At 33.6% G+C, this 72089-nt stretch overlaps 3 protein-coding genes and 2 long non-coding RNA genes across 5 annotated transcripts; 3 read left to right on the top strand and 2 right to left on the bottom strand.

Moving 5' to 3' along the window:
• The first annotated feature begins 2785 nt into the window (after positions 1 to 2785).
• On the top strand, positions 2786 to 4208 carry LOC120178953 (ribulose-1,5 bisphosphate carboxylase/oxygenase large subunit N-methyltransferase, chloroplastic-like). The gene is made up of 4 exons (XM_039184705.1): positions 2786 to 2904; positions 3120 to 3327; positions 3593 to 3715; positions 3924 to 4208. Exons 3-4 carry the CDS (start codon positions 3662 to 3664, stop codon positions 4206 to 4208), a joined length of 339 nt encoding a protein of 112 aa, XP_039040636.1. The 5' UTR covers positions 2786 to 2904; positions 3120 to 3327; positions 3593 to 3661.
• Positions 4209 to 10693: 6485 nt separating this feature from the next.
• On the top strand, positions 10694 to 16600 carry LOC120178955 (DNA (cytosine-5)-methyltransferase DRM1A-like). The gene is made up of 3 exons (XM_039184706.1): positions 10694 to 10901; positions 16361 to 16422; positions 16490 to 16600. The coding sequence occupies exons 1-3, from the start codon at positions 10694 to 10696 to the stop codon at positions 16598 to 16600; spliced, it is 381 nt and encodes a 126-aa protein (XP_039040637.1).
• A 4965-nt stretch (positions 16601 to 21565) lies between these two features.
• On the top strand, positions 21566 to 24458 carry LOC120178816. Its single transcript, XR_005521550.1, has 3 exons — positions 21566 to 21692; positions 21773 to 21996; positions 24449 to 24458. It is a non-coding gene; the product is annotated as an uncharacterized LOC120178816 (long non-coding RNA).
• Positions 21893 to 42325, bottom strand: LOC120178817. The gene is made up of 3 exons (XR_005521551.1): positions 42316 to 42325; positions 38586 to 38592; positions 21893 to 22009 (listed from the first exon to the last, which is right to left on the bottom strand). It is a non-coding gene; the product is annotated as an uncharacterized LOC120178817 (long non-coding RNA).
• LOC120178815 (rhamnogalacturonan I rhamnosyltransferase 1-like) lies at positions 25386 to 29027 on the bottom strand. The gene is made up of 9 exons (XM_039184600.1): positions 28553 to 29027; positions 28115 to 28182; positions 27944 to 28032; positions 27698 to 27860; positions 27288 to 27577; positions 26671 to 26875; positions 26053 to 26210; positions 25679 to 25978; positions 25386 to 25633 (listed from the first exon to the last, which is right to left on the bottom strand). The coding sequence occupies exons 1-8, from the start codon at positions 28818 to 28820 to the stop codon at positions 25705 to 25707; spliced, it is 1515 nt and encodes a 504-aa protein (XP_039040531.1). The 5' UTR covers positions 28821 to 29027; the 3' UTR covers positions 25386 to 25633; positions 25679 to 25704.
• Positions 42326 to 72089: the final 29764 nt, after the last annotated feature.

Raw genomic sequence — 72089 nt, forward strand, 5'->3', positions numbered from 1 at the left:
GAATAAGTAAACAAGATAATTAAATTTTTTTATCTGCTATATGATTTTGGTATATTTTAGCATGCACAAGCATATCTATTTTAATGGCACGCGACATATTTAAGGTTTTGAGTTTAATGTTTTGAGTTTTAAGGTTTAAAATCTATAAGAAAAATAAACAGATTGTATAAAATTTATTTTTATAAAATTTGTGTATCAAATAACTATTCAAATAAAAAATAATTAAATGAATATCTTATGGTTAAAATATTAAATTATTTAATGAATTGATGATAGTCAAGTGAGTGTCGAAATCATTATAATGGAAAAAGTTAACAAAAGTTTTTATGCAGTTAGATGGTAATATGTATAATTAAACCTGAACTAATCTTAAAGGATCAAAATGAAAATAAAATCATCTGATACAGGCAACTAAAATGAAAATCTGTAAAATATGATTACTAAAATAAAAGATCTTTTAAATTCAGTGACCACTGGTATTGTTACAACATGTATATTTCTTGTAATTTTAATATGAATAGTAATTCTTTTATGCACTTCAGGTAACTTTTATATTTAATTTGGTTAAGATTTCAACAAGTGTTGGCCACTCTGTATCCACGAATTGTAGCTTATAGATTTCTGTCCCTCGGTTAGAGTCTGATTGTTAATTAATATTTAAATTCAATGTCATACGCTTCCCTAAATATTAATGTTTAACATAAAAATAAATGTTTAAATAATATCTCAAAAAATATTTTAGTATTTAAATTTTTTATTAAAAATAAATATGTCACGTCTTGATTTTTTTTAAATAAACATTTTTTTAAAACATTTTTTAAAATATATACATGACACATGTCATTTAACTGTTTTTTAAATTATATGCACCTAGAAGTATAACTGAGAAAATTTTAAGCACTTATTTTTAGTAAAAAAAATTTTAAGTACTAAAAATTAATTTTGAATATATCAAACCAAATATTAATTTTCATAACAAGATATTTTAAACAAAATTATAATATAAAATATATAAAACCCAACACAAATGTATAAAGATAGGATCGGATGGTTGAGTTCTCGATGAAATATGTATTTTCTAAAAAAGAAAATAAGTTCAATTTTAGAGTTAATATTAATAAAAAATAATTATGAATATTACAAGGTTGATCATAATATAACGCAAAATAAATATATTAATTATATAAAAACTGTAAAGGAGGTGTACATACGCCTTTAAAAATAATTTATCGAAATTAGGGATAATTATAAAATGAGTTTTTTTAATTAATTATTCGTATCTGATCTATTAATCAATTAATTAAGATCGAATTTTATAAAAGTTCATTATAAAGGTGATCCTCCATATGCATTCATAAGAATTTGAATATTTTATCTTGTTTAAAAAATTTAATGTGTCATCTCACTATATCAATTGATTGAGTAAGATAAGTTTTTAGTCGATTTGAATTTGATTAATATTATAATAATAAATTCTAGTTTTGAGTTAAATTTAAAAACATTCTTATTTATAATAGATTTGACTTAAAATTTTAATTAAAAATTTGATTTGGTTTAACATAATTTTGTTACACTTTTTATTAAGATAGAAGTAATTAAATAAAATATTTATTTATTTAATTTAATAATTTAAAATTAATTTATATTTAAGTTTAATGTTATAATTCTAACATCTTATATGTTATTTTATATATTTATTTATTAAAATTTAACTAAAAATATATACAAGGATATCAAAAGGATATTTGCATAATTATCTTGGATAAGACAGTAATTTTTTTCTAGATCTGAATATAATTTAATCCCATCAAATTTTAAAAAAAAAAATAATTTGATCCATTTCAATCTAAAACTTATTTTTGTAAAAAAAAATAATTCTATCAAATGATGTCAAATCAAATCTATCACACAATTTTTTGTCATCTCTAATTCATATATACTAATTTATGTAGACTGCCGAGCTTATCATTCTTTTAATCAAGAAGTGATATTGGTTAAACCATAAGATTAATCACTTTCGTTTAATATTTTTACCTTTTTTTAATTCTAAAAATATAAGTTTTAGTCACTAAGACGTTAGCTGTTGTTAGTTTAATAATGTGACACGTTAGTAAACAGATTTAATTTTTACGATGTGATCTTAGCCAGCCCCATCATTTCACATATACTCTTCATACCTTGAACTTTTTTTCATGAAGGATTCAAAGAGAGTTCTACTTTATTACATCCTTTACTTGCTCATTTATGCATTATATTTTACTATATGTTTGTATTTACCTCTTTGGATATACTTATCATATGATATTATTCATTGCATGATATTTTACTTGTGCATGAATTTGCATAAGAATTATAGTTTGCACAATATTAATAGCATTTAACAAGTGTGTTGTTCTTTAAAGCATGCATTGCATCTAAGCATGTATTTTATTTAAGTATATAGCTCATTCACTACAGCAAAATAGATTTGTTTCTGCGGTTCGAGTGGGGATTTTAGAAAAAACACCGTTAATATTTTATATATAGCGACGTTTTTAGACAAACGTCACGATATCCTAATAAATAGTGGCATTTTTAGGAAAGTGGACTAGGATGCAGTTGCAGCTTCTGAGATTGGAAGTATGTGTAGTGGGTTAAGCCTTGGATGGCTTGCTTTGCTCCTGATCAGGGAGAAGTTGAGGGGAGATTCTCAATGGCAAGTTTATCTCGATATACTTCCAGAGTCAACGGATTCCACTGTGTTTCGGTTGGTGTGGCTTGGTTTCGGTTTTAATTTTCTTTTCTAAATCTGCAGCTTTGGTTATAATTCTATGTTTTTAGTTGGATTTAGATCTTTGGGGGTTGATAAAGTGTTGCTTTAATGGTTCCAGTGCAGGTCAGAAGAGGAGCTAGCTGAGCTTCAAGGTTAGCTTTTCATAGTCTCACCTGTTACTGTTAAGAAACTTGTGATTTCATGTTTAATAAGCAAAATTGGAATCAGAGAAAGAGTTTTTCGTTGATTTGAAGAAGATTTCAACGCCTCAGAGGTTCTATATATATATTTAACTTGAAGATTTTCTTGTTTCAGTTTCCATAGTTCATACTATATTCCAATGAGCAGTGTGGGTTCGATGGCACAGGTACTCAACTGTTGAGCACAACAATGGGGGTGAAAGAATGTCCGGAACGAATTCTTAAAAGTAGAAGAAGAAATAATACTCCCCAACAAGCAGCTATTTCCCTCCCTATAACATTGGATGACTTCTTCCGGGCATTTGGTATTCTCAGATCAAGGGCATTTTCCCGTCTTCGTGGTCAAAATCTTGTTTGATACCTCTTGCAGACTTGGTAAGCTCTATCATTTTCCAAAATTATGTTGCAGATGTTAAAGAAAACGATCGAATTCTCGTATGAAACATTTTACCGACAATAGTAAATAGTCAGAAATAAACCAAGTCACATACAAGCATGGGGCTTTTACTTTTACTATGGGAGATCTTTGTTCCCAGTAACTAACATGATATTTGCACTCTTTAACTTATTTATAACGTCTTTAGCTGCCTTTAGTTTCATGTTGTAACTTTTCTTCAAATCTTGTTTATTACTTAATCAGATCAACCACAGCCCTAGCATAACTACAGAAGATTATGCATGGGAGATTAAAGGAGCTGGACATTTCTCTATGGATCTCCTGTTTTCTTTGCGTTCTCCTGTTTCTGTCAAGGCTGGACAGCAGGTGAGTTTTTCCAATTTTATCTGACAAGAATCTTCATTTTGCTTGTATCAACTTAATCTGAGAAGGCACTTTATTTTGCTTGTATCAACCACCTATCCCTTTTTGCTTATGACTAACTTGAACATGCATATTGCCATTACTACTAAGGGATTATGATAATATGAAATATGTTCAACTGTATGAACTGATTGAGAAGACAATTCAACAGGTTTTGATTCAGTATGATCTAAACAAGAGTAATGCTGAGTTAGCACTTGATTATGGATTCATAGAATCAAGATCTGATCGCAATGCTTACACCTTCATGTTGGAGATATCAGAGTCCAAACCATTTTTCCGAGACAAGCTCGACATTGCCGAGACAAATGGTTTGGGAGAGACTGCCTATTTTGACATTGTTTTGGGTCGTCCTCTTCCACCGGCACTGATTCCATATCTACGACTGGTGGCACTTGGGGGAACTAATGCTTTCCTCTTGGAATCTATTGTATAAAACAGAGTAAGTCTCTGTTATTTCATTCTTATATATTTCAGTAGGACATATTACATCTTTATATATAAATTATGTTTCTAAATTAGGAAACTCTAAGTTAGGAAAGATATTAATCCTAGGAGATGTAATCCCTTGAAATAAGAGATTGAAAAACAGAAAGAATAATTACATAATTTATTAAGATAATTTTAAGAAAATATATTAAAATATAAAAGTAAAGTAAATATATATATATATATATATATATATAAAAGTTATTATAATCATGATATTTATTCATTTTAAAAATATCAGAAAAAGACATCTAGTTGCTTTAAGACAGCCCATTTCTTAAATTAAGAAATAAATAATATTAATAAAAAGATAATAATTTTTCCTAAAAATAATAAAAATGAAGTAAATATATATATATATATATATAAGATATTTATTTATTTTTAAAATACTAGAATAGGACGTCTAGTTATTTTAAGACCTCCATTTCTTAATATTTAAAAATAAATAAACATTATTATTTAATCAAATATATTTATAAGAATAAAATAATAATTAATATTTAAAGTATTAAATTAAACATATTTATAAAAATAAAAATAAATTGCAATTAAACATAGAATTAAATAAAACAATGACAAAATAAAGAAAATTAAAATTATAGCATTAACATATAAAAGAAATAAAACTTATGGTCTAAAATAAAAATTATTAACAAATTAGGGATTAAGATGTAAAATATATAAATTAAGGGCCTAATTCGAATTATCACAAAAATATAAGCAATAATAGTGTAATTTAACCTTAATTATTAATCGGTGATTAAAATAATAATTATTAAAACCTAAGGGGCTAAATCTATTATTTACCATAAATATATATAATTATGTCATAGACTAAATTATAATAAACCAAACTTTGAATATCAAATTAAAAGGTTCAGAATTTGATTTCAGGGACTAAAATGCAAAGTTACAAATCTTTAATGGTTGCGGGTATGATTTACCCACGAGAAAAATTACACAAACATCCCTCCCCAAAACGACGTCGTTTGGAGGAGGGTATTAATACCCATTTAACCGACCAAAATGGTCGGTTCTCTTCATTTTTCCTCTTTGGTTCTCTCTCTAAAGGGAGAGAATCTCTCCCCTCTCTCTAGCTTCCCACACCGGAGGGAATTCCGGCAGCCGCCGGCCACCGTGCTCTGGTGTCGGTCACCAATGGTGGCCGAAATTCGGGAAAATAACCCCAAATTTCCCTCTTTCAACTCTAAGGTCGAATATGGCCTCCTTTTTTTTTCTAAAACTACCTCGATTGATCTAGATCTAAAAGAAACTGATGGCTTTACCTTCGGTTATATGGTGGTTTTAACGACGTTCGGGCTTCCGATGGCAGAAAAGGCTTCAAGGGTAAGTCTTTCTCTTCTTTTTCCCTTTGTTATTTCCGAATGGTTCCTTGTTGTTGGGTATTTTGCTTGTTGTCGATGGTCTCTCGTTCTTGCCTCTGTTTTCTTTTTCTTTCGCAGGTTTGGTGGTTTTTATAACCACCACCGAGCTCGCCTTGGACCAGATAATAGAGCTCTTTGCGGTGAGTCACCAAACTATGTGGTGACTCACCATAGGACATTGACCTGGATGGCCATCTGGCCTTCTGGAGACTTCGGCGAGGCTGGCGTCGTGGCAGTAGCAGCGTCGACAGCGGTTGTTTGGACCATCTGGCAGTGGAGGCGTCGACAACGGCTTGAATGGCTTCAGAGGAGACAGTGGCTTGGATAGGGCTGAGAAACCCTAGTAGAAATTTGAAAACCCTAATTAGGTTTTGGGTCTGTTAGGCCAGATCCGGGTTGGGCTTGTATCTCTTTGGGCTTTTGGGTTTGTTATAAAACGTGCTTCGGGTTTGGGCCTAAAATGTATTTAATAATAATAATAATATATTAATAATAATAATAATAACAAAAGTAAAATGAAAAATTAGTGTCTACAGCTGCGCCTCTTTGCTCATTCTTATGTTAACAAAAATAGAGCAAAGATGAAAAAGACAATAATTTTTTCATTTGGCTTCTTTTGAGTAGGATGGAAATGTTGAAAATATTCTGCCTAGAGGTCTTATGAATGGCCCTGAGGTCTTATCATCTTGCACCGAAGGTCTTACAGATGACCCAGAGGTTTTAAATATCAAAAACCTCCCGAAGGCTTTTTTTACACATCCTGCACTGTAGGTCTTATGGATGGCCATGAGGTCTTATCATCTTGCACTGTAGATCTTACAGATGACCCGGAGGTTTTAAATATCAAAAAGCTCCCGAAGGATTTTTGAAAACATTCTACACTGTAGGTGTTATGGATAGCCCTGAGGTCTTATCATCTTGCACTGTAGGTCTTACAGATGACCCAGAGGCTTTAAATATCAAAAAGCTCCTGAAGGCTTTTTTGAAAACATCCTGAACTGTAGGTCTTATGGATGGCCCTGAGGTCTTATCATCTTGCACTGTAGGTCTTACAGATGACCCAGAGGCTTTAAAATATCAAAAAACTGCAGAAGGCCTTTTGAAAATATTCTGCACTGTAGGTCTTATGGATGGCCCTGAGGATTTTAAACATCCTGCACTGGAGGTCTTACAGATGACCTGAAGGATTTTAAACATCCTGCACTGGAGGTCTTACAGATGCGGGAAATAGTTTACTAAGTAAGAAACTTTGGAAATCGTTTTCTTACTATTCACAATTACATTTTCAGAAAACGATTAAATGAGAAACTTTTGAAATCGTTTTCTCATTGAAATAACTTATTGATTGGGTAACATGCCCTATTTCAAAATGATGCTTCATTTGTGGATTGCGACCATCTATTCTTCAGATGTTTTCCTCTCCTGATGTGATTTGAATTCTTTCTTCCTTTTGTAAGGTATTTTCTATCATGAATCTTCTTTTTTCATACGAAGATCTGTAAAAATTCATATTTGAATGCAATTAAATGTATCAATGTAATGCATTTTATTTTATGCAAATGATGTTCTTATGAATGCATAAATGTTGATGCAATCTTTATGTGACTTCAAAGTGGCAAACTAGGTCTTCCTTTACTTAATCATTCCTTTACAAGGGTTTCTGCATATATCAGTGTAGCAACTTATGCTATCAAGCTTGCATTTATGAAGAACCATCTGATCAACTTGTATATTTGTGTCTTCTTTGTTTCATTAAAGTCTCAAAAGAAATGTTTCATTTATGGAACTCTTGCCGTAATCAGAATTATGCCCTTATTGTCCCATTTCATTGTGGATAACACCGGTTTTCTTCATCTGGACTTGTGTAAAAATCCAATAAAGCTTTCATCTTTGAAAAGATAATATATCATCTTTAAAGAGATAATATATCATCTTTGAAGAATGAAAATATCATCTTTGAAGAATGTAGATGTATATATGCCAAATTTAGCAGAGATTAATTAGGAGAGCAAAGTCTGTTCTAATTTGACCCTTGAAACACATCATAAGGAAGATTTATCTTAATTCCTTTCATGTCTCCACATCTAACCAGATCTCGAACAAGGCAACTTGGACCATATCATGTCGAGATGTTTAACAACGTATTGTTCAACCTTAGTTGGCTCCACTAGTTTCTTGTTGTTAAAATTTCAGCTCCCCTTCTGTGGAAAGAAATCTTCATCATATGTCACTTCTAACCTTGGGGTTGAAGAAGACAATCTTTATCTTGCATCAATAAATGAAAACCATATGATCACAATATTGGTTCAACACCATAATCACTGGTTGGTAAAACATTTGACAATGCATTCATCCAGCTGTGGCTTCTGTACAGATGTTTCGTAAAACATTTGAAAACACATTCATCATTTCTTGTGGCTTCTGCCCAGATTTCTCATTGTTGAGTTAATCGATTGACTGAATTGGACAAGAGGGGGGTGAATTGGCAATAAAAATTTTGGTGGAAGCTTTTGCAGAAAATTGAAAGAAATTGCACAGCGATTTAGAGTGGTTCGACTTTATCAACCAAAGTATACGTCCACTACCTTAGCTATCCACACTAAGGATTTTCCAACAAATTCAATAATTTGTTCTTTCTTTTGAGGCCAAAGAGATAACCTTACAACTCCCTCAAGAATATACCCCAATTCTTGAGAACACTCTTTTCTCAAAGAGAAATACAAATTTGCAAACTTACAAGAAAAACCTCACAAGGCAAATATGTTTGCACAATTCTAGAACAAAGAAAGAACACTCAAGAATAAATACAGTTGAGCACAATAAGTGTTCTTAAAAGAAAAAATGAATATTGAATGAAAAATAGACTTGAAATGCTCAAACTTGAGGTTTGATGCTTTCTCTTTGATTCTCTCTTGATTCTAATTGCTTGATGTTTCTTGTTGTTGATCAATGGCTTCTAAGCTTGCTTAAATACACCTTGAATCACTTATGAACATTAGAGATGATTAGAGAAAATAATATAGCCGTTTTAGTGTGAAAAATAAAATAGTTTGGAGAGTGGGGGGAATCGGTACCCCCTATGGGGAATCGATTCCCTAAGTGTAAAATTCAAATATTTCGACCGTTATACAAGAGGGAATCAGTACCCCCTGGGGGGGAATCGGTTCCCTCCGAGCATACTGGAATTCTTGGAGCCAAACCATTCAGGGGGGAATCGGTACCTCCTTAGGGGGGGATCGGTTCCCTCTGAGCAATCTGGAATTTTTGGCTTTGAAATGATTTGAAATACTTTGTAAAATTATTTTGAAATTGTTTTAAGATTAAAACTTAATTTTACACTTGAGTAAGGATTAAAAATGATCTTTAAAAGATTTGGAGTAATGTTTTGATATTCGAATAGTTATATCGAATATACTTAGAAAATCATTTGGAAAATCTTAAAATTCATTTAACTTAATGTGTTATATCGAAATATCAAAATGTTTTCAACACTCATCAATGAAGCTCTTTGCATAGTATTCAAAACTTTTGTATGATGTTACAAGACCACTTGAGAACAAAACTCAGTGGGAATACAATTGGGATGCTGGTGTGTTTTATGACCAAAAAGTTAGTCAAATTCACAAAATATGATAGTGTCGAATTGAATAAGAGATACCAACCGATCTTGTTATTATCTCATGCAAGGGCAAGTGTGATACCGATCACGTTTTCTTCCATAATGAGTGTTGTAGGAAGTAGAAACACATCTGTTATAGGAGCCATGTACAGAATGAGGTCCATGGAATTATTGTTGTTGTAGATGAAACACACATGATAAAACCAAATAGATGAAAACTCAGTTCACCCTGAATGGCAATGATAACCCCAATAATAATGGGAATAAGAGTAATATACATAAGCTGAGCTTCTCTCTTCAATGTCATCAAGTAGGCGAAAACTGTTGTGAAAAACGGCTTCGTAGCCTCAACAACATGATTGAAACTAACCTCCAGGAGCCTCAAAGAAATATTTCCAATCATCACCGACACACAAAAAACCAATTTTAAAGCCGAGATCTTGAGGAACTGAACCCTGGATCAACTGTGATGTATCTTTAACAAAGGACACGCTGTCATGTGACACATGGTTAAGAAGATTGGGTATTTCAAACCATACTTGCTGAGTAGATATTTGTTCAACAACAGGACCCTAATGTAACTGCCTGATGAACGAAGCAATTATGTATAGTTAACTTCACTGTCACTGTTTCACCATTTTCATTCTTCATTCCTTTTTGTCTTATTGGAAATATTTGCTCAAATCAATGATATTTCCATAAGATGATATATGCCTTCAGCATGGCCCAGTATTTGCTGATATGAACGTTCAAAATGTATCAACATTCCTAATTCTGATTGAAATAGGCTTTCAGGATGCCCCACATTTGCTTCTTATTAATATGAGCTTTTAAAAATACATACTAACGTGGGCCTTCATAATGCCCCACATGGATCTGTCTGAAGTGACCTTTAAAATGCCCCAACATTTGCAGATGCGTTCAACATTACTTCTTGCTGAGATGAGCCTCCAAAATGCTAAAATATTCATATTTTTGTGAGCCTTCAAAATGCCCCAACGTTCTATTTCTGGTTTAAATGTGCCTTCAAGATGTCGCACATTGATCTATCTGAATTGAGCCTTCAAAATACCCCAACATTCTAAATTGTAAGGCTTACTCTCAATGTTTGTTTGATTTGAATCTCATGATCCCCAAGAGGTCCAATTTTACTAATGCCCCATTGAGGGTACTCGTGGCTCTATTCGTGCACAAATCTGTTAATCTTGAATGCTCTCATTATGGTGTCACTAAACAGCGGTGTTGTTTTGTAACTTGAGGGATTTTCTTCATGTGGTCCCAAACTTAAGAAGTAATCAATCATTCAGATGTAAATGTCTGAGATATGTGCCTCTTCTGAATGAGGTGCCCATTTTTTTAGATCTGGAGGGATCTAGTCTGACAGAGTGGTATAAATCGATTGATAATCCATTCCAGGTCGACACAATGGCTTATCATCTTTCGGTTTTAAAAGACATGTTCCCCAGGGGTATCAATGTTCTGTCTCTTTTCTCTGGGATCGGTGGTGTAAAGATTTCCCTTTACCGGCTCAGCATACCTTTAAAAGCAGATGTGCAAGAACTGAATGATGATCGGTTGGAGCAATTGATAAGTAGATTTGGTGGATTTGCCCTTGTTTTTGGTGGCATCTCGTGTAACAACCTTACCCGAAGAAATAAACATCATCGGGATAAACTCGACGATTTTTTTGTGGGCCTTTTCTTGCAATGGCTGCTACAGCGACTGCCTTTTCTGTTTCTCCAAGATACGCACTGCCATATCCCACTCTTCCCGAAATATGAAAATGTTTAGTTGATGATAAAACTGGTTATCTCTACTTTTGGAATCATGTAACCAATATTACCCAATATGAAAAGTCTATAAGTGTAGAATTTGTTCCAATGTCAAATTTAAGTTCATCAATCTTTTGAAGGACATAACGGATATAATCCTGACAAAGAAAATGATCGGCATGGAAGAAGTAACAATGATGTATCAAGGCTTGAGCCAACATCACGATATAACTAGAGTGCAAGTGGTGGACTTGTTCATTCCTATAACACATCTAATGGGACTTATAGCTCTGTGATTGGAGGATATGTTAGGAGACATGGATTGATGGCTGGGGAAAATAATTTTTCTGTTGATGCTTATCGACCTCAGCATGAGATGAGTGATAATAATTTTTGATGAATTGCTAATAATGGCACAGGAGAGCGTCACAAGTTCAATTCTCCAGACTTTCTGGCTTCTTGGACCACTTGCTTTCAAGAATGTTTCATCATTCTGGCCTTGCTTATTCTTTTTCTACAATAGAGGTAAAATAGGAAACAATTTACTTCAAGGACCTTCCTCATTTGAGATTGTCCTGTTTGAAAATGTTTTATTCTCCTTTCTTTATCAAATAATGAAAGAATTTTGTAAAGTATTGTTTCGTACAGGTTCACAATAGAATCAAATCATAAACAACGAGTTTAATGAATATCAAATAAATCAACTACACTTTTAAATAATAAAAATATAGTCCTATGGAAAATGTCAAAATTATTGACTGATTTAAGGTGTAGGTTAATTTTGGTAAAGTAAGGTCTCTCAGGTTGATCCAACATATATGTCTCTTTGAGCGTCCATTAACTTGAAGAAATGGTTTCTATATTCATCTCATAGAGATACTTCTTGGCTCCAGATTCTCAGAAACGTCTTTGGGATGTGTGGTGCTTCATCAAGAGCTTAAGATCGTCTCTTATGTCGTTGTTGCACCATTCGATATTCGAGCCGCCTTTTTAGGTTTTTGACTCGAGTCCTCCTTTGGTTTCAAGACGTTATTTAGAAATTTTACATCTTGAACCCCCCTTTTATCATTTTTTATATCATGCATTAAAGATTTTAAAAACCAATTTTTGCAAAAAAAATCAATCTTGAGAGGCAGAATGAAATCTGAAGATAGTCTTTTTCACATAGAAATCCATGTATGATTAGAATGGACTTTTCAGGTACGTAACGTAGGTCAGGGCTTATGGTTATGAAAGAAAGGGATAAAAAAGGCCCAAACAAATGTTTAAGAGTAATTGAACCAATGATCAATTTATTCTGATGCCTTCAATCTTGCATTGCTTGACTTGGATCTGCTTTGCTATTTGTCATTCTTCTTTTGGATCCTTCTAGACTGTCAATTTTTTAGTTAATTTCCATTTTCTCATATCTTCATCATTTTTTTGCTCTTCTTGTTGAATATGAATCTTTGAACTAATTGCACTTGATCAACCTTGTAGCTTGAGGCTCAATGAGTCACCCATCTTGATTCAAATTTTTTTCTTTTCTTTTTCATCCTTTTTCTTTTTTTTCTTATGATAAATGAGTATAGGACTTCAATTGCTTTGAGAACCTCATTTTCCTCTTGTATTTCAAAAATTCTTTCATCTTGTATGGATTTGATCTTCAAGCACTTTGTATTTGACCTACCTTGTAGTTCAAAACTCTCTTTATTTTATGAAGATTTGCCTTCGTAATAAAATTAGATTGACAATCTTTATTCCTTTGAGCAGATATCCTTCTTCTTGCCCCCAATGTGAATGGTGATCATTGGTTAGGGTTGAATCAGAAAAAATAATTTAGGCTCAAATGGGGAATACAAAGGATATATATTTGAAAGGATAAATGAAACAATGCCATTCGTCATCTCATACACAGATATCTGTAAAAAGAGTTATCCCCAGGGGGATGAATATTTGGGATTAACATTTATTTACATGAAAACAATTTAATTAATGCATGATATATTTATCTAAAACAATCTTTTTTTCTTCTTCTTTGAGTATGCCCCAATCACTCGAAATTATCTTCGGTAAGTTGATCCATGATGCCTCATCTCGTCTCCTATTGCAGGAAGATTTACGGATAATTGAAAGTTTGGTTCTTTTGAGGTCTTTTGGTTTATGATGGTTTTGTATTTGGAAGGACAAATGTGCGACTTTTGAAGTCCTGTATATGGTGGAATGTAGTGTTACAAACAAATCAAATCTACCCAAGAAGGTAAAATCTGGATTTGGTGTCTCAAAAACAGGTAGAGGCATTATTTCTGAGTCTTAGATAAATGTATGGTCAAGATTTGGTTTTAGTAAGGGTCAAGTAATTGGCATTGGATGGGATATGGAAGGAATAATTTTATCACTTGCCAAAGATCTATAATTCTTGAAAAAGAATATTTAATCTACTTGATACTCAAAAATTTCAAGATTAAAGTTTGATTATTTTCTCATAACCATAAAAACAACAAAAATTTATTTATCACAACAAGGCAGAGAAAGGAACAAAAAACAAGTTCAAACAAGATGCTGAAAATAGAAAGGTACTACAGTGGTAGATAACAACTTCCACTTATTTATTTATAATGTGCCCCATTATTCCTAGAATGTTGGGTTTATAATTGGACCATAGTCTTTGTCCTCACTTGTCCCCTATCTTTTGATCATTTCTCTTATCTGGGATCGTTTAAATGATTCCTCAAACGCACCGATCTCTACTTCTTTCTTAGTAGCTTTTTGGTCAGATCTCATCTCCTCGTTTATCAGTTGGAAATTGGGCTCAAACAATTCTCATTGGTGACAATAGCTTTGTCCTGATTCTGAACACATATTGTAGTTATGATGGGCGTAGTATTCGTCATGTTCTCTAAACTGCCCAAAGCCCCACTCGTCCTTAGGAAGTCTGATATGGGTGTTTGAGATGTTTTCATGGTTGCATCATCCCAGTTTATTTTTAGACCTATGGGCCAATCTCGAATTACATCCATGAGAACCTTTTTGCTTCGATTTCTTTTCCCATTTTCTTGCATCTGATATTCTTCGCAAGTTTTGATCACATTAATCTCTGTTAAGGCAATAATTTCTGAGCATTGTACCTTAACCCCTTCTTTTACCCTGCACTTTTGAATTGCTTGCTCTAAAGGATCTTGGAAATTTCCCTCAATGTTACTAGGAACCTTAGCTAAACAATTTGGAGTTCCAGTCTCGTTTATCCAAGGAACCTCCTTATAGGTCCACTTTTCATTTGGAGGCCACTGTGGCTGAACATATCATGGAGTAATTGCTAAGAGCATTTTTTAATGCAAATTTTTACTCGAAAAGTGGAAGGGAGGGAATTGAAAACCCTGTATATTCATTTTCTTCTTGATCAGCCTTTGATCCTTTTCTATACCCATTTTCTTTGGGTAAAGCTTATCTTTCACAAGTGAACTTTTTTGTTTCATTGATTCTTCACTAATCATCAATTCACCAATGCCCCCTGGGACCAAATCTTGAAGATGTCTTGAATTACCATGCTCTCTAATAGGTTCTTGATCATCAGACAATATCACCTTGAACACATCATTATCATTCATAACCTCATTCACAGTCTTCACAACGAGACCCTCTAATGGTTTCTCTCTATGGAAGGTAATGTGAATGAATAAATGGTTTTTATTGAAATGTTTTGGGAGTCGCCATCGAACCTTTTGATTTAGGTAGGTCGAATACATAAAATCATCTTTTAAAAGAGTTTTTAAGAAAACATCAGTTAAAAGATAAACCGGTCTGCGTTTAACCAAAAGTTCTTTCTTTTTAATAATAAAAAGGGATTCGTGGTCGGTTATATTTGGGAAAGGATAGTCACCCCCACAATGCCCAAAATTGGTCCATTTCGATTATAAATTCTCTCTATTAGTAGAAATTTAAGAATTATGATGTAAATTTAATTTATGATCCTCTTATTTCAAATTTATTAAGATAATTCTAAGAAAATATATTAAAATATAAAAGTATATATATATATATATATATATATTTAAGTTATTATAATCATGATATTTATTCATTTTAAAAATATCAGAAATGAACATCTAGTTGCTTTAAGACATCCCATTTCTTAATATTAAGAAATAAATAAATATTAATAAAAAGATAATAATTTTTCCTAAAAATAATAAAAATGAAGTAAATATATATATATATATATATATATATATATATATATTTATAAATAAGATATTTATTTATTTTAAAATACCAGAATAGGACGTCTAGTTATTTTAAGACCGCCCTTTCTTAATATTTAAAAATAAATAAACATTATTATTAAATCAAATATATTTATAAGAATAAAATAATAATTAATATTTAAAGTATTAAATTAAACATATTGATATAAATAAAAATAAATTGCAATTAAACATAGAATTAAATAAAACAATGACAAAATAAAGAAAATTAAAATTATAGCATTAACATATAAAACAAATAAAACTTATGATCTAAAATAAAATTATTAACAAATTAGGGATTAAGATGTAAAATATATAAATTGAGGGCCTAATTTGAATTATCACAAAAATATAAGCAATAATAGTGTAATTTAACCTTAATTATTAATCGATGATTAAAATAATAATTATTAAAACCTAAGGGACTAAATCTATTATTTACCATAAATATATATAATTATGTCAGGGACTAAATTATAATAAACCAAACTTCAAATATCAAATTAAAAGGTTCAGAATTTGATTTCAGTGACTAAAATGCAAAGTTACAAATCTTTAATGGTTGCGGGTATGATTTACCCAGGAGAAAAATTACACAAGCATCCCTCCCCAAAACGACGTCATTTGGAGGAGGGTATTAATACCTATTTAACCGGCCAAAATGGTCGGTTCTCTTCATTTTTCCTCTTTGGTTATCTCTCTAAAGGGAAAGAACCTCTCCCCTCTCTCTATCTTCCCTCACCGGAGGGAATTCCGACAGCCGCCGGCCACCGTGCTCCGGTGTTGGTCACCAACGGTGGTCGGAATTTAGGAAAATAACCCCAAATTTCCCTCTTTCAACTCTAAGGCCGAATATGGCCTCCCTTTGTTCTAAAACTACCTCGATTAATCTAGATCTAAAAGAAACCGATGGCTTTACCTTCGGTTATATGGTGGTTTTAGCGACGTTCGGGCTTCCGATGGTAGAAAAGGCTTCAAGGGTAAGTCTTTCTCTTCTTTTTTCCTTTGTTATTTCTGAATGGTTTCTTGTTGTTGGGTATTTTGCTTGCTGTCGATGGTCTCTCATTCTTGCCTCTGTTTTTTTTCTTTCGCAGGTTTAGTGGTTTTTATAACCACCACCAAGCTCGCCTTGGACTGGATAATAGAGGTCATTGCGGTGAGTCACCAAACTATGTGGTGACTCACCATAGGGCATTGACTTAGGTGGCCATCTGGCCTTCTAGAGACTTCAGCGAGGCTGGCATCGTGGTAGTAGCAGCGTCGGTAGCGGCTGTTTGGACCATCTGGCAGTGGAGGCATCGGCTGGAATGGCTTCAGAGGCGGCGGTGGATTAGATAAGGTTGAGAACCCCTAGTAGAAATATGAAAACCCTAATTGGGTTTTGGATCTATTGGGCCAGATCTGGGTTGGGCTTGTATCTCTTTAGGCTTTCGGGTTTGGGCCTGAAATGTATTTAATAATAATAATAATAATAATATATTATTAATAATAATAAAAAAAGTAAAATGAAAAATTAGTGTTTATAGATGGAAAAACTCATTTCTATAATTCCTACAACCTTACACTTACATAACCTACACTTCCCCTCAAACTGGTGTATATATGTTGTATATACCCAGTTTAAATGACAGCTCATCGAAAGTCACTCGTGGAAGGGCTTTGGTGAAGATATATGCCTACTGTTTCTTCGTCGGAATGTACTGCATTTTTGCAACTCCATTGTTGACCTTATCGTAAATAAAATGTATTTTTATCTCAATGTGCTTCATTTTATCATGTTGCACTGGGTTTTTTTCTAGATGACTGACTGTCACCAAAAATCTCAATTATTCTTGTCATATAAGTCCAAAACTGTGATCAGTCTTTTAATCAACATCCCTTCACATATTCTTAGAGTCATTGCTCTAAACTCTGATTCCTTATTACTTCGAGAGACAACTACTTGTTTTTTACTTCTCCAAGTCACCAAATTACCCCAAACATAGGTACAATAGCCATTAACTGACCTTCTATTAGTTAATTCACCTCTCCAGCTTGCATCCGTATAAACCTTCACTGTTATATCTTGATTTTTTCTAAATATAAGTCCAGCTCATGTGGTAAACTTCAAGAACCTTAGAATTCTATTAACAGCTTCCAAATGTTCTTCTCGAGGATCACTCATATGTTGGCTGACAATGCTCATTGAGTATGCAATATCAGGCATGGTCAGTGAAAGGTATATCAACTTCCCAACTATCCTTTGGTAGGTTTCCTTGTTTACTGTATTTCCAGTCCATTCTTTGCTAAACTTCAAGCTTGACTCCATTGGAGTTTCAACTAGTTTGCAGTCGAGCATCCCAGTTTTTGCAAGAAGATCCAAAACATACTTATGCTGGTTTATGACCAACCCTTCCTCGGACCTTGCGACTTCCATACCCAGGAAGTATCTCATACTCCCTAAATCCTTGGTTTCAAACTCCTTTGCAAGATCCATCTTTAGCTTTTCTATTTCTTCTATATTACTGTCAGTTATAATCATATCATTTACATAGACAATTAGGAGGGTTATCTTACAACTCGGTGTAATTTTTCTGAATAATGTGTGATCCACTTGGCTTTGCTTGAAACCATTCTGTGTCATAGCCTTAGCAAATCGATCAAACCAAGCCCTAGGAGACTGTTTTAAGCCATATAAGGATTTATTGAGCTTGCACACAGTTTTCTTAGTAACCTTTCCTTCTAATCCGATGGGACCTCCATGTATACCTCTTCTTCAAGGTTCCCATTCAGAAAAGCATTCTTTATGTCCAGCTGATGCAATTTCCAGTCCATGTTAACAGCTACTGATAACAATATTCTGATGGTATTCAATTTTGGAATTGGTGCAAAAGTCTCCTAGTAGTCGATGCCATAGGAATGAGAAAAACCTTTAGCAACCAGCATTGCCTTGTATCTTTCTACACTCTCATCTGAATGATATTTGACTGTGAATATACACCTGCATCCAATAACTCTCTTCCCTTCTGGCAAATCTGTCAAACTTCGTGTCTTATTCTTTTGCAACACTTTTATCTCCTCTTCCACAACCTTTTTCCACTCAAGAGATTGAAATGCTTCTGTCAGATTTCATGGGATTTTCACACTGTTAATGCTATCAGTGAAGTCCCTAAAATTAGACTGTAATTTTCCATATGCAACATACTTATTTATGGGATGAGCATTGTATTTTCTTACCCCCTTCCTAATAGCAATAGGAAAATCATCAAGATCAACAACAATAACCTCTTGGGAACCATCATTACCTTCTATTTCAGCTACAATAGGATCCAAATCTGGTTCTTGGCAAATGTTAGGCTGACTGATTTCTCTAGCAACAGCTTTCCTTCTTCTTGAGTAAATAATGAGTTGCTTCGGTTGGGGAGTTATGGTTTCAAGGTCATTGTTAGGTGCATTTTTTGTAGTGGTGGAAGGTGTTTTGCACGGACTAGATTGCTGAGATAGGGAGGAAGGTAATTCATCAGAGTTATTAGGTTATTCCCATCACCCTCACTAGGAACTGAGACATTGCTAGCCTGCTGTGGAGAGACAGTAATAGGTAAAGAAATGATAGGATGTAAAGAAATATTGGTTTGAATAGGTTGAAATTCCTTGTAACTCTCCCCCTGAATTTATGTTCCTGAAAAATAAGGTTGGTTTTCAAAAATATATAACATCAAAGGAGACATATGTCTTTTTTATGGAATGTGAGTAATACATGTAACCCTTCTGACTTGAAGAATAGCCCAAGAACACACACTTTATGGACCTAGGATCTAATTTGCCTCTGTTGTGGATATGAACAAAGGTTGTACACCCAAACACCTGAGGAGAAAGACTTGAGTTTAAATGTTTAAAATGGGGAAAAACTGAAACAGAACCTTAGTAGGAGTTTTGAGACCTAAGGTCTTACTTGGCATTCTATTGATGAGGTAAGTGGCTGTAAAAAGAGCTTCCCTCAAAGATACTTATGAGCATTAGCAGCAAACATAAGAGACCTAGTAACCTCTAGAAGATGTCTATTTTTCCTTTATGCTACCCCGTTTTGTTAAGGTGTGTTGACACAAGAAGTAAGGTGAACAATGTCTTTTTTCCTTAAAGAAATACCCAAGAGTTTTATTCAAATACCCACTCCCATTGTCACTCCTTAGAATTTTGATTTTTATTTCAAATTGTCTTTCAAATTTTTGATAAAAACTTTTAAAGAGAGACTCAACCTCAGACTTTTCTCTCATTAAGGATACCCATGTTGTCCTAGAGTAATCATCTATAAAAGACACAAACCACTTATACCTATAAATACTTTTGATATAAATAAGGCCCCAAATGTCACTATAGATGATAGAAAAATGTGATGTTGGTTCAAATTTGGCTGCAATATATGGTTTTCTGGTGCGTTTGGCTATTTTACAAATTTCACAGGAAAACAAAGATGTATCTTTATTTATAAATAAGTTTGGTAACAATTTGGAAAGATAGAAAAAACTAGGATGACCTAATCTAGAGTGCCATAACATAATTTTATTGGTATTGAGATCAGAAGATAAAATTGGTTTCCTAAGAGAACTGGATAAGACATGATTTTGAGATACTCAACCTTCAAGGGTGTACAATCCTTTGCCCAACCGAGCACTACAAATCACCCTCTTTGAGCCCTGTGTCTGAAAAATACAACCACCAGTACATAATACACCATTACAACCAGAATCTTTAACTAATTTGCTGACTGGCAACAGATTGCATGCAAGTCTAGGAACATAGAGGACATTATGAAGTAGTAGATTTTTGTTTAATGTAACAGAACCACTCCTTTTTACTATAGTGAGAGATCCATCTTCTATTATGATAGAAATTGGTAAGTTACTTTCACTATATTCCTCCAAGAGATCAATATTTCCTGTCATATGATCTGATGCACCGAGTCTATTATCTATTGTACTGAGGAAACATATAGATTATTACCTTCAGTAGTAGTATAAGCCACATTGGTAGGCTTGGCTGTCATACTGCTCAAAATCTACTACAGCTCCTCTATCTGTTTCTTGCTAAAACTGCTTGAGGAATCATCTTGAGAGGCAATATAGGCCTCCTTTTGAAACCTGGACCGTGTGGACTGCCAATCGACTGATTTTTCGTGCAGCTTCCAACATTGATCTATCATATGGCCTGGTTTCTTACAATGTTCACACCAAAGGCGATTTTTCCTTTGCTGGTTCCTAGAGTTGGAACTGGTGACAAGTGCTGAAGCATCTGTTCGCTGAATTGGTGGCACTATCAGAGATCTTCGGCTTTCCTACCTCCGAATTTCTGAAAAAAACTTCTCAGACCAAATGAAGGGGTTTGGTGGCAAGAATCCTTCCTCTTCCTCCATCAAACGCTCCATTCAGCCCAGATAAAAACTGAAAAACTCTCTTCTGATTTGTCTGCCTGTTGTAGAAGTTGCTAACTTCTTGGCACTTTCATTCATTCTTTTCATATTAGTCGATTTGCTGCCAATACTTATTGAGAATTCTAAAGTATTGTGTGATAGTAAGGTCTCCTTGTCTGAGATCTTTAATTTGGTTCTCAACCCCAAAGAGCTCTGACGTATTGTCAGCACTGGAATAAGTATCTCGCGCTGCATTCCAAATTTCTGCAGCATTTTGGTAAAGCATGAAATTCTCCCCTATTTTAGGAATCATGGAATTTATTAACCATGACATTATCATGGTATTTTCACTCAGCCATGTATTGTACTTTGGGTCTGTCTCTTTTGGAATCAGCATTGAGTCAGAAAGATAGGCGATTTTCCTTCTTCCTGTGATATATAGCCGTATGGACTGGGACCATGGTAGGTAGTTGTTTCAATTTAGTTTGTAGGAGGTTATCCGTGAAACAAAGGAATCTGAAATATGAAAATCAGATTGAGAGGGGCTGGTCTGGGAAGTGATTTCGCATGCTAAGGGATCTGGATTATCCATGGAAAAAAAGAGTTGAACAGGAATTGATTTAAAGTGAATCGGAAATTGGATTGATAGTTCTAACATGATACCATGTAGAAAACAAAGTAAGTCTATGTTATTTCATTCTTATATCTTTCAGTAGGACATATTACGTCTTTATATACAAATTATGTCTATAAACTAGGAAACTCTAAGTTATGAAAAATACTAATCCTAGGAGATGTAATCCCTTGAAATAAGGGATTGAAAAACAGAAAGAATAATTACAGAATCTCTTAAGGGATGGAACATCTCATTTCTATAATTCCTACAACCTTATACTTACATAACCTACATCTATTTTAGAAACACAATTTGGGGCCACCTCGATTTACCTGTAAGTCGTGCCAATGAAGAGCTCATATGCCGGGTTGTCCTCGACGCCTGCAAATCTGCTTTGTCTGGCTATCATACCACCATTGAAGAGGTAACAATTTATCTTTACTAAATCTGCAAATCCTCTCTGTCTTGAAGGTCATGTCCGTACTGATTACTAGTTAATTGCAGGATGAAAAGCTGATGGAAGAGGGAAATCTTGATGAGAGGCAGAAAATTGCAGGAGTAAGAGCGGGGGAAAAGAAGGTGCTGCAGCAAATTGATGAGATCTTCAAGGGAAGGGAATCGGAATTGGATTTGTTGGAATATTACCAAGAAAGAAGGCTCAAAGATCTTGGTCTTGTTGGAGAGCAAGGTGAACTCATCTTCTGGGAGACCAACTAGGACATGTCAAGGTCCATGTCAATTCTATCCAATCGGCTGAACACCATTTTAAGCAATACCCTTCAATCTTGTCTAGTGTTGCTGCAGATGATTTCTGCTGCCTGAGCTATATATTTCTGAACATTATCCCTATCTGGTGACTAGGGGTGCACAAAAAATCCGAATATCCGAATATCCGAAAAAAATATCCGAAACCGGTTTTGGGAAAAACCGGTTTTTTTTTAACCGGATCGGATTTTTTTAAACCGGTTATTTTAACCGGTTTGGAGAAAAAAAACCTAGACCGGTTTTTTTACCGGATAAAAAACCGGTTTGAAAAAAACCGGTTAAAAACCGGTTTTTATCCGAAAAAAAAAATCGGTCTGGGTTTAAAAACTAGCCGTTAATATAGCCGTTGGGGGGTTTTGTGACCGTTTTTGACCGTTTTTTTCTTAAAAAATTACCATTTTACCACCTAAACATGTATAAATAGGTTGGGGATGTATTTGGTTGATTACAATTCCTCAAATCTTATTACACAACACTTAAACATCTCTCAAATCTTACTTTTGTAATTTTTGTTCATCATGAGTACACGGCTGAATCTTCCGTCGGGGAAACCTTGAAGTCGTGAGAGTGATCGAACACACTCGAAACAAAGATTTGGGATCACTACGATTTATGTGAGATGTCAATGGCTCGAGGAGGTCGTGTTGTAAACTTTGTCTAAAGTTTCTTGCATCGGAAGGAAACAACGTTGAAGAACCATTTGACAAAATCATGCAAGGCACTTCGCTCAAGATCGGATCCTAGTCAATCGAATCTTACACCGCAAGGTGGTGTTTTTGTTTACGACAACGAAAAATTACGAGAACGTTTACAAAGTTCGTGATTACAAAAGCATTGCCGTTCGACCACTTTGATGATGAAGATTTCACGACAACAATTCAACAACTAATGCAACCACGTTATACTCAAGTAAGTCGTACTACCCTTAGAAGAGATGCTATAAAATGTGGCGTACGGCGAGGGAAAAAATGATTTTAGGATTCCAAGAACACCGTTATGGTGTGTCGCTTACATGTGACGTTTGGAGTTCCCCTCATAATACCGGAAATTCGTTTTTAGCCGTTATTTACACTTTAAAAAGGGTAATTTGTCTTTATAAATTAGAAAATAAAGTTTTTTCTATCCTTTGATAATGCATCGAATAATACAAACTCGGTTCCAAGATTGAAAATATTACTTTCACCGATTTAGACGGTGCGTTTTTTCATACCCGTTGCGTTGCACACATAATTAATTTATCCGTGCAAGCCGGTTTGGAGGTTATTGAGCCGATTAGATTAGAATTCAAAACAATGATAAAATCGGTCTTTGTAACAACAACAAAAGACTAAATGATTATAACGATTTTGTAAGTCCGTTAATAAAAAGCTTTGGGTCCTAATTTGGATTGTCCAACTCGTTGGAACTCAACTTGGATGATGATGCATACTGCCTTAAGGCAAAGGGAAACATTGCAAACATTTCACGATCGGCTTTTCGAGAGGGGTCATGTCCCAAACATTTATCCGATTCGAGTTGGGAAACTATAGCCAAAATAACCGTTTGCTTGAGGTTTTTAAAAATGCAACTTTTTATCCGTGTTTATTACCCTACTAGCCCGTTGGTTCTTAATCAAATATTTTGTTGGCTACCGACTAAATGACTTTGAATTTGAACCGAAGTTTTTCAAGAATTGGCTTTGCATGAAGGAAAACTTTTAAAATATTTTAAGGAGATTCCCCCATTTTTACTTATGCCGCGCTTTAAACCCAACGTTAAATGTTGGTGGGGTTGAAACACTAATTGAACAAATTGCGTTTGCTTTTAATCTAACCGATGATGAACCCAACTTTGTCCAAACCAAATTATTTTAACAAATGTTTTCGAGACATGTTTGCAATTTATTTAAATAAATACGGATCAAGTGTAATACACGATCAATGAGAATGAATGTGGAATCATCTAGTAGACGTCCAAGTAACATAATTTGAATCTTACTCTTGTAAATTCCCAATCCAAACGATCACGTACTACCACCCCAAGTAGCGAGTTGGGAATTATATGTCATGCGATTTTCTATCAAAATGACATTTGAAGAGTTTGAAAGTTTGGATATTTTGGCTTGGTGAAGAAAAGGAAGCACAATTTCCGATTCTAGCCGCCATGGCCCGTGATTTACTAACCGTCCAAGCTTCTACGGTAGCTTCGGAATCCGCTTTTTCTGTTAGTGGCAGGGTTATATCGCATGGAGATCAGACTAAGTCCCGAGTCGGTGGAAGTATGCATTGTTTAAAGGATTATTTGGATGGAGCGGCTCGTAGCAACATATCCCACCTAGAAGATGCAATTGATGCCGATTTGGAAGCAAACTTACACATTGAAGAAGTCGAACTTGGAATATCCCCTCCAAACGAAGAAGGCGAAGATGATGAAAAGAGATGGCAATGTAGTTTATTTTATAACTTTTTCAATTATCGTAAACTTTGTTTCAATTATCGAACTTGAAGTTTTTAAGTATTTGAATTTATCGAACTTGGAAGTTTTTAAGTATTTGAATTTATCAACTTGGAAGTATTTAAGTATTTCAATTATTGAGTTAATTAAGTATTTCAATTAAGTATTTGAATTTATCGAACTTGAGGTTTGATGCTTTCTCTTTGATTCTCTCTTGATTCTAGTTGTTTGATGTTTCTTGTCTTTGATCAATGGCTTCTAAGCTTGCTTAAATACACCTTGAATCACTTCTGAACGTTAGTGATAATTAATGAAGATAATATAGCCGTTAAGTGTGAAAACATTTAATAAAAATGCTTGGAGCGTGGGGGAATCGGTACCCTCTCATAGGGAATCGGTTCCCTAAGTGTAAAATTCAAATATTTCGACCGTTGAATAGGGGGAATCGGTACCCCTATGGGGGAATCGGTTCCCTCCGAGCATTCTGGAAATCTCGGAGCCAAACCATTCAGTGAGGAATCGGTACCCCCTTGGGGGGGAATCGGTTCCCTATGAGTAATCTGGAATATTAAAATCGGAATTTTTATAACCGGTTTTTTAAAAAAACCGGTTTTTTTAAAACCGAAACCGGTTACACCGGTTAGGATATCCGGCCCTCCAAACCGGTTAAAAACCGAACCGGTTATTTTATAAACCGGTTTTTTTTCTATGAGAAAAAACCGGATCGGATAAAAACCGATCCGGATCGGATTGAAATCCGACAAATGTTCATCTCTACTGGTGACCCAATCGGCTTATAAATTGTTAATGATTTCCTGGTTATATGCATCCCTTTTGTGTGATAATTTGTGCTTGGTTTAGAAGGTATGAAATCAATTCTTCATATTGAGGCATTTGGGGGAATAGAGAGAAGGAAACTGTACAAATATTGGTTAATTCAACATTTGAATTTTGTCAGTACTGAATACAAATCAACAGGTAAGAGGGTGATAAAAAAACAAATAAATATATAAGCAAAAGTCGAAAAATATGTTCCCTTTTTCTTTTTGTGCCCAGATGGGAGCTGGAGTATTTTCTGCTGCAGTTTCTCACAGAACTCTTCCAAGAACATTTATAAATGGTCGTTTAGGGCAGTTTGTCCCGAACCTGACTGAATATCGTGCACAACTCACTGAATACGTGCACAAAGTACAGAAAGAGTTGTGCGGAAACCATTTTGAGCTGAGTTTCAGAGCTGCTCACTCAGTCATTGTAGCATTACTTGATTCACCAGGGGCTTCACACTTTGTTCCCTCACAAAGGCACTCTTGAGGATTTGCATAGAAATAATCTTCCTCTTTTGGTTTGTCTGGAATAACTCGACGACGGAAGGGCTGTCCCATCCGTTTTTCATGCGCTTGCCTTACGGTTAGTGCAAAGTCATTCCACGGAAGTGTCCCATTCTGATGCAAATCCAGCAATTCAACAAGTTTCTTTCGATCTGGCAGGATACTCTTTTTGAACCCATGATACCTAAAGAAAAACTTGTCAAGACAATGAACATAACTCCCCACTGCCTTGTTACATAATTCAGAAAAATACATAACCTGCGATGACCTTCTACAACTTTGGCCATGTTCCCATCATATGTTGGAATGAAAGTATTGCTGGCAACTGATACCATAAAGTCCAATGCTGCCATCTGAGATGAATGGTTCTGAAATTGCTGCAGCTCCGACGGATCTAACAGTGTTTCTTTTTTAACCTAAAATTGTAATAATGACTTGAGATCTACGAGAATCATATGCAACACAACAACAACACTAAAAAATGATGCCTGACTTAAGAGCCAAAAGTAGAGCTAATCCCACTAAATTGGTAAAATTGCACAGCGGTCAAGATTTAAGGATTCAGTGGCTCAGTTGAGCACAGTGAAAATAACTCGCGATAAATGAACTCTCTGATATGGGTGAGTGCCTCATACCATAGGAATAAAAAATGACTTTAACTGAACTCTCTGATATGGGTGAGTGCCTCATACCATAGGAATAAAAAATGACTTTAACGACAAGTCGGGGTCCCACAACAAATTCTTCGCAAAATTCTACAAAAAGCTTGGAGTTCCAATATCCAAAAATTGTTGCTAACCATAGAATCCAGTGCTTTGATGAGCATTCAAAACATATTAATACCGAAAGCTACATATTTGAGGGTCATAAACTTACAATACGTGGAAATGCAGCTCTTAGTGGTGCTAGTCTCCGTTCACTGCCATAAATCTCACCCGAAGCAATATAAATCTGAGTTTCCTTATCAAAACCCAATGCTTGCAAAATTAACGTTGTTTCCTCGGGTGTCAGAGGGCACAACCCTTGTTGTCTCCTCTCTTCAGATACTATCTCTTTCTCTCTCCACCAAGGGTATGCATACCTGAAAGGAAGAGGAAGCTATCTAATTACATTTGGTTTTTTCATTCTCAGATTCTTGTTATTGATAACGTTGCGATGATGAGATAATATAACAAAGTTAAGACTTACTTCTTGTCATCACTAATTATAATATTTTATGTAAGCTAAACCAAGGCAAGGAGGGATACACCATGATCATATTTCTCAAAAACTAAATTTGGTTATTGATAACTACCAATAGTTGGAAGCATCTTAGCTTTACATTACACCTAAGAAAAAATGCCCATATTACAAGCAGCACACGGCTTTCCTATCTTGTTTGCATGTGGCAATCTAGGGGTAACTAGTGTGTGTCTCCTAAATAGTGGGAACATCAATCCTTGCTAAGATAATTTCAGTTTGACAGGAATCTATCAGCTTCAAACATGACAAACCTCAGTCGTTTCAGCTCCTCGGCTTCTTCCACAGTGCAGCCATGCGTACAACCTGAGAAAGCCAACATGTCCATCTCATATCTTAAATGCAATGCCACAAAGGGTTCTTTTTCTTGAAGAATGTGAACCAATTTGTGCCCCAATGTTTCAATCTGAGGATTAAATTTCAGTCCTTGGAAATTAACACGGCATCTTAGTTTCTGAAGATCAAGTGGGATCCCATTATTTGCAAGTCGCGCATCAGTTCTATTGAAGTGTACTACCTTATGCTTACTGAACAGGGGTAGAATCTGTAAAATAATGTCAAAGGCAATCGAAAACACACGACACGATCTTATCCATCCATTGAGAGAATTATTAGTTTCCTGTTGTTGAAAATGAAACTATATGATTAATAATGAGCAACAAACCTGTTCTAAATAGTATTTTTCATTTGACCAGCTAACCGGAGGCATCTCAAAAGATTCAAACCCATATTTCCTACTAAATCTCTTTGGCAGCCTTCTGATAATGCGAACTTCATCCCTTAAAGAATCAATAAAATGTCTGACATCGAAAATATCCTCAAAATCACTGCAAATCACAAGTCAAAGACATTTGAGGCAGCTGCGTAAGAAGGGAACAACAATGTAATCTTTTCAGAATGATAAACACACCTAGGGTCTGCCCAGAATGATTTCTTATCAAGCTCCGGAACAACCAAAGTGAGATTTAAGAGTCTGGCAACAGTTACCATGTCACAGATCTAAAAATGCCAAACCGGATTAATAACAAACACAATACCAAAAGAAAGAAAGTAAACAAGAGCTAGAGAAAAAGACGCAGACCGCCGCACGCATTTGATTCAAGCCCCCATTGCACGAAACTTTAAGAAAACCGTTACTTGTGTAGTTTCCTGCAAATATACAAAAGAATGAATGCATTACCTTTTCCAAGATCGAATGAAAAAGCAAAAACAGTTTTCCTTCAGTAAAATCAATGGACTCATATATAAGGTATTCGGTATCAGTGAACAAATCCTCAATTGCCGAATAAGAATAAGTTACGGAGGTTCCAGACTAGAACATTACATAGAAACAACCATTTCCCCACAAAGCAACCGTAACTCAAGAAGATGATCAATAACCCAGAAACTTAGTGAAATGTAAACTGAGGTTGCTGCTTAAAAGCCTAAAGAAATTACAAGTTTCCTCATACTAATTATTTCTCAAATTCAATAAAATCCAAACAAGAGAACGAAAAGAGGGGTACGGAGGTAAACTCACCGGGAGGAGCAAGAAGGGGAGGGGCATGGAGGGAGTGTTGAAAATCAGGAAGAGGGCGCGTGATCCGGGAAACGCCGCCGGTAAAACCAGTAAGCAAACGGGGGTGCCATAGCTCGGCGACGGCGACGATGTGTACCAAACAAGTCCAAAGCAAAATGCTGGAACAAACTCTAAAAAACCAAACCCGAAGGCGAGTCCGATGAAGCGCTTGACTAGGAAACTTGTCGGACCTCACTTGTTGTATATTATTCTCAGATCTAACCTCCATTTCTCTTCCTCGCTCCTCATTGCCGCTTCTTCATTTGAACAAATACCTATCAATTCAAGAAATACGCGATTTCCCTTTCTTTCTAAAAAAAGAACCCTAGAAAGAGATCTCGAGTCTAAATGGCTAAAGCAAACAAATATCAAATTAATTTGAAAAAATAACAAAAATGAATCTCAACAACCAAACATATAATAACTGGAAAAAAAATTTGGCGGAGGAAGAAAAAGAAAACCGTTAAAAGTTACTCTTTTATCTTTTTCCCGTTTCTTGGATTTTAAAACCTGATAGTTCAGGCCTGTTTGGTTACCGAGAAATATCAAAGAATTGAAGTTAAAATTTTATAACCCTTTAAATAAATCTAATCGATAATTTTTGTCAAATTTAACGTTTACCGATCCTTTGAATACCATCAAAAATCCATCCCACCGGCTATTTATACAAACCCCAATAATGTCCTCAAAAGTATCGATCAGCTGTGAGCCAAAGAAAGAAAGAAAAAAAATCAGACCTTCAGGAACATTACACTGATGGAAGATGCTAAATACTAGCCCACATCGCCTCAGATTAGTTTCACGTCAACAACATGAAATCATTAGCTGATTCACAAAACCACTCCTCCTTTGTGAAACTCATACATACATTTATAACATAGTATTAATATAAAAGGCACATGACATGCTATATACCTCTCATTTTGGAATCTCAATGGACATATATAGGAATAAAACTGAGAACCCAAACCCATTTGCATCGAATCTGGTTCTATCTTGCTTCAAATATTCATATGCTTTCACTGCAAACATTCCTTTATATGCATGTTTGAAGTAATGTTTGCAGTGAGTAAAAGCAGTGAAAAGTACGTAGGTCTTTATTGTAGAGAGATTCCATGAAATTAATGATACAGACAGCTTTGGATCATATATTCCGTCCGCTCTTCCATTAAATCTAACTGAAGATAATTTAAATTAATGATAATGTAACCAAAAACCATGAATGATTATAAGAAAATTTAAGATTGAAATAGTTTTTTTTTCCTTTTTATAAATTTTGAATGATGATTGTAGACATATTTTCGTCCGGACACATTTAGTATATAGTATATAGTATATTATGGTACATAGTATATTATATTATATATATATATTATATAGTAAAATATTATATTTATATATTATGTATATATTATATTAGCTATATACTATATAGTATATATGTATATATTTAGTACATATTATATTATATTATATTTATAATATTATTATGTTATATATAGATAATATTATTTATATTATATATAATATTATTATGTTATATATATAATATTATTATATTATATACTTATTATATTAATTTATTTAATTTTATTCGGTCCAGTTCTAAGGAGTTCAGCAAGGGTCCAAATTCAGGTCGAGCAAGGGGCCCAACCGGGTAGGCTAGTCTGACCCAACAAGCCAACCCGGGAAGCCCAGTAAGCCAGATCAGGGTTTCAAACTTAGTAAGGGCGCCACACAAATGGAGCGAGGTAGCCACACGCAGTAACCGACCGAGATTTTGGCAGAGCAAATCGGAGCCACCCGGGACTAAACCATCCCGAGATTTTCGGCCAACAACGAACTCAAGCCCGAGTAAAATGGGGATGAGGGAAAACGACTCCTGAAGTGAACGAAAATAGCCCCGACGAGGGCTATATAAATACCACAACGAGAAGCCAATCAAAGGGACGAAAAGACATCACCGGAGTAACCCAAAAACAACCAAAAACACATAAAAACATTGGATAGCAACACAGAGAAAAAGAAACCAAATACCAAGCAACCAGAACCAAAAAGCATTTGAATATCCATAAAAAAATCATAAAAACCAAAGTTTTTTTTCGTCGAAGAATCGTCGAAAAATGAATAAACGCTGAAGCTAGGAAGGAAGATGCCGAGAAGTGGAAAGGTCTCGCCGAAAAGGTAAAAAATCGAAAGTTCTTTTGTAGATCTACGTCGGTTGGGGGTTTAGAATAATTGAGGTTCAGTTTTAGGTTTGGGGTAACGAGAGGAGCATTTTGGGGGGTGTTTAGGTTTTTCGGTCACCGGAGGTTGTGGCCGGAGTAGTGGGTGGGATGGTAGGGTTTCGTCGGAGTGTGGTCGCCCTATGATCAGTTGGGGGAAAGGTTTGAGAGGATTTTGAGAAAATAGGGAGGGTTAAAATTTGAGAAATGAAATTTTTGGGTGTTTTAAGGGCTTTATATAGTGGGGACTAGAATGTAATTATAAGATTTTTAAATTATTTCTGCAGTCCCTATTATTTTGATGAGTAATTCATTTTGGTCACTTATTGTAAATTTGTCCTTGAATTTTGAATTAATTCAATTTAATCCCTGTTATATTTTTATATTTTTACAATTTGACCCCTTAACTTTTATTTTTCTCCTTACAGCTTCCAATTAACTTATATTTAATATTAATTTGGCTTCTTTTTTTAGGAAAATTTTAATTGGTCAAAGGTAAGTAATTTGGATCGAACTTTTAAATTTTAATTTAACTTTTAATTTTTGCAATTAAGACAACCAAGAAATCAAATTGGTTCCGAAAGGGCAATACAAGGGTGCTAATCCTTCCTTAACTGTAATCGACTCCCGAATCTGATTAGTTTCTCTACTCTTCTCTTCTCTTCTTGTTTTTAAAGCTTGATCATAATGAAGTTCCATTGATAATCTCAATTTCAATATATTTTCCAGCAAAGTGAGGATATTTTCCTTGGTTTTATTTCAAGCTTCGAGGGTAAGTGATTAAGTGTTAATGATTTTATTGAATTGTTAATTTAATTGAAAGGATTTCTAAGATTTTAATTGATTTTCAAAGCTAATTAATGTGCTAATTTATTGAATTGATTTTGAGGTTTTCTTAATGAAATTGAGTTTCTTTAGAGTTATTAAATCATATTAAATCAATTTTTTGATCGTAAATGATTTGGATGTTGATTTCTTGAAAACAATGTCGATTTTCGGTATTTTTGGGAATACGGGAATTTAGGTTTGTAGATGTTGTTTTGTGCGGTTCTATATGAGTTATATGTTGATTCTAGTTGTTTTTGTTTATCAGCTTTTACTGTGGAGATTCGTGCGTTTCGGTTTGGATCTTTTGGAGTGACGTTTCGGTAAGGTTTTCAGTGTTTTCGGCGATTGTGTTTTGTTTTAGAAACAGAGGATTCTTCTTTGTTTTAGATTAGATTTTGATGTGTTAATTTGCTTTGCAAAGTTCTTATTGTGTTGTTGGTTGAGTAAACTTGGTGCTTTGAGTTTGTTGAACGTTGAGGTAGTGTTTGGAAGTATTTTCGGTTTTTGGATAGCAAGATGAGTGGCTCTCATTTTTAGTAAATGAACATGGTTCAAGGTTGAGGTTGTATAGTGTTGCATTGTAATTCTGATATATATATATATATATTGTGTTATTTGGTTAATTATGATGATGGAATATGAATTATGTAGATTTACATATGATGCCACTTACGTTGGAAATGAGAATGTGAATTGTGAATATGATGTATTGCAAATGATGCATAGAATTTTGGAAATGGTGAAAATATATATATATATATTCTGAATGTTAATTGGATGAGTTGAACTTTCTGACTATCCAAATATGTGAATTTATCATGACAACCAAATCCGTAAGTGTGTTTCAAAGTATATTTGAATTGATATGTGAAAACTATGCATTATTGATAACCACTCTTGGTGAATTGGATTAATTGGCTATTGTTCTTAATATGACCTTTGGATATGAAAGGCATGCCTAGGAAAGAGTACTCTATGTGCCTTTTATTAGTGTGTGATTCGGGATTATACAAGGTTTGGATGGTACGTTAAGCTTTGCTCTGAGAAGATAAGTGGTAAGATTAGGCGTTGAGTTTACTCTGTAGTTCGTCGTTTTGGATCTATGTGAGTTCGTAAGTAAAATAGGAGTTGTATGGAGTATGTTTATCCAATGAGTGAGTTGTGTTTCAGATAAAAGCCATTGATCTTAAAATAGAAAAATGTGTGTGATTGTGTGACTTATCAAGGAAGGTAATTGCGCATGTGTGCTTGTGATTTCTTTTGAACTATATGGTCCTTTGATGTTTGTTTAATTTGGAAATCAAGTGATTTGGAAAATATTAGTTGATCATTCAAGTATGAGATGTTGAATTATATGTGTAGAGTAAGGAACAAGTTACGTATGAACATATAGGATTGATCTTTATCTTGGTTATGTGCATTGTTTTGAATGTTAGTCATTCACTGGGCTTTGTAAGCTCACACTCGTTAAAAATTTACAGAGGATTAAATTCGAGTTTTGAGGCGAGGAGTTTGGCATCGGTGTGATCAAGCAAGGCTATGGCATAAAGCTATACGTATGCGGTTTTTGAAAACTTTGTGTTGTAATTTGGGGATGTTTGAGACTTATACCTATTATTCACTTTGTTGGACATATAATGTTGGATTTTGGTTTGTAATAAGTGGATTTACGTTTGGGATGTGATGTTGTTTTGATTTTTTGACATCGGATTTATAAATATGAACTTGTTGCTTGAAGCATGAGATTACTCAAATATTGATTTATAACCCTAAAAAAGTGTTTGGAGTGTTTAGTTAAGTGTAACTTGGTAAACTAAATGTGTTAGACTCTTAGGTTTCATGAAATGACCTTAAATGCCTAAAATGAGTAGGTGATTTGTGCTTGAAATGAACTTTTATGCAATTGTTGACTTTTGGTGCCAAATCCTTGATTAATGTGTAGACTTGTGTTAATATAGCATGCTACACCTTTGTTTTGACATGTATGAAGTGGTTGAATAATGTCCAAGCATGTTCCTAGTCCATGATTACTTTTATGTGGGTGATTAGTTGATCAAATATGCATGTTCATAGCAAATCTGCAATTTTTCAGGAAAATGATTGATCCCTTAGGGGAAAGAATCGATCCCAAACTTTCTATTTTGCAAAGAATCGATCCCCCGTGAAAAGGATCGATCCCTTCACTATTTTTCTCGATGGAAAAAGGTGAAATTGCATTCATTAAAGATCTGAAATATTGACCCCTTAATGATTATGTAAGTTTAAGTTAACTCATTAATTGATTTGCTTAATTACTTAAACTCTTAATTTGGAATTTGATGAGATTTGAGTAATCGCTTCTTTAACACACTTAATTATATAATAGAACTCTCATTTGCATGTCATTGTTTGGTACATAATTTTTGCATATTTACGTTTAGATCCCTAATCTTGTATGATCAATTGAGTGATTGTTTCATGTCCGATTGGTATGAAATTTTACGTGTTGCTTCCTTATGACATTGTTTAACATTTAGTAACCTTAATTGGGCGATTTGACTTGTTGATTTATTATGTGATGTGAAATAACCAAAATACCCCTAAAAGTTTAAATATAATGTTTGCATGTTTAATTGAGATTCAATTGCATGTTAGTTACATTAAACGTTGTATGTGATGAATAATAAGAGATTTTATTTTGTTTGATTTCGCGAAATGTGGATCATGATCTGTCCAATACGATTGGAATCTAATATATGCTCAAGTATCCGGCTCAGACTCCTTGACCGGGTGTGGGGCGTTACAAACATAATGCAAAACAATTAAATATAGGCTTAAATGCCAAATTACCCCCTGAACTATACCGTTTGTACCGAATTACCTCCTAAAGTACTTTTTGAGACATTTGCCCCCTCGACTATAAGTCGTTACCCTATTTGCCCCATTTCGTCAACTCCGTTAAAAATAAATCTTACTAACCAATCAGAACAAGCCATGTCATCTCCTAATTTTTATTTTCTTTATCTAAATAAATAAAAATAAAATAATAAATAAAATAAAATAAAAAACATACCAAAAATACCCCTCCTTCCCCAACCCCACCACACCTCATCCGTAATTTTTTTTGTTCAGTATAGCTTTAATCTCACAAAACCCATCATCAAGCTTAGTCATGTATTCTTCTTCTCCATCTTCATTATCGTCCTCTTGTTTTTCTCCTTCTTCCTCATCATCATCGTTTTTCTCCCTGTAGCCTATGACTGATAGAATCTGTGCCACCACCACCATTCCATTACTTAGGTTTTTTTTTATTGATTTTTGTCACTTTTTTCATTCATCCTTTTCTTCTCCTCGCTTCTCTGAATCTTCAGCAAGTTTGTTGATTCAAAATCATGGAGTTCAGTAACTATATCTCACTTTCTTCTTGTCGGACCACTGGTCATTTTTCCCTTCCTCAGATCGTTGAAATCGAGCAGAAATCGGAAGACCCACATGCTCTAATCAGGTATTCCCATCAAGGCAGTTCACATCTTTTTCTTCTTATGTATTACGTGGTAATCTGTATTTCTGTTTCACCAAATTATCGTTAATAATCTCTGTTTAAATTTTAGTTTTGAATTGTTAACTGTTTTTCTTCATTACTTTTCTTTCATACCATACGTCAAAATCAAACTCCATTTTTGTGGGTTTTAAATGTTAGATATCTATATTGCATTAGCAGACTCTTCAATATTCATGAGGCATTGCATATTTGCATTGATTTGAAGTTTGAAAATTTGAACCATCATTCATACAGATCACTGCAGCTGCAATCTTTTGAAAACAACAACGCAGACTGAAAGATAATGCAGCTGAGTTGGGATTCGATTCGATTCATCTTTTTTGTTTTTGTTTTGGGGAGTGAGTTTCTTCATATGGATAAAGTGTAATCCAGAAGAAAAGATGTCCAGGGTTATGGCTGCCAGTTTTCTTTTTAGTGCTGCTACTGACATTTGATTTTTATCCCTCTCTATATATGCGTTATCGAATGCCCTTCCTTAGATCGTTGAAATCGACCAGAAATCGGAAGTGTCTAAGACGTTTCTCTGACTGACGACGGAGAGTGCAAATAGTACACCTCAAAGAGTGTAACTAGTCTCAAAAAAATAAGTGTTTATCTTCCTCACAGGGTCTGCTTACCAAAAAAATGAGTTCGAGAGTCGGTTACGTATGGGGAAGGATTAGCACCCCATAACGCCCAAAATTGATACCGTTATTTATTAATTAGTGTCTTTGCGATAAATTATAAATTTGTTCTTAATTTACAAATAATTTAATATAGATAAATACTAAATAATATTTACTAGTCCTATAATATTATATTATAATAACATATTATAAAATTAACTTAATATATTAATATCATAATTAATATAATAAATAATGATTAAAGTATATAATGGTAAAATTAATCAATCTAATTTGAAATATGTATTGATTATGTAATTTACCCTAATTTATAATATGGGACGTAGATATAAATAATTAAAATTTAAAGGACAAAATACATAATTTTACTTGGAATGTATTTATTTACGGTCAGGGACTAAAATAAAATTAAATAAAATTAAAGGATAAAACTAAAATGTATAAAACATACTTTTTAATGACTAAAATGAACAGTTACAAGGTTATAAGGATAGCGGGTGTAATTTGCCCATACCTAGATTTACGCACATGTCCCTCCCCAAAATGACGTCGTTCGGGGAGGGATATATACAAGCCTTAAGCCTCATTTTCCTCTCCTCTCTTCTCTCTCTAACCGAGAGAACTCTCTCGGTTCTCTTTAGTTTCCTCGTCTGAGGAAGATCGATCACCGGCCGACAGTCATGCGCCACTGATAGCCACCGCCGTCGGTCACCACCCACGGTGGTCGAAAAACATAAAAATACCCAGAAATTTACTCTTTTTACGCTAAAGCCTAAACCGAACTTTGTTTACCCTAAATAAGCCTCAATCAAAGCATATCTAAGGTTTATACCTTCGGCGTTTCATCTTCTCTGGTGGCGCGTGGAGGGGCGTAGGTGCTCCAATGATGGTAAGGCTTCGTTTCCTTCACTCTCTTCTCTCTATTTTCTGATTTTGTGTATTGGATACTTGTTGTGTTTGCTTTCTTGTCTCCTCTTGTTAGTTTACATGTTCACCCTATTTATAGGGGTTTTCGAAGCTCCCTTTGGACTGGTTAAAAGGTTGTACCCCGGTGAGTCACCGGAGCTACGGTGGTGACTCACCCTAGGGAAGGTGAGTTGTGCGGTGAAGAAACTGAGTGCATTTAATGCACTCATATTGCTTTGATCTGGAGAAGATATGACAGCATCGTGGCATGTACTGGTTGGAGCGTTCGACGGCGGAGGCATCATCACTTTTATGGCGGTGTTGGAATAGCCCTAGGGTTACAATGAGTACCCTAGGGTTTTGCTGGTTGCACTGGTGACCGTTAGATTTGTCTCTGGATTGGTTGGCTAGGATCCGTGCGGCACTGGAACCTGTGTGAAAACCCTAATAGCATTTAGGGTTTACTCCTTAGACCTGCTAGACTATTCGAATCAAGTCTGGGCCTGAACCGGGTCCTAGTATATTGAGATTTACGTGTAATATAGGCTTCGGGTTGTAATCGGGAATTGGTCTAAATCTATTTTCATTCGGGCATGTACAATTGTAACAAGTAATAATAATTATAAAATATAAAATAACGTAATTATAATATTATAATATTATATTGAAACCAAATTAGGACGAAAATGACTGTCGACAACTGCCCCTCTTTGGTTATTTTTGTGTTAACAAGAATAAAGCAAAGATAAAAAAACAATAAGTTTTCATCTAATTGACTTTATATTTGATAAAAATTTGTTCCACTACTCTTTCGTGGAGATCGAACTTTTGATCTGATCTTGCTTCACTACTCTTTTTTGTGAATGTTGGATATGCATTGTTTCACTACTTTTTTGTGAATGCTTGATTGCATTTCTTGTTTCCACTACTCTTTCGTGGAGATCGGATTGACTTGAAAGAATCTATTTCATTACTCTTCTGTGAAGACCAGATTCAATGTTGATTTGCTTCCACTACACTTTCGTGGAAATCAAATCTCGGGATTCGAATTTTCAAAAAAACATGCAAATGTTACATTGTGTTTGCTATCATGCATTTATGAATGTCATGATCTTGTTTATGCATAAAATGTGTGCAATGACAAAAAAAATTTCTTCGAACAAGGACCCCTTTTAATTGTCGATTTCATCTTAACTGACCATCTTGATATATTTTTTCAAACTTGATCCTGCTTTTGTTCTTCTTGAATTTCACCAGTGCAAATGACAAACCCTTCAATTAATGAAAAAATTTTCAGATCAAGTATCTGAAATTTCTTTATGCTCCCATGTTTCATATCATCATATGTTAAAACATTGCTAGCCTCAGAATATCAATATTCTTCAAAGACTTTTTGTACAGTAATACACCATGATTTTATGTACTTCAAATTAAACTACATGTTTTAAATTTTCAAATCAAGATGATTTGCAAAAAGAATTAAAAAGAAAATATATATATATATTTTTTATTTATCCAAAGAATTTACATGGTAAACTTTTATTTGTAAAGACAAAATAGTCATCCTCAAATACCGATAGCACAAATGCTTTTGACCTGGCGCGCCACAAAGTTATTTGAGCGTAGTTTCTGTCGAAAGGATCTCAAAATTATGATGAAGGTATGGAGTTCCTTAAATCCTTCCTTTCATGCAAAATATCTTTTAACTGCATCTGAATTTACTGGGTAAGGTAATTCAGTCCATCCATTTCCGTAAGGACTAAAGCTCCTCCAGAAAAAAAACCATTTTTTATAACATAAGGTCCTTCCCAATTTGACATCCACTTTCCTCGGTAATCCTTTTGAAAAGGTAAAATCCTTCTGAGCACAAGATCCCTATCGTAAAATTCTCGAAGGCGAACTTTCTTATCATGAGCTCGTATCATCCTCCTCTTTTGATACATCTGACCATGACAAATTGCTTTCATTCTTTTTTCTTCGATCAAATTCAACTTGTCATATCTAGTTTGTACCCAGTCTACCTCATCTAGCTTTACTTCTGATAGAACCCATAATGAAGGAATTTCTACCTCAATTGGCAAGACTACTTCCATCCTATAGGTTAATGAAAAAAGAGTTGCCCTAGTCAATGTTCGTACTGAAGTTTGATAGGCTAATAGAGCAAATGGTAGTTTTTCGTGCCAATCATTATAAGTTTCAGTCATGTTCTCAATAAGCCTCTTTATATTCTTATTAGCTGCCTCAACCGCTCCATTCATTTTTGGGCGATAGGTGGTGGAATTATGATGCTTTATATGGAATTGTTCATAGACTGATTTCATCATTTTGTTGTTCAGATTCAAAGCATTGTCAGTAATAATTCTCTCTGGCAGACCATATCGACAAATGATCTCTTTTTTCAAGAACTTACAGACTTTGGACTGAGTAATGTTTGCATAAGAAGTTGTTTCTACCCATTTGGTAAAATAGTCTATTGCTACCAAAATGAAGCGATGATCATTTGAAACTTTTGGAAAAATTAAGTCTGCTAGCAAACGTATAATGCTCTTCATTTGGTGAAACTAAAATTGCCCCAATTTCGTGCCCCAAAGCATTCGAATCACGATCAAAAGTCAACTTCCAATATTCATTAGTGGATGTAATTGATTTTCTTACTGATATTGCCATCAAATCCTCATCAGGAAAATCAAAATTTATTGGCTCATATTCTTGATAAGTTCTACTTGCAATAAATTCAGCTATTGCACTCCCTTTTACTGCTTTTCGACTAACATATTAGATGTCAAATTCTGATAAAAAAATTCCAACGAGCTAATCTTCCAGATAATACGGGTACATTCATAAGATACTTCAAAGGATCAAATCTGGATATAAGCCATGTAGTGTGATACAACATATACTGCCTAAGCCTTCAAGTGGTATATACCAGAGCACAACACAATTTCTCAATCAAAGAATATTTAGTTTCATATTTAGTGAACATCTTACTGAGATAATAAATAGCTCTTTTTTTCTTCTCAGTTTGATCATGTTGTCCTAATACACATCCCATTGAATTTTTCCAGACCGATATATAAAGAATTAAAGGTTTATCTGGGATAGGTGGTACCAATATTGGAGTACTTGATAGATATTTCTTAACTGTCTCAAAAGCTTCTTGATATTCTTCATTCCATGTCCCATAATCATTTTTTCTAAGGAGACGAAAAATAGGATCACATTTCTCAGTTAACTGCGAAATAAATCGAGCTATATAATTAAGTCTTCCTAAAAATCCTCAAACCTCTTTTTGTGTTCGTGGGGGTGGCAAATCTTGAATAGCTTTGACTTTATATGGGTCTATTTCAATTCATTTTTGGCTTTTAACAAATCCCAAAAGTTTACCAGATGTCACCCCAAATGTACACTTATTTGGGTGTAGCTTTAACTGAGATTCCCTTAATCTCTGGAAAAGCTTCCTTAAATTCTCAACATACTCTTCTTCGGATTTGTTTTTGACAATCATATCATCGACATAAACTTCTATTTCTTTATGCATCATGTCGTGAAATAATGTTACCATATCCCTTTGATAAGTTGCCCTTGCATTCTTAAGTCCATATGGCATCACTTTATAACAAAACGTTCCCCATAGGTTAACAAATGTTGTTTTCTCCATATCATCAGGGTACATTCTGATTTGATTATAGCTAGAGAAACCATCCGAAAATGAGAATAGAGAATTCTTAGCAGTATTGTCCACTAATGTATCTATGTGTGGCAAAGGAAAATTATCCTTTGGACTGGCTCTATTAAGATCTCGATAATCAACACACATACAGACTTTACCATCTTTCTTTGCTACAGGGACAATATTTGCTACCCATTCAGGGAATTTAGCTACTTTAAGAAATCCAGCATCAAATTGCTTTTTTACTTCATCCTTGACTTTGAGTAGAATTTCAGGTTTCATTCTTCTCAACTTTTGTTGCACAGGCTTACATTCTGACCTTATTGGTAACTTGTGTACTACCAATTCTGTATCCAATCCCGGCATGTCTTCATATGACCAAGAAAATACATCTTTGTACTCTTGCAGCAATTCAATCAAATCTTGTCACCCTTTATAAGATAAAGTGGTGCAAATTTTCACCTCATTCTTATCCATATCAGACCCTATATTTAAGATCTCAATAGGTTCCTTATGTGGTAGGATTTGCTTATCCTATTTTTCTACCATTTTTAACAGCTCAAAGGGTAAATCACATCCTTCATCATAACCCTCAACTTCCTCAGGACATATATGTTGCTCAAAATCAATTTCTGGGTCAGTATTATCGGCATCTATGTCATTGATATTTGAGTTCCTGAAAGAAAAATAAACAAGAGTATATATATAATCATGAAAATGCATTTGAAATGATTGCCATTTGTAACTAATACATCTTTATTGAAAAAGAAAAACACATAGTTTAACCCTTTACACAAAATCAAACTATTGCCCCAGGGTATAGGCAACAGTGAAAGTTCTGGTGTATTACTCTGAAAAAGACTTGAAAACTACAGATAATTATTCCGCAGTCCAATTATTTAACTCAAAGTCCAATGATGCGGGGTAAATGCCCATAGCTTTTCTTTCTACAAATTCATCATCTGATATGACATTGATACTCATTTCTTTCAAAGCATCTTCAACAATTATCCCTTTTCTTTGTCGATCTTCTTGGAAAACATGTCCTACAGACACAAAAATATTATTTAATGGTGGAAAGGTCATTGGTTCCCATGTGAGATCTTCTCCAGCTAACTTTGTCTTTCTCAATTCTTGACTCTTTTTATTGCCCCTCTGTCTATCTTTTAAGGCTAGTTGATATCCAAACCAAATCGATCTTTCTTGGAGATAGGTAAAACTGGATTAACTGTCCCTTACAAATAGCTTCCTAATTTTTTTTCCAGTTTTTACCACTTTCCCCAGGGTCAATCTGAGTCCCATTTTTATGCAATTGGAAACTTTGGGTTTAGGCATCTTTTCCCCCTCAGCCACAAATGTTGCATTGATAAATTCCAAGGATCTGAAGGAGCATTCAATAGCTTCTTCATCCAATTCGACATATGGAACAGTGGTAGAGACTGAATCAATGACGTCTTCTTCAGCATTAAGACATATCAGCCTACCATCTATTACAAATTTTACCTTTTGGTGTAGTGTAGATGGAACGCCCCATCTTGATGAATCCAGGGTCTTCCTAACAAACAATTGTAAGTGGGTATAATATCCATTACAAGGAATTCTATCTCATATGTAGCCGGACCAATAGTTAAGGGAATATCGATTTTCTCTAATACCTCATTCTTAGCTCCATCAAAAGCTCGGATAATACTCTGACTACTTCTTATGAGTGTGCTAAAAATTGGTAATTTCTTCAAGGTCACTAATGGCATTACATTCAAAGCCGAGCCATTATCTATTAACACTCGAGATAAAATATGTCCTTTGCACTTAACTGTAATGTACAAAGCTTTAGGGCTACTGTTCATCTCAAAAGGAATTTCATCTTCGAAAAAAGAAAGGAAATTGTCAGCCTGTATATTTGTAATCAACCTGTCTAATTTGTTTACAGGCAATTCCTTTGATACAAAAGTTTGATTTAACACTTTTAACAAAGCATTACGATGTGCTTCAGAGCTTAATAAAAGTGATAAAACTGATATACGAGCTGGCAATTTGTGCAACTGTTCAACAATATTGTATTCACTGTGCTTGAGAAACTTCAAGAATTCTATAGCTTCATTTTCAGTTACAGGTTCATTGATGACAGTTTCATCCTCTTTTAACTGTAGCTCAACCTTTTTCCCTTTATCAACTGGACCTTGTTTCTCAGATTCCTTAGAATAACATCTCCCACTTCTTCAGATCCTTGAGTCCTTGGTGTGATAATTAAAGGATGATTAGAGTTGTAAACCTCTCTAGGTGATCCTTCATAGGCGTAAATATCCATTTCTTCTTCTGATATTTCCTTGAAAAATTCCATTTCCTTTTCATCCATCATTTTTTGTATTAAAACCCGAAAATCTAAGCATTGTTGTATAATATGTCCTTCATAACCATGATAATGACATATATTTCCACAATTTAATTGTTCTGCTGACAGATCATATTTTTAGAACCCAACTTTGATCATTTGAGTCCATACCCATAACATAGGTGATTTTACTTCACCGACTCGCCTTATCACATACTTTCCTTTTTCCTCTATAACTACATTGATCCCTGTTCCTGTATCATTTGGTAATGGGTTTTGAGCCACATTTGGTTGCACTTTATCACCAAAATTTAAGATATTCTTTGTTCTCAGGCTTTGAACAATTATTTTGAATGCAATACAATTTTCGATAGAATGTCCATGAGCTCCTGCATGATATTCACATTTCAAGTTATCATTGTACCACTTAGGATATGGGGGTTGTATGGGTGATACATGATAAGGTGATATTATATGCTTGTCATATAATATCTGGTATAACTCTTTGTATATCATTGGAATTGGGTCAAATTGAGGTTTCTTTCTTTCTATCCTTGGTTCACTTATTTCTTGTTTGGCAAAGTTTTATGTAGAAGATCCAATATCCTGAGGTCGAGACACTGTAATATTTTTGGACTAATATTTCCTTGTATCATTTACCTCACTTTCTTACTTTTTCATAAATGGATTCTTACTAGATTCACCACTTTCAAGTTTCACACTCTTAACTGCCATTTCAATCATTTCACCTGCTATAACTCTGTCAGCAAAGCTTTTAAAAGAATTCCCTATGAGGTGGGTAAAGAAATGAGCTTTCAAAATGTTCACAAAGAGCACATTTGCTTCTTCTTCTTCTTCTTCCATGGGTGGATGTACCTGTATAGCTATGTCCCTCCATCTCTGGGTATATTGCCTGAAACTTTCATTGAATTTCTTTTCCATGTTTTGTAGTACCATTTGATTAGGCCTTATATCCTTCACATGCTTATATTGTTCCAAAAAATATTTAGCTAAGTCTTTCCAAGATTTAATATGACCTCTACTTAATTGGTTATACCATTGGATGGCCGAACCAGTTAAACTTTCTTGGAAACAATGGATCAGTAGTTGATCATTACCTATATAACCCGTCATTTTTATGTAATAAATCATGATATGGGTAGAAGGACATTTCATACCATCAAAATTTTTAAAATCTGGGATTTTGAACTTGGGTGGTAATACCAAATCAGATACCAAACTCAATACCTTGGCTTCAATTCCATATACATTAGAGCCTTCTTTTATAACCCTAAATTCTTTCACTAGCTATTCTAATTGTGTGTTTGACTCTTTCTTTTCTTCTTGATCAAAATCTAGAATATTCTCAACTTGTTGTTAGTTTATAGAAGCACTAGGTAAATTTATGTTTACCCTTCTTGGTAGAGTAAATGCTCTTGATTTGGCTTTAACATGGATGTTGCATGATCTAGAGGGTATAAAGGCTCCTCAATTACTTTAGGTTTTAGACGATTTGCTCTTGGTGTAAAGCTCGGAGGATACAAAGGATCCTCAGTGAAAGTACCAATGGCTGGGGCATTTATTTGGTCCATACTTTTCTTTTGTAACATGCTTGCAAATTTTTCCATCATCTCATTCTGGGATTTTATCAACTGTTCATTCATTTCTTCCTGATTTTTCTTGAAATTCTCTTGCATCTCAAGCTGATTTCTTTTAATTTGAGTGATCTTATCGTTCATTGCCCTTTTTCTAGTATTATATAGATTATTAGGGGGTCCAGTATTCTTCGAAAAAAACCCTTTTTAATGAATATGGATGTTTATTAACGAGTATGAGAAATATAATGTCAAAATGTTTATGCACAATATGTAAATGCAAGGTGTTGATATTGAGACGATTCATTCAGAACAACTTTTATACTAAAACAAAGTTTTATTACAAAGCTTTAAAACATAGTACAGATACAATATCACATATACATCTGAGTAACTTCTCCTAACTGTTGTATATGTTCAAGTAACTCAAAGACCTTATGAGCTTCTTCGGTTCCTGGTTCCAATTCTTCACTTAAAGTGGTAGCTTCGTATGCCAAGTCCACTAAATATTGTGTCATTCCCTGAACTTGCTCCAGACACTTTGCAATGAGGTTGTCTCTTTGTTTGAATTTCCATTGAGTGTGTTCCCAACGATAACGCCATTGCAAAATTCCTTCGTACGGGACAATAGGGAATTGATTCGCCTTTCTCTGAAGATCTTGGACTTTGGCTTCCAGCTCATTCACTTGCTTCCTAAGATTTTTAACTTTTGAGTTACTTTCTTGACATCGAAGTGTAGTTTCCAATCTTATGATCTTGCTTTTTAGTCTCTGGTTTTTAGCTTGATTTTTCAATAGTTTTTGCTCTAATGCCTCCTTTTCTTTGACAAGTATCTTGGCATGGTGTTTACTTTATTTGAGCTCATCTTTACCTTCTTCAGCTTTTCTTTTTAGACATGTTATCTCTTGTTTGCTTGATCCTTCTATAATCTGAGTGTTTACCACCCGGTGATAGGTTGACTGGAGATCATTGAAATCTATCATGAGCTATTTTTTAACCCTGCTAACTTGATCTGCTCTCCCTTTATGGATGTCTATCTCAATTTCTTTGTGGTATACTTCTTCTTCCAGCTTTTGTAGAGTTTTTCTCCATTGCTTTCTTTCGACTCAAATACTTACTTTGCCAATTCTAATGGAGATGGTATAATTCTTAAATGCTCTTTGATAGGTTGAACATTCTTAAAATTAACCACTGGAATGTTGTCGTTGACTCGGTTGATTCTCCATTGCTCGTATTCGGACGAGAGCTTTTGACTGGAAGTAAATAAATTTACTCGATGAATCTATTTCCAAGCCTCAGCAACCGTTTTGATCTTTTCCTTGTATTGATCACTTCTGAATGCAAATTCTGATTCTGATAAACCAAAGGTCACAGGAATAAACTGCCTTGATCCATGTTGTCTGTAGACCATCAAAGGTGCATATCCTATAAAACCTCATATGCTAGGAAAGGGAACCCATTCGTGTTCTCCACACTTATACATTATGTTTGAAGAAGTATTCCATGAGGCTCGCCATAATACATTGTTATCTTCGAGATTTCGAAAGATGTTCATCCATTTTTCTTCATCCTAACCTCCAGGCCATTTACGAGAAAGGAAATCTTGTAGAGTTGAGAAGTCTTCCAAAAATGCTCGTCCAGGAGCTCTTTCTTCATATTTAAAATGATTCAGAATCCATACCAATAATAGGGGTGCACAACCTATAAAACGTCCTTCTCCTTCACGTTTACAGGAATTCAAGGAACGAAATGTTTCAGCTAATATGGCAGGATCCGGATCTGCATTCTTGTTTAATTTTTCAAACAGATCTATAGCTGATATATCCACATGCCCCAGAATCTTCGAAAAAATGATTAATCCATAAATTCCTAAAGCCAACATATCAATTTGCTTTCTTTTGTCTGGATGGCGGTAAATTACTTCTTTCAAGGCAGTCCAAGTAATACATTCATTATAACCCTTCCTTTTGATATTTCTTGCAGCTCATTCTTCACTCATCCTGGTCAATAAAAGCACTTTCTTCTTAAAAGGAGCAGTATTACATGACTTGATATATACTCTATCTTCGTAGAATCTCGGAAAGCGAATAAGAGCTTGATATTCCTCTATAGTAGGTGTCAAATCTACTTTGCCAAAGGTGAAGTAACTGTAGGCAGGGTTCCAAAACTATGATAGAGCTTTGAACATATGTCGGTCAATAGGAATGTTCAAAAGATAAGCAATGTCACCATATAGTTGATAAAATAGTTGTTTGTCCGCTTTTTCCCAGATTTCTTTCAACTCACCCAAGTTATTTTGGCGAACGTTGATATGTGTATATCTGACCAAATCTGACACGTATCCAAGTCATAGACTATTTCCCTTGATAAGTTGAGACTACTCAGACCATCTTAAAATAATTGCATTGTCTTCTACTTCATATTGGACTCTTTGTTCCATATTTCCAGCTTTCTATATGAAATCAATCACGAATCAACACCATGATATGAAAATGAAAAATGAAGAAATGAAAATGAAGCATAAAAATTAATTAAGAGTAATTAAAAACCTAATTTCATGCTATCTAGTTTCATGCTTTATTCAGAATAACAAGCCTAACCGCATGATTTCTAGTTCACATGTGTTTATTTAAACAAAGTAACATACAACTTTTCCTTGTGTGCTTTTCTTAAAATACTTATTCGGATTAGGTTTCGCCTAGACTTGAGTCCTAAGTTTATTATATGCTTGGTTTTAGCTCTAGGGTAAAAGGGTCAATGAATTGTCCTTTGTTGGTGTCCCCTTGGACTGCCAAGCCCTCAATCCTGGTCCATTACAGACTTTCAGATTAAGTACAATTCAAAGGAACACACTTCCTTATGTCCATACGGAGGAAACCCACACGAGGAACATAAGGTGTGAGCCCAAATAATGGTCCCATATCCCATACAGAGATGAAAACCACACGAGTGAGTAGTTTCTCATTCACTTAAACAGGATAAGAGCGGGGTTTTAGATCATGTCATGAATGCAGTGCACAGTGGGTGAGGAAAAGCATAAAAAGGATGAAATAATGTACAACCTATTATTCTATTCTAAAGACCCAAAATTAAATCTCTAAACACATAAAAACGAAAATTAGTAAAATAATAAAAAATTAATTATAACAAATTTAAAACAAATTTATTATTTACTGCAAAGACAACTAATTAATAAATTGGTGGTTGGACTCTTCTTTTTTATCCCCAGCAGAGTCGCCAAGCTGTCGAGACGTTTCTCTGCCTGGCGACGGAGAGTGCAAATAGTACACCTCAAAGAGTGTAACTAGTCTCAAAAAAGTAAGTATCTATCTTCCTTGAATTAGATGAAACACCAAGTTGTAGAATCACCACCAATCTTAATGTGGTGAGATTGGTTAGCAATATGTTATATTATTCTAATAAAATTCCTAAGAATAATATTAAAATAACACAACACAGGGTCTGCTTACCAGAAAAATGAGTTCGAGAGTCGGTTACGTATGGGGAATGATTAGCACCCCAATAATGCCCAAAATTGGTTTCGATATTTATTAATTAGTGTCTTTGCGATAAATTATAAATTTGTTCTTAATTTACAAATACTTTAATATAGATAAATACTAAATAATATTTACTAGTCCTATAATATTATATTATAATAACATACTGTAAAATTAACTTAATATATTAATATCATAATTAATATAATAAATAGTGATTAAAATATATAATGGTAAATTTAATCAATCTAATTTGAAATAATATCAAAATTATGTATTAATTATGTAATTTACCCTAATTTACTAATATAGGACGAAGATATAAATAATTAAAATTTAAAGGACTAAATACGTAATTTTATCTGGAATGTATTTATTTACGGTCAATGACTAAAATAAAACTAAATAAAATTAAAGGATAAAACTAAAATGTATAAAACATACTTTTTAATGACTAAAATGAACTGTTACAAGGTTACAAGGACAATGGGTGTAATTTGCCCATACCCGGATTTACGCACATGTCCCTCCCTAAAACGACGTCGTTCGAGAAAGGATATATGTAGGCCTTTATTAGGCCTAATGAGGCCTTAAGCCTCATTTTCCTCTCATCTCTTCTCTCTATAACCGAGAGAACTCTCTCGGTTCTCTCTAGTTTCCTCGTCTGAGGAAGATCGGCCGCTGACTGGCAATCATGGCCGTCGATAGCCACCGCCGCCGGCCACAACCCATGGTGGTAGGAAAAATAAAAATACCCAAACATTTCCTCTTTTTACCCTAAAGCCTAAACCGAACTCTATTTACCCTAAATAACCCTCAATCAAAGTAGATTTAAGGTTTATACCTTCAACGTTTCGTCTTCTCTAGTGGCACGTAGAGGCGCGTAGGTGCTCCAATGATGGTAAGGCTTCGCTTCCTTTACTTTCTTCTCTCTATTTTTTCATTTTGTGTATTGGGTACTTGTTGTGTTTGCTTGCTTGTCTCCTCTTGTTCGTTTGCAGGTTCATCCTAGTTATAGGGGTTTTCGAAGCTCCCTTTGGACTGGTTAAAAGGTTGTACCTCGGTGAGTCCCAGAGCTATGGTGGTGACTCACCTTAGGGGTGGTGAGTTGTGCAGTGGAGAAGCTGAGTGCATTTAATGCACTCAGATTGCTTCGATCTGGAGAGGATATGGCAGCATCGTGGCATGTACTGGTTGAAGCGTTCGGCGGCGGAGGCATCATCACTTCTATGGCAGCGCCGGAATAGCCCTAGGGTTACAATGAGTACCCTAGGGTTTTTCTAGTTGCACTGGTGATCGTTAGATCTGTCTCTGGATCGGATGGCTAGGATCCGTGCGGTGTTGGAATCTGTGTGAAAACCCTAACAGTATTTAGGGTTTACTCCTTGAGCCTGCTGGATTATTCGGGTCAAGTCTGGGCCTGAACCGAGTCCTAGTCTGCTGAGATTTACTTGTAATATGGGTTTCGGGTTGTAATCAAACCTTGAGCTAAATCTATTTTCCATTCGGGCTTGTAAAATTGTAACAAGTAATAATAATAATATAATATAAAATAATGTAATTATAATATTATATTGAAACCAAATTAGGATGAAAACGACTATCGACAGGAAGACCTGCATGCTCTAATCAGGTGTTCCTATCAAAACTAATAGCTTTTGTTTATCCATTTATAAATGTGCTTATATTAATTCGGGTAAATTACACGGGAGACTACTAAACTATGGTCAAAAATTAATGTGACCACCGAACTTTCAATTAAATCAATCATACCACCGACCGTTAATTTTTAACAGAGGTGGTAACATGTCTGTTAATAAAATTGGCATAATTATATATTTGGTCCTTAATATTAACATGTTCTATCAATTTAGTCACTATTTTAATTCAATTAAATAAATTTAATTATCCAATTATAATGTGACACGTGTTAATACATAATTGAAAGGTTTTATTTATAAATTTTAAATTATTTAATTAAATTATTTTTCTATGCAATCGTGTATTGCAAGAGGAATTGAACCTGTGTCCAGGGGGAAAAGCTACCAGGCGTCCAAACCATTGGGCCAAAGGTTCCCAATGGTTTAAACTTATAACAATTTGTATTTGACTTGTAAAAGTTTGTTAATGATAAAAATTAAAGAAATTATTTGTTTAAATAAATTATTATTTAAATTAATTGTAAATTGTTTTTTGAATTAAAAATATTCAATTGTTATATAATTTAGAAAATTTTAAAAAAATTGATTAATTCGAAAATTGGCCGAATTAACCAAAATATGTTTTGTTCGGTTAATAATTTTCAAATAAATTTCAGTTTGATTAATGGTTAAAAAATAAGTTAATTCAGTTCGGTTAATAATTTTCAAATTCGGTTAGGTTAATCGAACCAAAATTTATTTAAAAATTATTAACCGAACCGAATTAACCAATTTTTTTTAAATTAATAACCGAATTAATTGAAGCAAAAATTTGGTTAATTCGATTCGGTTAATCGAACCAAAATTTATTTGAAATTTATTAACTGAACCGAATTATTTTGAAAATTATTAACCTAACCGAATATATTGAAAATTATTAACCGAATTAATCGAAGCAAAAATTTGGTTAATTCAGTTCGGTTAATCAAACCAAGATTTATTTGAAATTATTAACCGAACCGAATTAATTTGAAAATTATTAACCGAATTTTCTCTTTAACCATTCATCAAACCGAAATTTATTTGAAAATTATTAACCGAACAAATTTCGGTTAATTCGATCAATTTTTTAATTAACCAAAAGTTTTAAAATTTTCTAATTTATATGAAAATTGAATATTTTTAATTCAAAAAAATAGTTTACAATTAATTTAAATAATAATTTGTTTAAACAAATAAATTGTTTAATTTTTTATCATTAAAAAAGTTTTACAAGTCAAATACAAATTGTTATAAGTTTAAATTATTGGGGATCTTTGACCCAGTGGTTTGAGCACATGGTAGTTTTTCTTCCCTTAACACATGTTCGATTCCCCTTACAAGCATGTTGTTCCCTTTATTTTCATTTCAATCAATCGGGTGGTGAAACGTGTCACCGCCTGATTGGATAGAAAAATTATTTAATTAAATTATTTAAAATTCATAAATAAAATCTTTCAATCATATATTGGCACGTACCACGTTCTAATTAGATAATTAAATTTATTTAATTGAATTAAAAAGTGACTAAATTGATAGAATATGTAAATATTAAGGACAAATATATAATTATGCCAATTTTATTAACGGATACGTCACCACCTCTGTTAAAAATTAACGGCCGATGGTTTGATTGAATCAATTAAATAGTTGGGTAGTCTGATTGATTCAATTGAAAATTTGGTGGTCACATTGATTTTTTACCATAGTTTAGTGGTCTCCATTGTGGTTTACCCTATTAATTCCCCCAAAAATCGTTTTCAATTCTGTTGAAATTCCTCCATGAGATTTTCTTCATCAACTAATTTATGGGTTTTGTTGGAATCCGTGAATAATATATATTGTTTTGTTAGAACCTGATGCTATTGACTGGATAGATTCTCTGTCCCCCTAAAAAACTACGATGAACGGAAGAAGAGAAGAGAAGAGAAGCACGAAAAGAGCATCTGAAGAAGAAAGAGAGAGATAAAGTCAGAGAAGAGAAACACGGTGGAGGGGAGGGGAGGGGAGGGGAGGGGCATTGTTGGTATAATATAAGTTTTATTTTATTTAATAGATTTTTATTTATTCAGTTTAAAAAATAAATATTGAGGGGACATGCGGCGTGTTCTAATCGGTTTGTGAGATTTATTTTTATTGGAGTTGACGAAATAGGACAAACAAAATTACAATTTATAGTTGATGAAGTAAAACGTCTCGAAAAATACTTTAAGGGATAATTTGATTCAAAAAAATATAGTTCATAGGGCAATGAGGTATTTAAGCCTTAAATATAACATGACAACTTATCCTTAATACACTTGAATGACAAGTGACACATAATAAACTTATCATAACATGTAACTTTCATGTTAAAAACTTATATCATAAATTCATAATTTAACATATAACTTTCATGACAAGAACTTGCAATCATAAATTCATAATTTAACATATAAATTTCATTGCAATAACTTTTATCATATATTAGCTTATTGTAACTTAGAATATAAAATAATCATAATCAAATCATATTTATTCATTAACTTAGCCTTTTAGCTTTTATAGCAAAGATTTATATCATATAAAGTTATTATTTGGTCTATTAGAATCTAAGTAGATATATACACGAATCTCTAACCAAAATGTCACAAAATAATTAAGAATGGTCTCCCTCAAGTGTCTTCAATGACCAACAACTTTCCTACAACATTACTAAATAGGGGTGTGAATGAACAAAGCGTTTGGTAAATTGTTCGTGAACTGTTCATATAACTTTCGTTTATTAAACTAAATAAACGATTATGAATAAAATTTTTATGTTCGTTTAATAAACGAACGAACACGAATAAAAAGTGCGTTCGATTCGTTTATGTTCACGGACAAGCTCGTTTATGAGCTTGTTTATATTTTCATTAACAAGCTCGTTCATAGGTTCATGAACAAGCTCGTTTAATTTTTTATATTTTAAATATTACTGAAGATACATACTAAATTGAATACATGGTAAATTATGCAGTTTACATTATAAATTATTAGAAGTTTAAGCACCAATTATATAATTTTACCATTTTCTCTTAACTGTAACACAAAACCCCTTTTCAGCCGATCGCTTTCTTTCCTCTTTTTTCCTCAAATCCTAAACTATCATTTGTGCTCTCAAATCCTAAGCTTCCATTCATCTCCCAGTTTGAGTGTGGTACCAGGTAAGAGTGTTTTTGTTGGGTTTATAAGATTCATTCAATGTCTGAAGACGTTGAACAATTGAGAAAAACCTTTTCGGGTATCTCCTAAATCAGTTTCATTTTTCTCCCATTTTTTTATCGTATGTTTAATCTATGTTTGATCTGATAATCTCAATACAAAATATACTAGGATCTATCATGATTGACCCTTTTTTGCATTTATTCTGAAATTGAAATTGGTTTTCGTTTTACACCAAAAGAGATATTTTTCTGTTTTAGTGGGGAAGATCTTGCACGCGATAATCTACCGAGATCTATGTAGATTGAAATTGTGTTGAAATACTTATAAACATGGTAATCTGTTTTGGTGGGGGTGATTTTCATTATTTCTCACCTTTGCTCCTTTACAGTAGAGATTAGAATGTAGAGTTTATAAAAGAATTGAAAGCTAAAGGACTACAATTATAAATTATCGTTGAAGTTTCATTGTTAGTGGAGATGGTAGATTCATGTGTGTAAGTTTATATTATTATAAATGTATGAATGAGCTTCAATGTTATTACAAAATGATAGTTTTATCCCTAAATTTTAAAATAGTTTAAAATAATTCAAAAATTTGTACCGATCGTTATAAAATGTTAGGGTGAAGCCCAATACACGTATTTGATTGATTTACATAAAAAAAATTATATCAATCTTTCATGCATGATAATCATTTTAATTGATCTTTTTTAATATATTTAACAATATAATTCCCCTTTTTTACTTTAGTCTATCACATTTTCTTGTTGCATGTTTCTCAAGTTTCTTTCAACATTCTTAGTATTTGTTCATGTTGTATGATAGCTAGTAGTATTAAGTTTGGGTCATTTTTATAATGTCGAGATGTGATCATTGGTTCTCTGGTTTTGTAATTTGTAATCTAATTTTATAATCTGATTTTTTTTTGCATGAGGCGGTGCACCAGGTTCTTGACATTCATACTTGCATCTCTTGATATATATTATTGTTCAACTTCATCATTCGTCACAAATAATAAACTTTTATTTTCTGAATTTATGTAAAAAAGTTCTCTTTTCCTTTTCCCCATATATTAGTAATGTGTATCTTCATATAAGATCCGACTCTTTCTAACAGTCTCTCAAAAAATAAGGTTCAGAGAGGCCGCAAAGAGTTTGGGGGAGACATTTTCAAATCTTTATTTATGGTATACTATTCTCTTTTACCTTGTTTGAGCAATATGTGTTATTGCTTTTATAGAGCTTGTTAATTTTATGTAGTGTTATCCATTAATACTGATTTGATTTTTTTATTTTTTAGGTATGTCTTATAACTCGGAACAAGGTCATTATTTGTGTATTGGTTCTTCATCACTGATGGATGTCACTGAAGGAAATGAAATTTCTAATGCTCTAGAAACTACTCATGAAAAACCAACCCCTGAGGAGCCTGAGTCTGTGGATGATATTGATGTTGGCACATATACGAAGATAAATAGAAAGAAGACATCAATTGCTTGGGAGAATCGACTGTAGTTAAGTTTCATTATAGGATTGAAAAAGTGTAGTGTAATAATTGTAAGATTAAACTTACAAAGAACAAGGACGGTACAACTACACAATTTAAAAGACATCTAGATGGTTGCGTGAATCGTCATATATCTTTGAAGAGACAACTACACAATTTAAAAGACATTTAGATGATTCCTAATTTTCAAATGATTATACTTTGATGATCCAAATCCCTAAAAATCATGGGAAAATTGACATGAACCTTAGTATTACTTATATTACAAAGGAGGACCACTAATTTACACAAACCCCCATATTTATGGTTTATGAATCAAGAACATTTATGCTCCTAACATAACAAAATTGGTACCAAAAGAAAGTTATGATCATAGGCTTATCAAATATGTACTTAGATTCAAAAAAATTAATGGTTAGATTGCAAGGAATTTAAATTGGAAGGCTTTGAATGCTTGAAGGAATTTTATAAATGGTGGAAAGCTTAAACTTAAAGATGGCTAAAATATTCTCTCTCCCCATAAATGATGGTGGCGTGAATAGCTATCCTATTTAGTATAAAATACCAATTTTCATAATTAATAAAATGGATACAAATTACCATTGGATGAAACATAAGTGATCAATCTCCAACTCTAGGATTTTGGGAAAATTAAAGCTTTGGTCCTTTACAAAAACATGCACATTAAAAGGTTTTCATATTCTGCTTACATTAAAACTACTAATTTCACATTTCTTTTATTTTGGTCCTTATCCATATAATTTCGATATTAACCTAATAAATATAGATTTATTCTAAACTTAAACTTATTTATTCAAAAACGTGATTCGAATATCAAAAGAGAGAAAAATAACTTTTTCTATCACCAAAAGTCAAAAAATTACTAGACCCGTTTTAGGGGTGTTAAAATTCTCTCATCCTTGCAGAAAATTTGTTCTCGAATTTTATAGATGTTACGAATAAAGATAAATATCACACATCCTAAACAAAGAAAATTCTTATTTCAAAGTTTTATGATTATTGAGCTAAGATCTGAATAGGTTCTTATCAAACGTAGGTTGAACCACCGAAGAAAGATATGAAAGATTCTTACAAAACACGAACGTGTGAAACATGAGGAAATGAATGATACTTGTGTAGTTTAGAGATAAGAACTAAATTTTGGATTCGATTGAGTTCAAATGAGAAAGCTAACTGATAGGCGACAAGATCTATCATTGAGAGCTAAACCTTCTTTTATCAAACTCAATTTCTGTTTCGCTCCTCGAGGAAGTTCATTTATAAGAACTGGTTCCCCCCTAGACTAACAAAGAGATATACGACACTATTATGACTACAGCACTTAAAACATGTATTTCATAATATATTGATAGAGACATGAACTGAAATTAAAATTCAAAGATAATTAGAGATTACTTGCTAAAGAAGATACCTAAGTAACTCTTTTGATTGGCTATTTTAGGGTGGAAAGTCGTACGAAATTCACTTACGCTCATCCTACTTCTTATAGAGACTTCTAGAATAAAGATACAAATCATGGATCTTGATCGGAGTTTGTAGAACTAGGTACACTTTAAAGTCTAGTTACTTCTTCAATGTACAAGTCAACTAACTTTGAAAGATTGAAATCTATACGAAGTGAAGTAGTCTTGATGGAACTTGATGAGCAACTTTGACCTTTCAACAAGTCAAGCACTTCAAGATGAGTTCTACAATGACTCTTTATACTACTGACCATTAATATAGTTCTCAACGGTCTTTATTTATTTCATGGGTCTAGGATGAACTTCAATTTGAGCTACTAAGAGCTTTTTGAAGAATGGCATACTTAAGTTTACTATTTTAGGTACTCAAACCAAATTACAGAAACAAGGAAAATTTTCAAAGTTAACAAAGAAATCATAATTAGGTTAGCTTTATATTTTATCAAGGATTGCTACCATTTCCAAGTCACAATGTAAATATTTTAATCTTATGGCTATGCCATCGAGGCATGCTGGGGAGATCATCATTTTCTAGTTTGCAATCATTATTATGTTGACCTATAACATAACACAGAACTCGAAAGAATCCATACTTAATTTAGCTAGGTTGGGATCGAAACATGAACTAAATGAACATAAGGTTTTAGAGCTTTATCGTTGCCTCACAAAGCAATTGTATAAATGAATCATTGAATAATAAAAAAGGGAATGATACGTTCCTCGAAGGTGAGATTTCAAAAGTTGAACCTTATACATATACTGAGTCAAAGAAGGTTGAACACTGAAACATATTATATTCTTTGATATAATCATAACATGAATTCATTTACAATAACTAGGGGCTTACAATACGAATCACAAGTCGTACGTGTAATTTTTGAGACATTGGTTTAGAGTGGAAATCAATCTTAGAAGATGCAAAAATAATTCAAAATGATTGAACAAACATTAATCTTTGAAACATATGATAATGGTCGAAGTAGATAAAATTCTTAGAATTTACAAAGGTGTTTTGAAGTTCTCGCACCTCCTTAACCAGCTCGGGCTCAACTTGCAACTCAGCTAACAAACTACCAACGGCGGTCAAACTCAAATGTGCAAGCAAGGCTCAAAGATTGGACACAGTCTTTTGACTTAAAAAGTCAGCCACCACATTCGCTTTACCCAGGTGGTAATCGATCACACAATCATAATTCTTAAGCAATTTCACCCAAGGACATTGCCTCAAATTTAGCTCCTTTTGGTGAGTAAAAACTTTAAGTTCTTATGATCGGTAAAGATGTAGTATTTTTCCTTGAATAGATAGTGCCTCTAAATCTTCAAGGCAAAAACTACGACCGCTAGCTCTGATTCATGCATGGCGCAATTGCGCTCATACAATTTATATTGCTTTAACGCATATGCAACCACTTGACCCTCTTGCATCAACACATAACCCAAGTCATTTAGCGAAGCATCGCTAAACACAGTGAAATCCTTACCTAACTTCAGTCGAGTCAACACTGGTGCCTGAGTCAAAATCTCTTTTAGCCTCTCAAAACTCTACTAATGGTTTTTATCCCAAACAAACGATACTCATTTTTGCAATAGCTTGGTCATCGGAGCGATAATCATAAAAAAATCCTTTAACAAAGTGGCGGTAGAATCCCGCAAGACCTAGAAAACTATGCACCTCGGATATATTCCGTGACGATTCCTACTCGACCATGACTTGAATTTTTTTTGGGTCAACTCGGATGCCTTCACCTGCCACCATGTGACCCAAAAATGATACATCTAATAACCAAAACTCACACTTACTGAACTTAGTGAATAACTAACGCTCTCTTAAAGTCTGTAGCACAATAAGGAGATGAAAATCATACTTTTTCTCTGAATGCGAGTAAACCAAGATGTCATCGACGAACATCACAATTAAATGATCTAAATACTGATGAAATATCTTATTCATCAAATCCATAAATATGACTGAGGTATTGGTAAGACCGAAAGACATCACTAGAAACTCGTAGTAACCATATCGAGTCTTAAAGGTAATCTTTGCTATGTTGTCTTCCTTAACCCTTAGCCAGTAGTAACTTGACATGGAGTCAATCTTGAAAAACACCCTGGCTCCCTTAAGTTGGTGAAACAAGTTGTCAATTCTCGGAAGCATATTTTGGTTCTTCACAATTAACTTATTCAATTGACGGTAGTCGATGGACAACCTCATGGACTCATCATTCTTTTTAATAAACAAAATCGGTGCTCCCCACGGTGACACGCTTGGGTGAATAATCCCTCGCTATAGTAGTTCTTGAATTTGGGTCTTACGTTCATTCAATTCTGTTAGTGCTACATTGTAGGGACGATGGACACTGGAGTTGAGCCTGACATAACCTCGATGGAAAATTCTAACGCTCGATTAGGTGGTAATCCCAGTAACTCTTCTGGGAATACATCCAAAACGTTATTCACGACACGAATCTCCTCAAGTACTAGACTCAGGACCTGAGTGTCCATTACGTGAACCAAGTATACCTCACAACCCTCGCTTATCAACTTGTGGACCTTCAAGGCCGAAACAATCTTAGGTACAACCGACCTCCTCACTCGATATTACGATCTTGGTCCCATTTAATTTACATAATTTGAGTTACCTAGCACTACACCTCAAACTTGAATCGTGCTCGAATAATTTTCCACTCATAAGATTATATTAAACTCCCTAAACATCAACTCCATAAGATCGATTGAGAAGGTTTATCATCGGATCTCTATTGGACATATACAACGAACCTTGTCTACGATCACACTAGGCCTAGAGGGATCGAGACTCGGACTTTAACTTTTGGTTCCTCAGTTAGCTCTCGCTCGGGTAAGCTATCAGCAAACATAAGAGTGGGTTGACCCTGGGTCTACTAATACGATAATCGGTATGCAAAAAATTTTAAAGATACCTGAGATGACATCGATGACCTCACAATCCTCTTGGGCTCAAACTGCGTACTGACGATAGGCAACCCTATCCTCAGACCGATTATAGATATGATAGTACCTCTACTATATTACCCAAAAACTAAATTGTCTCCTCTTTGAAATGATCCTCGATCCCTCTTAGTTGTCTAGGTCTATCTCTGAACATCTGGAGGTGTTATGCTCCCTGCATCGTGCAGTCAAAGATGAGGTGCTCTTGTGACCCGCATCCATAATATGCTTGGGAAACTCTATGGCACTTTCTTGAGTGTCTCATACTACAATAATTGCACATCGAGGGCTGAATAGTCCTAGCTGAAACATATGTACTCACCACAGAGGCTGAAGCTAGCACTCTCCTATGGCCCTCTAATCCTTACCTGCGGATTAAACTTTATTTCAACCTCAGGGACTGAGAAAATAGAGACCACAACTCTCAAGAGTCTTTGGTCTTCTTGGTCGAAGTCTAGAATGATCCATTGGTGTCAGGCGCTCTACGACTCTACTCTATCGAGCCACCCGACCATCTAGCTCTCCTACTCAGAACTCGCTCAATTTTCTTTTCTTAGTGGGTCAAGTTGAAAAACACTCAAGTGCAAAAATCGATCTCTTAGGTCATTTGTATAAGACTCATCGATGTACTTCAACATAAACTCTAACAAAAACTTCTCCCACATTGGTCGCTCTGGATCCATTTCCATCTCTATGGTCTTCCAATAATCTATTACATCCCTCTTTAACAAGGCGGTGATGAACTATAACTTACCCATAGGGGTAAGCTGAAGTTGTGGCAAAGTATAGAGGGTATTAATGAGCCACTGGTCTGCGACTACAAGGTCATCGTCATATGAACCAAGAAAATCGATCTTGTAATAGAAGAGTTTCTTGACGGTGAACTCTTGAGGGGCTACTGGGGGTAGTACAGAAGGAGTGAGTGCAGTAGGTACTGTAACATCCCAAAATAGGGCTAGTGATTAAAATTCAAATTCTGAAAACTTTGTGCTTAAATTCAAAATAAGTTAAAAGTTCAGGGACTTAATTAGTAATATTTTGTGAATGATGGTTCAGTAAAGATTGAAAAAATAAGGGTAAAATGGTCATTTGACAAGAAAATTTTTTATCTTTCTTTTGTATGCTATATAACAAGTGGGAGATGAGAAATGAAGGAAAATTTTTCTAGAGTTCTCTTATTCTCCTTTCTTCTTCATTCTTCTTCATATGTGAAAGACCAAGCAAAGGTGAGTTTTCTATATGGTTAATTTCTTGTTGAATTTTTGAGTTGGTTATGATCATTAGATAATACTTACGCTTAAAGAAAGCTTAGGTCAACTTTAATTCAAAAGATTAAGAAGGTAAGAGAGATTAAAGATTTAGAGTTTTTTAATGAAAACTTGGAATAGAGTTGATAAGTGGAATTTGAAACTAAATTTGACTTGTCAATAGTTGAATTAAGAGATATAAAGTGATAGAAGTGAATTTAGAACATGTTGAAAATTGAGTTTAATTCTTGAATTTCATATGGTGGATAGGATTTTGAGGTTTAAGATGTGGTAAATGGGTATTAATGAGTTTAAGCATGTGTATGTGAGTTAATAATATGATAGGGTATGAATCATGAAGTGTTTAAGAATATTTGGAGTGATTTTTGGGCTTAAAAGTGAATTCTGAGCAAGGGGTATCGATACCCATTCATCAGGGATATACCGATACCTTAAGGATGATATCGATACCTTAAGGATGGTATCAATACCCTCTTGAAACGAAAAGTTATCGAATGTAATTTGGGTATTGATACCTAGGCAGTGTACCGATACCTCAGTGAAGGGATATACCGATACCCTATAGAGGTACCGATACCCTTGCAAGAGAAAAGTTGGATTAACTCTTCCTTCGAGCTTAAGAAATTAAGAATCTAATTATAGTATTTGGAATGTTGATATGTATGTATGATTGTATAGATATTGATCGAGAGCAAAGTCCAGACAAGTCGACAAGAAATAGGCATCAAGATAAAATAAGAAAGCGATATTGACTAGTGAGGCCAGGTGAGTGCATATTAGTTATATGATGTGTAATGGAAAGAAGACTTGTGAAAAGTCTATTTCCTATAGTAGAATACATGAATTCATTAATATGAGCATAGGTTTGACATGATACATTTGTGTTATTGATTATTTCATATGTTAAATGATATGTGTGAGTACATGTTAGTGTAATTGTGAATGAGTATAAATGATAAAAGTGATGCTATAAGAATCTATTATAAGATATATGATATGAAAATGTGATAATGAACTATGTGAAAGAACCATGAGATACATGAAGAAAAGTATATGTCATATGTGAAAGTGAACCATATGTCTATATGAATATGGGAAATGATATGAAAAAGAGTGCCCATGTTACGTGTTATGAGAGCTAGAGGTATAGTTGACATGCCAAGAGTCGAGGGTTTCATAGGTCCTTCGGGACATAATCATAGGTCCTTCGGGACATATTTATAGGTCATTCGGGACATATTTCACATGCCACTCAGTGGACCCTTATACGAGTTGTGGTGACAGTAATAGTGCACAACCTCAATGAACTCACATATCTTTAGTTCTCCAAAGTGTACATGGGCTAATAAAGAGATAATATAAATAAACTTAATATGATTATTGTATGTGATTGAGCCCTTGGATATGAGTATATGGGTTGCATTTATTGCATATGTTATAGTTTCAATATGAAATATGTTTGTATGATATATTTGAATATAAGAGAATATAATAAACTTATATGATATGTTATAAATAATTACATGATAAGTACAGGGAACTGTATAAGTATATATATATATATATATATATATAAGTAATGAGTTGGTGGACTATATGATTAATGAGAATTGAGATAAAATAGATAGTATATTAACTAGGAAACATGTATATAAATAAGTATAAGAGTATATTAGATAAGTTGCGTTGGAAGGTCTATGAGTTTAAATAGAACTGTGATCTAAATTTGTTAAATTCTTAAGTGATATGAACTTTAGTATAAGGATCTAAGAAATCATATGAGAACATGAGGGGAATCAAATAACAATAAATTATGCAAATATAAAATCATGTAACAAAATTATGTGAAAAATGAATTAAAAGAGTATAAGAAATTATATACAAGAATATGATATAGAATGTGCAACAAGAATTTATGGGTTAAAAGTTAAATAGAAACATATGGAAATAAGAGATAAAATATGTGAATTTGTGATAAAAATTATATGATTAGGAATTACGTAAATAAAATGACTTAAATGATGATAATAGAATGTGATATAAGCTAAGTGGTGTAAAATAAATGATTATAAGAATATGAAATAGTAAACACTCATATATGATATGATGGTATATGTATATGTATGTATTTGTTTATGAAAGTGAATATGAGGTTGTATGATATGATAACATGAAACATGCATTCATTATTAGAAGTTCTAGTTTATATTATATGTTTTATATGTCTCACTAAGTCATAGACTTAGCGTGTGAATGTTTCACACGTAGGTTTCGACGAGAATAAGGAGCAAAGAGGAGCAAGACAGGTCAGCTCTCCTTTCTTAAAATCAGATCAGAAAAGAAATGATTAGTATGTATTAAGTGTATATATATATATATATATATATATATATATAGTTGGCATGTAATTAAGAGATTTGAATAATATACGCTCTGATATGTTTTGTAAACCAATTATTTTAATCAATTTAAAATTTTTCATTCTTTTGTAAAAGTAATTATTTGAAAAATCAATGTGACACCTCAGACTCGTATCCGGGTCGGATACGGGTTGGGGTGTTACATTTAATGGTATCATAGCCAAGGTTTAGCCGATTATAGGCTTAAACTGAAGTCAAATGAGTTTTAAAAATGTGTACATGCCAACTCAAGGTGAAAATTTTTGATCTGATAATGTAAGGAGTATGTTGTCTTGCTAAGAGAATAAGATTTGTATGATATAGTAGAAATTGATTATAAGAATTGTTGAAGTGAATCGATAGCTGATAAACCTGATGGTGGTAGTAATTCACCTGCCATGGCAAGGCAGGATGAAGAGTGGACACCTCGATAAATGATTTGAAATAGCAAAGGTTGTTTTCAGGGAGTTGAAAATATGTTAGAATAATGTTATAGGGTCTCTATTGTTCTGAAGCGGAGAAGTTAGATGAAGTAGTTTAACTACTATACATATGAATTAAAGTATAGTGAACAGATGTTATCATGAGAATGATAGAAGATTCAGTGATGTGGTTATTAGTTTGGAAAATTTTGATAATAAGTATCTCGGTGATAAGTTTATCAGAAATATGAAGACATGGTTTATCAATTTGAAACAAGAGAATTGTAATGTGTATGGATAAAAGTGCAGTTTGATAAGTTGAATGAATAGTGGTTAGCTAATTTGAAGGAAAATGATGTAGGCATGATTCAGAGGAGTTTAAGAATGGGTACATCGGTGATTAATTTATAAGACAGAGAAAGTTGGAATGTTGAGTGTGAACGAAGAAAATTGCATGGTGTATGAGAAATGATTGCAAATTTGATAGGTTAAGTAAATTATGGATATGTTAATTCTGACTGGAAAGAATGTATATGAATAGTTTGATGAAGATTTATGTTTTAGATTGGAAGAATCGATGTTGACTAACAGAGTTATGAGATAATATTGTATTAAAGTTAAAGGATTAGAAGATGATGTCAGGGTAAGCTAACTAAGTATGGTGTGGATTGAGATATGATTATGTATTTTAATCATTGAAAACGTAAGGTAGTAAAGGAGACAAGAGAATAGTATTGTATATGAATGAGAGTATGGGCTTGATAAGTGAATTACACTAATTTGATTTCAACTAAAAGGATGTATATGATTAGTTTGATTAGGGCTTATGCCCTAGATTGAAAAGTTGTTACTGATTAACTGTAATGGTAGGGATAATAGAGTTATAAGATTTGAAGAAAAGATAAAGTTAAGTTAATCAAGTATGAGAGTATGGACGAAAAATATGGTTTAGTTATGTTATAAGAAGATTTTGATTATGAAAGGATAAATGGGTAAGGAAAATAAAAGATGGACTTTAAAGGATCAAGGGTGACAAGAATTATGGAGGAGTAGATTATAAGTTGATACAGAAATAAGAAAAGTATATAAGGTTGTATAAAGAGATTGTTTGATTTTGGTAAAATGTATGTTTTAATCATATATGATGAAGGTTTAAGGTTATGTTTTTTTGGTCAAGTAGACATAGTCAGAGGAATAAGAAATGATTTATAGGTATTAAGGAAGTTCAAAATACAGTGGAATTATTATATATTCTTTTGATCAAGTTATCAAGAACAAGCATGTTATTTGGAAGGATTAAAGGTTGAGTTATTATTGTAAGTCAATTAGAGATTGACGAAGGAAATTAATTGATTTATAATCTTGAGTGATAAGAATGAATGTTAATGTTTATATGATAAGTTACATGATATGGATTTTCAACGGTTAAAAGTAAGTGTACAATAGAAGAAGAGAAAAGATAGAATTTGATTAAGTTCTTTGGAAATTGAAGGCAAGTCATTGATTGCAATTGTGAAGGAATAAGGTAGAGAAAGCAACATGAGAACATTAGAAGATATGTTCTTATTTAGGTATGTAGTGAAAATTCGAGGAAAATTTTTCTTTAAAGGAGGGGAGATTTGTAACATCCCAAAACAGGGCTAGTGACTAAATTGCAAATTCTAAAAACTTTGTGCTTAAATTCAAAATAAGTTAAAAGTTCAGGGACTTAATTAGAAATATTTTGTAAAGGGTGGTTTAGTAAAGATTGAAAGAAAGAAGGGTAAAATGTTTATTTGATAAGAAATATTTTTATCTTTCTTTTGTATGCTATATAACATGTAGGAGATGAGGGAGGAAGGAAAAAGATTACAGAGTTCTCTTCTTCCCTTTTTCTTCTTAATACGTGAAGGACCAAGCAAAGGTGAGTTTTCTATATGGTTAATTTCTTGTTGAATTTTTGAGTTGGTTATGATCATTAGATAATACTTAAGCTTAAAGAAAGCTTAAGTCAACTTTAATTCAAAGGATTAAGAAGTTAAGAGAGATTAAAGATTTAGAGTTTTTGAATGAAAACTTGGAATCGAGTTGAAAATTGAGTTTAATTCTTGAATTCCATATAGTGGATAGGATTTTGAGGTTTAAGATGTGGCAAATGGGTATTAATGAGTTTAAGCATGTGTATGTGAAGAAAATTATAGGGGATGAATCATGAAGTGTTTAAGTATATTTGAAGTGATTTTCGGGCTTAAAAGTGAATTATGGGCAAGGGGGTATCGGTACCCATTCATCAGGTACAGATACCTCAAGAGTAAAAATTCAGGAAGAAATTCAAAGGGTGCCAATAAATTAAGGATGGTATTGATACCCCTTTAAAACGAAAAGACATCGAATGTAATTTGGGTATCGATACCTAGATAGTGTACCGATACCTTAGTGAAGGGATGTACCGATACCCTATAGAGGTACCGATTCCCTTACAAGAGAAAAGTTGGATTAACTCTTCCTTCTAACTTAAGAAATTAAGAATCAAATTATAGTATTTGGAATGTTCATATGTATATATGATTGTGTAGATATTGATCGAGAGCAACGTCCGGATAATTCGACAAGAAATAGGCATCGAGATAAGATAAGAAATCGATATTGACTAGTGAGGTCAGGTGAGTGCATATTAGTTATATGATGTGTAATGGAAATAAGACTTGTGACAAGTCTATTTCCTATAGTATAATGCATGAAATCATTAATATGATCATAGGTTTGACATGATACATGTGTGTTATTGATTATTTCATATGTTAAATGGTATGTGTGAGTACATGTTAGTGTAATTGTGAATAAATATAAATGATACAAGCGATGCTATAAGAATCTATTATAAGATATATGATATGAAAATGTGATAATGAACTATGTTAAAAAACCATGAGATACATGAAGAAAAGTATATGTCATATGTGAAAGTGAACCATATGTCTATATGAATATGGGAAATGATATGAGAAAGAGTGCCCATGTTACGTGTTATGAGAGATAGAGGTATAGTTGGCATGCCAAGAGTCAAGGGTTTCATAGGTCCTTCGGGACATAATCATAGGTCCTTCGGGACATATTCATAGGTCCTTCGGGACATATTTCACATGCCACTCAATGGACCGTTATACGAGTTATGGTGACAATGAACATAGGCTAATAAAGAGATAATATAAATAACCTTAATATGATTGTTGTCTGTGATTGAGCAATTGGATATGAGTATATGGGTTGCATTTATTGCATATGTTATAATTTTTATGTGAAATATGTTTGTATAATATATTTGAATATAAGAGAATATAATATACTTATATGATATGTTATAAGTAATTACATGAGAAGTACAGGGAACTCTATAAGTATATATATATATAAGTAATAAGTTGGTGGACTATATGATTAATAAGAATTGAGATAAAATAGATAGTATATTAACAAGGAAACATGTATATAAATAAGTATAAGAGTATATTAGATAAGCTGTGTAGGAACGTCTGTTAGTTTAAATAGAATTATGATCTAAATTTGTTAAATTCTCAAGTGATATGAACTTTAGTATAAGGATCTAAGAAATCATATGAGAACATCAGGGGAATCAAATAACAATAAATTATGCAAATATATAGTCATGTAAAAAAATTATGTGAAAAATGAATTAATAGAATATAAGAAATTAGTATACAAGAATATGATATAGAATGTGTAACAAGATTTTATGGGTTAAAAGTTAAATAAAAACATATGGAAATAAGAGATAAAATATGTGATAAAAATTATATGATTAGGAATTATATAAATAAAACAACTTAAATGATGATAATATAATGTGATATAAGCTAAGTGGTGTAAAATAAATGATTATAAAAATAGGAAATAGTAAACACTCATATATGATATGATGGTATATGTATATGTATGTATTTGTTTATGGAAGTGAATATGAGGTTGTATGATATGATAGCATGAAACATGCATTCATTATTAGAAGTAATAGTTTATATTATATGTTTTATATTCCTCACTAAGTCATAGACTTAGCGTGTGAATGTTTCACATGTAGGTTTCGATGAGAATAAGGAGCAAAGAGGAGCAAGACAGGTCAGCTTGTCCTTTCGAAGATCGGATCAGAAAAGAAATGATTAGTATGTATTAAGTATATATATAGTTGGCATGTAATTAAGAGATTTGAATAATATAAGCTCTGATATGTTTTGTAAACCAATTATTTTAATCAATTTAAAATTCTTCATTCTTTTGTAAAAGTAATTGTTTGAAAAGTCAATGTGACACCTCAGACTCGTATCCGGGTTGGGGGTGTTACAGGTACCCTAGGGATAGATCTAACAATGTGCCTCAACACCTGTATGAGGTATCGAAAGAACGTCACCTAATCTATCCCATCGTCCTATAGGGTACACAAATCCTCAAAGTCAGAGATGAACTCGTCTCTCGTGTCTCCAGATAGAGAGACACGACTCTCATCAAGGCCCTTTTGACTGTGGGTGGGATAGTCTGCCATAACCTACGAGTTTCAAGAAAAGAGAAGAGTCAACGTCACTATTTCTTGACATTTAAGTACGATTGACACTCTAAAGGCATGTACTTTATTGACACTCTAAAGGCATGTACTTCATTAACACCAAATGACTCTAACCTGCGGGTCTTAGGAAAGACTGTGTCACACCCTAATCCGAGGTTAAAATTTTTAGGATGTTTGAAATAGTTTTATTTATTTATTTATTTGTAATGATAAGTTCACAAGAAGATTTAGAAGATTGAAGGACTTCAAGTGTAAATTTACATGCCTTGGATTACGAATTTCTAGAGTCCACGTGAAAGCTCTTATTTGATTCATGTGAAGTTGATTATTATTATTATTTTTATAATATAGAAAATAGAGAACCATAAGTGGAAACTAGCCAGCTAAAACACATACCCATAAAATAAACACCCAAAGCAAAAACAAAAACACAAGTAAAACCAGATTTTCGGCCATTCAAACTCCTTGCACCAGAGAAGAAGAACCATGAAACGAACAACAGCAAGGAGCAAAACAAAACCAGAACCTGCATGAGCATAAGAACAAACGCTTCCAATGACTATCAAGGCGGGTTGAGCCAACGACGATCCTTCAATGCTTGATCTTCCACTCTTGGAGGAGCTCGAATTCACAAATTAGCAGTAGCAAAATCACGACATTGAGTTTGGATTAAGCTCCAAAGGGCAGCACCATCCAACGATGAAGGCAAATATCGGAGAGATTAAAGCTCATGGAATTCAATATTTTTCTTGTAGAGCTACAATTGTCCATCGCAAGTCTCGGTCAAGAGAAGAAAAATCCGTGATGAGGAGGGTGAGGTGAGTTTGATGGTGTACTTTGGGTCACAAACGACGAATCTATGGCGTTAAGCGGCGTGGTGGTCACCGACATTTTGTTTTTCGGTCGACCATTTTCGTCCCATTTTCAGAGCACTGGACGAAGAGTGCTTAAGAAAAAAAATCACACTTGAAATATAATAAGGGTAAGGATCACGTGGGTAATGATAAATATGGATAATGAATGAAGGATAAATTGCAGCTTTAGTCCTTCATTTTGGTATGGTTTCGACTTTGTCCTCTAGTTTTAATAAAATTTCACCCAAGCCATGATAGTTTAAATCAAATCGATTTAGTCCTTGATTTTAGTAATTAAAATTTTTATTGACTCCTAAAGTTTTTAATTTTAACAATTTAGTCCCCAAATTATTAATTAGATTCTAGTAAGTTATTTTTATGGCAAGGCCAATTATTTGAAGTTGTATTTGTACGGTGGATAGTCTGTGTTCATGAGAAAAAGATTGAAAGCTAGAAATCAAGTTGGTGAGATTAAATTCAAGAGTCATATTTTGGGTTTTGTTGACATCCTGAGTCTATTTGATTATGGATGGACTCGAACCGAATATGGTTTAAGTGATAAATTAATTAAGACTCTATTGAATTACAAGCTCTATGATTAAGTGATAAAGGAATAAGTTCTGAATATGTAAATTATAATTTATCTCATTAAAGGTACTTGGATGATAAATTATAAGAATACTTCAATTAGGTAAAATTACAAAAATACCCTTATGCTGTAAAAAGATAAGAATTTGTAAAGACATATTGATCTGTATAGAAAATACTAGTTTTGCTTAGGAAATATGGATAATCGATTTCTAAACCCAAGATGGCTTGTACAAGATACTAGAAGTTTAATAAGGAATAATTTAAAGTTTAAAGATTATCCGAAAAAGCGATTAATCCTAGAATATCTAAATTATAATTATCTTTGTTAAGAGTTTTAATACCGAAATTATATGGTTACAAAATTATGAAATTACCCTTGAGAGGGAAAAGTAGCCCGATTGACCCTGAATGGAAAAGTACTCAAGAAGTCATTCCTAAATCGATGAATTACTATTTTCATCGTTAAGTTACACGTTTATACAAAAAATTCCTGATAATCTGTAAATCTCCGAGTTATGAGTAAATACTTGAAAAATAATTTATCGATGGTGCTCTTTTGTCAGAATTGTTCGAATGACTGAAATAAATGATAAGTTTGAATTTGATAATAATATCGAAAGGAATGAAGGAAATGATTGTAATACACTGGATCTGTAAAATGACCAAAATACCCCTAGAATAGAAATGTCACAAGAATATCACCAAGCTCAGGAATGATTGGATATCCTCTAGCTATGAAATGAATTGAATAAAATTGAGCACCAAAATAAACAAAATACCCTTATGGCCTAGACTAAGTAAATATCTTGGATTAAATATTGGATTAATTAAGGAATCCAAATAAACATGGGTATTCTACGACCCTTAAAAGTTATGGCACACAGCTTAAGTGAGTCGATCAACCTTAATGATATGTCAGTACCTGAATGGTATATATATCACTTGAATGTGTGTTTGACTTCTTAAGTTTGAATCGATGATAATTCTATAAGTACTCAGCTCAGCTCAACTCTAGATCACATTCAATACTAAGAAGTGGATATTCGTTAGACAAATCAACAATGAAAAAAAATTAAACTGAACGGAAGTACATTATGTATCAAAATTCAGAAACGTCTGAATTACTCTGGAAAACTCTGAAGTAAACGGGATAGACTTGAATACTAAGTGAACTAAGTAAGCTCAATGATTGAGGATTAAATAAGTGATTTGGATGAGTCTGGAAATGTTAATAAACTTACATGATATACTGTCCTAATGGGTCATTAACGACTAATCAAGCACGTTAGCATTTCATGATATTGTGGAAGCGTGGAAATAAAATAAAGACCATTGGAAGATCTATTCAGAAATGATTTTGAAGATGATATATGGACAAAAAATTGTGATATTAAAGAGTAAATACCCTGGAAGGACAATGAATTGACCAGTCGACAAGCATTAGTTCTGGGAACTATTCATCTAGAGTTGTTCGATAATCCGATCAATCGACAAAGATTGTAAAGGTCTTGTATCTTCGTTCTTCCTTATCGACTCAAATCACTCTGGTCATATCTGAAAACACAAGTAACTCAGATATAAAGGATTCTGAATATCTTTCTGATTATGTAGAGCTTTCGAAAAATGTACGAATAAAATATGATCCCTATAAATCATATTCTGAATAACGGATGATTCCGTCAGCTAATAAGCTATTCCAACAGAGATTCTAACTTTTGACATTCTATCAGTAAACTGAATATCTGTGTTTCTATGCCCGATAAGATTATCTAGTATCTCTAAATAATATCTGTAAACACTAGTGTGTTCCCTAATTACATGAATAATTTTTCTGATTTCTGATTTGAATTTTGTTCTGATATGAATTCTGATCTGGATTATATTCTGATATCTGATCTGAATTCTGTTTTGATTTCTTATATCTCCGTTTACTAACGGAAAAATGTTTCATTTGGGGGGTATTGTTAGAGGAAGTATTTTGATAGGTTCCTCGGCTTTATGCTCAGGGCCTTACAGGTTGTGTGGGTTGGGTATATGGTTCTGGGGAACCTACACAAACAGATTGTGAAAGGATGGGGGTAGTGTTATTTTTTTAAAAATATATTTTAAAAAGATCTATATCTTTTCATTGGTTTTACAGGAACACACTATATAACCTATTCTGATCTCCTAAACCTAGACATCCGAAATATTTCCATCTGAACTGAATATTATCTGTTACTACATGAGATATCAATGGGACCTCAGCTCAGCCTAAAATTCTGTAGATATCTGAACCTATAAGGAAATATATGTTTATATGTATCACACGTTCTTCAGCATCATCTGGTAGTTCTGTATTACCGAGTTTTCCTAAGCTCACTTTATTACTAACCATTGCAGGTTAAAAGAATTGTACCAGTGTAGCTATCGACTTCAGTAAGGGAGTTCTTACGGAGTTGTTTGCAGAGTGTGGTACATGTGATTAGGGGCCTGTAATTGTATTTTGTTTTATATCTGAGTCTGAAAATCTGTTTTATTTCTGCATACTGATAAATCATTTTATGAGTTACATGTTTTGAAAAAAAGTATTAAATTTTTCAAGATTTTTATAGTGAGTCTTTCCAGTGGCCCTAATGTGACACTCCAGATCGGATCGGGTTACCCGTATCGGTCTAAGGGGGTTACATTTAGTGCTATCAAAGCTTAGGTTTGAGTTAAAATATTTCCAGATAGATCGGTCGGTCGAATATCAAAAGATGTCTGATCAGTACATGCCTCTAGACTACAATCGTACTTATTTGAGCCGGAACTCTAAGGTTGAGTCCCTATTTGTAACGAGCAAACCTAAGTTTTTATCCGTTAAGACTCTATCTTTGTATAAAGGAATACAGTAAAGTCTATCTAAATTCTGTAAAGTACCTCACGAGTAATAAGAGTTACTCAAACAATAAATTCTGACCTGACTCCGAAAATGAAACTAGGATATGCTACTGCTTTATGAGCCTATTCTTGTAACCAAGGCTGAATTGATTCCACAAGGATAAATATGTTATGATTATTTTATTGGAATGAGGGATAGTTCTGATGAGAATGTATACTCAGACTGTCAAGGGTTAGTAAAGGACCCACACTTATGTTAGTGTTACTTGAAGATATTGAAGAATTATTGGAAGGTTCACTTTTACATTTATGTGACTTGAGTGAATTTCGAGGACGAAATTCTTTTAAGAGGAGGAGAATTGTCACACCCTAATCCGAGGTTAAAATTTTTAGGATGTTTGAAATAGTTTTATTTATTTATTTATTTATAATGATAAGTTCATAAGAAAATATAGAAGATTGAAGGACTTCAAGTGTAAATTTCTACGCCTTGGATTAGG

The sequence above is a fragment of the Hibiscus syriacus genome, unplaced genomic scaffold, assembly GCF_006381635.1.
Source record: "Hibiscus syriacus cultivar Baekdansim isolate YM2019G1 unplaced genomic scaffold, ASM638163v2 tig00112383_pilon, whole genome shotgun sequence".
Lineage (NCBI taxonomy): Eukaryota > Viridiplantae > Streptophyta > Magnoliopsida > Malvales > Malvaceae > Hibiscus > Hibiscus syriacus.

Excerpts from the sequence above, each read along its gene's own strand:
- LOC120178953 (XM_039184705.1), top strand. The coding sequence starts at position 3,662 with ATGGATCTCCTGTTTTCTTTGCGTTCTCCTGTTTCTGTCAAGGCTGGA. Across the intron at positions 3,716-3,923 it reads CTGTCAAGGCTGGACAGCAG|GTTTTGATTCAGTATGATCT; the intron begins GTGAGTTTTTCC and ends ACAATTCAACAG.
- LOC120178955 (XM_039184706.1), top strand. The coding sequence starts at position 10,694 with ATGGCTTATCATCTTTCGGTTTTAAAAGACATGTTCCCCAGGGGTATC. Across the intron at positions 10,902-16,360 it reads TGTTTTTGGTGGCATCTCGT|GTTTAGTGGTTTTTATAACC; the intron begins GTAACAACCTTA and ends TTTCTTTCGCAG. Across the intron at positions 16,423-16,489 it reads GGATAATAGAGGTCATTGCG|AGACTTCAGCGAGGCTGGCA; the intron begins GTGAGTCACCAA and ends CTGGCCTTCTAG.
- LOC120178815 (XM_039184600.1), bottom strand. The coding sequence starts at position 28,820 with ATGGAGGTTAGATCTGAGAATAATATACAACAAGTGAGGTCCGACAAG. Across the intron at positions 28,183-28,552 it reads TCCCCTTCTTGCTCCTCCCG|GAAACTACACAAGTAACGGT; the intron begins GTGAGTTTACCT and ends GTATATTTGCAG. Across the intron at positions 27,861-27,943 it reads TCATTCTGGGCAGACCCTAG|TGATTTTGAGGATATTTTCG; the intron begins GTGTGTTTATCA and ends TGTGATTTGCAG.